Here is a 72,089-nt window from a genome sequence, read left to right on the forward strand (position 1 = left end):
CCCAATTTGGGGTGTATTTTGTGTTTGTCCTTTAATCTTTGTGTAGAAATAATTTGAAAATTTCATGAAGTGAATTCACAGTACTTTTAAACTATTTTTCAATGGTACCTGACCTATAAATAAGTTACATTCATAAGCAAAGTTGGCTTTACATTTTAGTAAATAGCTAAATATAAGATTACCAGAATTAGCTTTTTTCCCACCTCCTTATCCTCAATTTTTAAGGTTTTAATATAAGGACAACTCAAAGATCACCATTATCAACTTAATAAGAAGGTTGAAGATTTCCAGGGAACACCTGTGAACTCAACTGGAGATCTAGGAAAAGAATAGCTGCAACTCAACAAAAAGCAACCACTTTCTGCATGATAGGAGGTGCTGAGATGGGAATCCAAGGTAATATATAGGAAGATAGACCACAAAGGAGGGAGGCAAGGAAGAGAGGTGGAGGAACCCTCTGTAAGCAGGCTACTGGGAAATGATATATAATGATATAACAGCAGATTGCAGAATCAGAACTTTTAGAAATCTGCTCCAGTGAGGTACCTCCAGGCAGGTACATCCCTGCCTGAAAGGGGTGGAACACTAGGTGGAACAGTGTGGTCTCTGGATCCTTGGGGCCACAAGAAGACCAGGGGTGCCTGAGTGCAGCAGAGTTCCCACACACTGGAGAGGAGAAGCCAGATGCAAACAGTGAGCCCAGGAATGGGCTCTCAGCTCAGGTTTGCCATAAACCACTGTTGTGAATGAGATCTCTAAGGTGGAGGAGTTTCAAAGAAAAAAATACAAAGGTGTTTTAAGATGAGAGTCCATGAATGTCAGAATAATAATGGTCAGATTTCCTGTAATCCTCAGCACATAGGTGAGAAATAGGAAGATAAGAAGGAAAACTTGCAGCTGGAGGTCCTCTGTAAGTCCCAACAAGATGAATGTTGTTATTGCTGTGTGATTTCTCATTGCTACTTTTGATGTTTTAGGCAATCTACATGTAAGAAGTCAAAGAGGAAGTATCTAAATAGAAGAAAGGAAACAATAAGGGAAATTCGAAGAAACAGAAAACAATAAAGCAAGAGAGAAGTTGAAAGGAATCAAGAGCCGATTCTTAGAAGGAAGGGATAAATAACAATTGATAAAACTGTTGTGTGACTGAGCTGGAAAAAAGAAAAGAAGAGATTTATCAGGAATAAGAGCAATAACATCATTAGAGATTATACAGATATTAAGAAGATACAAATGAAATATTTTGAAAACATCTGCAGAGTAGATTTGGCAACTTAAATGAAATGAACAAATTCTCTGAAAGATACAATTGACCAAAGATAACTAAAGATGAAATTTCTAACCCATACAGCCCTGTATCTGTAAAAGTGAACAAATACATAGTTAAGTCATCCTATAAAGAGAACTTCAGGCTCAGATGGCTTGATTGTAGATTTTTACTAAACATTCAAGACAAACAAAAACACCAATTCTATACAAATCCTTTCACAAAACTGATTGTTGAAAGCAAAAAGTATAAAATTATCTGGTGGAGCTTCTGATGTATATAAACATAATATACATTATAACCACCATAAAAAAGGGACAAGCGAAGGGTCCTATAGAGTAATACATTTTTTACCTTCTACATCAACATATTTATTAATTTTTCCAATGCTAAAATCACTCCAAATGGCAATAAGCAAATAAGTGTGCAACTTCAAACCTCATCATTTGCCCTATAAATATGAACCTTATGGGGATGGTCAGTTTCTAGTCTCCACTGAGGTGAGGATACTCTGCCCAGGCCTCTGAATTGCGACTCCAGCCTCACTATTTCCACGGGGCTTCCCCAGTTAATGAGGTTGATATGTTAAGTAATGATTTGATGCAACTTTGCTTTAGTCTCATTTTTGCTGATGATTACCTTTATCTATGCAACCATTCCTTACATTCTTCTCCTTTTCTGTTTTTATAAGGTTTCTATAATAATAAAGTTTTCTTTTAGAAACAAAAAAAATGTATACAAAATGAAATTAGAATCACTCCATCAATACCACCAATAATAACAAACAAAGTTAGATTTGTTTGTCATCCTTTTGCTCTTTAGAATATATCTCATGGACAGCCAGTAATCAGAGCATAATATTTTAAAGAATTACACACTAATTCTGATGGATTCCTGTCTCATGTTGAGGTATTTTATCCATTTCAACTTCATCTTTGTGTATGGTGTAAGAGAATGGTCGAGTTTCATTCTTCTACATATAGCTGTCCAATTTTCCCAGCACCATTTACTGAAGAGACTGTCTTTTTTCCACTGTATATTTTTTCCTGCTTTGTCGAAGATTATTTGACCATAGAGTTGAGGGTCCATATCTGGGCTCTCTACTCTGTTCCACTGGTCTATGTGTCTGTACCATGCTGTCTTGGTGATCACAGCTTTGTAGTAAAGCTTGAAATCAGGTAACGTGATGCTGCCAGTTTTATTTTTGTTTTTCAACATTTCCTTAGCGATTCGGGGTCTCTTCTGATTCCATACAAATTTTAGGATTATTTGCTCCATTGAACAGAATGGCATTAAAAGTATAGATTGCTCTAGGCAGTATAGACATTTTAACAATGTTTATTCTTCCGATCCAAGAGCATGGAATGGTCTTCCATCTTTTTGTGTCTTCTTCAATTTCTTTCATGTGAGACAGGAATCCATCAGAATCCTAGAGGAGAACATGGGCAGGAACCTCTTCGATATCAGCCACAGCAACTTCTTTCAAAATATGTCTCCAAAGGCAAAGGAAAAAAAAGCAAAAATGAACTTTTGGGACTTCATCAAGATCAAAAGCTTCTGCACAGCAAAGGAAACAGTCAACAAAACAAAGAGGCAACCCACGGAATAGGAGAAGATATTTGCAAATGACAGTACAGACAAAAGGTTGATATCCAGGATCTATAAAGAACTCCTCAAACTCAACACACACAAAACAGATAATCATATCAAAAAATGGGCAAAAGATATGAACAGACACTTCTCCAATGAAGACATACAAATGGCTATCAGACACATGAAAAAATGTTCATCATCACTAGCCGTCAGGGAGATTCAAAATAAAACCACATTGAGATACCACCTTACACCAGTTAGAATGGCCAAAATTAGCAAGACAGGAAACAACATGTGTTGGAGAGGATGTGGAGAAAGGGGAACCCTCTTGCACTGTTGGTGGGAATGCAAGTTGGTGCAGCCACTTTGGAGAACAGTGTGGAGATTCCTTAAGAAATTAAAAATAGAACTTCCCTATGACCCTGCAATTGCACTACTGGGTATTTACCCCAAAGATATAGTGTGGTGAAAAGAAGGGCCATCTGTACCCCAATGTTTATAGCAGCAATGGCCACGGTCGCTAAACTGAGGAAGGAACCAAGATGTCCTTCAACGGATGAATGGATAAGGAAGATGTGGTCCATTTACACTATGGAGTATTATCCCTTCCTCAGAAAGGATGAATACTCAACTTTTGTAGCTACATGGACGGAACTTGAAGAGATTATGCTGAGTGAAATAAGTCAAGCAGAGAGAGTCAATTATCATATGGTTTCACTTATTTGTGGAGCATAACAAATAACATGGAGGACATGCGGAGATGGAGGGGAGAAAGGAGTTGAGGGAAATTGGAAGGGGAGATGAACCTTGAGAGACTATGGACTCTGAAAAACAACCTGAGGGTTCTGAAGAGGCAGGGGGTGGGAGGTTGGGGGAGCCAGGTGGTGGGTATTAAGGAGGGCACATATTGCATGGAGCACTGGGTGTGTTGCAAAAACAATGAATTCTGTTTCGCTGGAAATAATTTTTTTAAAAAAAGTTGTAATAGAAAACAAACAAACAAACAAACCAAAAAAAAAAAAAAGCCACTATTAGCTAAATAGACCTGACTGACCCTTGTAGAACACCCCACTGAACAAAAAATAATATACCTCTTCCACGTGCACACAGAACATTCATCAAGACAGATGATATTCTGGGCCATAATGAAAGCATCAGTAAATGTTTAAAGAATTTAAGTCATACAAAGTATTTTTTCAGATCACAATTAGAAATTAAACATTTCCAGAAAAACCTCAAATATTAACTAAATAGCACAACTCTCATGCATATCAAAGGAGAAATCAGAAGAGAAATAAGTAGATGTTTTTTTGTGTTCAAACCACTTTATTGAGGTATTACTGACATACAAAGAGGTGTATGTATTTAATGAATAAAGCTTGATGAGTTTGGAAATTAAAAAAATTAAGAAAAAATATTATGAAAAAATTGAGTAGGGGATATTTGGTTTCTTTTTCACAGTGATACAATGATCAATTCTGTAAATTGTTTTTTTACTCTAGGTTTATTCAAATGTGGCATTGAAGAAAATGATATTGAGGCATCTCACTGTAGGAGAAACAAATTACAGTCATTTCTTAAGTAACCTGAATAGTGTATATTATAATAGAAAGTTTCAGTATGAATTCATTACACACATGCACACACACGCACACACACAGAGTCTTCTGAGAAGACTTTTAAGCAATAACACACCCACAGAACTAATGCCCATATTGGTTTTTATCTATCATTAACTAAAAGGAGCCTGGGGTCCTTGGAGAAATGAAATGACAGTAGGACTGATCAAGGAAAGTATAAGAGAGTTAAAATCACCTTGTTGTAGAGAAGTACTCAAAAATTAAGAGGACATATAAACAAAATTTAGAATCCAATTAGAATAAGTTCCCACTCAACATTATTTGTGTAATTTGGATGTCAAATAAGTGATGACATTAATAAATTACAACTTATTGAGTAAAATGAGTATCCTTGAATCAATATTGCTTCCACAGTAAATGAATAATACACATGGGAGAAAAGAAAGACCATTTTTAGAGTAAAATATACTTAACTACCAATATAGAAGTAATGATTAAGCTAGGAAATGATCAATGAATGCTAAAGCTAGTGGATGAAAGTTTCATGAGAAAGAGGATAGTTATACAGTCTCAAAATATCTCCAAATAATTTCTTTTTTTTAAATTTCTTTTCAGTGTAAGAGAATTCATTGTTTTTGCACCACACCCAGTGCTCCATGCAATACGTGCCCTCCTTAATACCCACCACCTGTCTCCCCCAACCTCCCACGTCCCACCCCTTCAAAACCCTCAGATTGTTTTTCAGAGTCCATAGTCTCTCATGGTTCACCTCCCCTTCCAATTTCCTTCAACTCCCTTCTTCTCTCCATCTCCCCATGTCCTCCAAGTTATTTATTATGCTCCACAAATAAGTGAAACCATATGATAATTGACTCTCTCTGCTTGACTTATTTCACTCAGCATAATCTCTTCCAGTTCCATCCATGTTGCTACAAAAGTTGGGTATTCATCCTTTCTGATGGAGGCATAATACTCCATAGTGTATATGGATCACATCTTCCTTATCCATTCGTCCATTGAAGGGCATCTTGGTTCTTTCCACAGTTTGGTGACTGTGGCCATTGCTTCTATAAACATTGGGGTACAGATGGCCTTCTTTTCACCACATCTGTATCTTTGGGGTAAATACCCAGTAGTGCAATTGCAGGGTCATAGGGAAGCTCTATTTTTAATTTCTTTTTTTTTTAAAGATTTTATTTATTTATTTGACAGAGAGAAATCACAAGTAGGCAGAGAGGCAGGCAGAGAGAGAGGAGGAAGCAGGCTCCCTGCTGAGCAGAAAGCCTGATGTAGGGCTTGAACCCAGGACCTGGGATCATGACCTGAGCCGAAGGCAGCGGCTTAACCCACTGAGCCACCCAGGCGCCCCTATTTTTAATTTCTTAAGGAATCTCCACACTGTTCTCCAAAGTGGCTGAACCAACTTGCATTCCCACCAACAGTGGAAGATGGTTCCCCTTTCTCCACATCCTCTCCAACACAAGTTGTTTCCTGTCTTGTTAATTTTAGCAATTCTAACTGGTGTAAGGTGGTGTCTCAAATAATTTCTTATTATTACATGAAGAAAATAGTAACTTTGCAATTGAGAGAGATTTGAAAGAGTCCACCTTAGGCCAGTGATCAGTTATCAATACCAGTGGGAAAATCAGCATTATATGGCTCTTGAAAAAGTGGACTAAGAAGGATCTATCATCATTTCTGTTTTATTCTTGAGAAACAAACAAACATCAGTTTAACCTTGAAGAAAAGTCAGATGAGCTTGAGTAACATGCTTTCTTCAAAAATCTCAAGACTGTAAGGTGAAATATAGTCTGAGGAGCTGTTCTAGATTAACAGAGGTAAACAGAAATGAGGAGTAAATGAAGTGTATAATCATGCATTATGCTGAATCTAGAGGGAATAAAAAGATATAAAAGACATCACTTGGAAAAATTTATAAAATTTTAATATGGACTATGGATTAGATAATATGTAATGTCAGATTTTCTAATTCTGATCATTATACTTTGTGTATGTAATGTAATGATCTTAATAGGAAATATACCCTGAGATAGATAAATAAACACAATGTCCAATTTATTATCAAATGGTTTAGAAAGTATATATATGCATATATGCATATATATATGCTTAGCAAAAGAGATTCTTAGCCATTCATCTGCTGAAGGACATTTTGGCTCTTTCTACATTGTGGACATTGCTGCTATGAACATTGGGGTAGATATGGCCCTTCTTTTCACTACAGCTGTATCCTTGGGGTGAATACCAGTAGTGCAATTGCAGAGTCATAGGGTAGATAATGTCCAAATAAAGTAAAAATAAAAGCACACCTCCACTTAACATAATGTGACAAAATCTCTTGTGCATTTTAACCTACTGCTCAAAAGAGGAGACACAAAGTCCCAATCACTTTATCCATCTTTTGGTGTTTGGATGATATGCATTCCTGTTCTAGCTGAGACACATAGTCCTTGTGATAGTCTATAACTACTACTACTGCAATATAAAGCTATTATGTATTATTAACATTAGTATTTAGTTTCATATTTTATACTATAGGGGAATGGAAAAGTGGAAAAATTAAATAAATTTGAATGAGATGTGTGCTTGTGGTGGGAGAGGCTATGCATGTCAGGGAGCAGGACATTACCTTTCTTCCAACTCAATGTTTTATTTCATTTTCTTAACATATTTATTTATTTATAAATAAAAGAATAATTGCTTCTCAAAAAAATGTGTGTTAAGGAAAAAAAACTATTAATGTCTTGATTTCTGCAACTAGTCAGGTAGCAATAGTTGATATTTAAAATTTTCTTCTGCTTCCATTTCTTTTTGTTTGTTTTTATACTTTATTGATATATAATTGACATACAACATTGTGTAAGTTTAAAGTGTATAGGGGCGCCTGGGTGGCTCAGTGGGTTAAAGCCTCTGCCTTCGGCTCAGGTCATGATCTCAGGGTCCTGGGATTGAGTCCCGCATCGGGCTCTCTGCTCAGCAGGGAGCCTGCTTCCCTCTCTCTCTCTCTCTCTCTGCCTGCCTCTCTGTCTACTTGTGATCTCTCTCTGTCAAATAGATAAATAAAATCTTTTAAAAAAATAAAGTGTACAACACATCAGATTGGCAGATTAATATATTGCAATATAATTACCACTTTAACATTAGTTAACACATTTCATGCACATAATTATCATTTCTTTTCTTGTCATGAGAACAAACTTGCAACTAGTAACAAATAAATTATGGAGATCTAATGTACAGCATAGTGATTATAGACAACATACTATGTAATAAATTTCAAGGTTGCTAAGACACTAGGTCTGCTCCCATTTCAGTATTTCCTTTGCCCTCATCTAATATATCAGCTGGTCATAGAATCTTTCCAGATCAAGTGAACTAAATCTTCATTCCTGACAAGTCTGTGACGTCGTGTTGGCTCTATGTTGGTTCTTTATCATCTGTCATTGGTCATGAGACAATAAAGAGATATGTTAGGCAATATCCTGAATTCTAGTTATAATCTTCCCTGGTCCATGATTTTCTCTTGATAATCTGAATTATTTACCCCATCCAGGATAATAACATACTTCTGTACCCATTGGCTCAACAGAATGACATGCACAAATCCATGTTGGTTCATTACTATCTAACATGAGCCATGAGACAAAGAAGAGGTATATTAGACAATATCCTGAATTCTAGTTATAGTCTTCCCTGGTCCATAATTTCCTCTTGATAATCTGAATTATTTACCCCATCCAGGATATGTCTATACCCATTGGCTCAACAGAATAACATGCACAAATTGGACAGGTAGCATTTTCAGCTTCTAGTTCGATAGATCTATTGTTGTGTTGCCTAATAGAATTATTCTTCCCTTTGGATGAATAAGATCTACATACCAGCAGAAAAAATTCACTGGCAGGTCCATAGGGTTAATACTTAAGAGACACAAAACAATTTTCATGCTTTCATTCTGAGTTTTACATCCTGCTTTTGTTTCCCTTGTTTGTGGCGACGTAAGACTGTCTCCAACAAATGGTGTTGGGAAAACTGGACAGCAACATGCAAAAGAATGGAACTGGACCACTTTTTTACACCATACATAAAAAACAAATTCAAAATGGATTAAAGGCATAAATGACAGAGAGAAAACCATCAAAATTCTAGAGGAAAACACAGGCAGTAGTAACCTCTTGGACATTGGTCACAGCAACATCTTTCTAGATAGGTCTCTGGAGACAAAGGAAACAAAAGCAAAAATAAACTACTGGACCTTCATCAAAATAAAACTCTTGAGCACTGTAAAGGAAACAATCAACAAAACTAAAAGGCAACCTACAGAATGGGAGAAGAATTTGAAAATGACATATTTGGGGTGCCTGGGTGGCTCAGTGGGTTAAAGCCTCTGCCTTCAGCTCAGGTTATGGTCCTGGGGTCCTGGGATCGAGTCCCACATCAGACTCTCTGCTCAGCAGGGAGCCTGCTTCCCTTCTCTCTCTCTGCCTGCCTCTCTGCCTGCTTGTGATCTCTGTCTATCAAATAAATAAATAAAATCTAAAAAAAGAAAGAAAAAAAGAAAATGACATATCTGATAAAAGTTTAGTCTCCAAGATATATAAAGAACTTATAAAACTCAACACCCCAAAAATGAATCATACAGCTAAAAAAATGGGCAGAAAACATGAATAGATATTTTTCCAAATAAAACATACAGATGGCTAACAGACACATGAAAAGACGCTCAACATCACTCATCATCAAGGAAATACAAATCAAAACTACAATGAGATATCACTACACACCCATCAGAATGGCTAAAAATGCAGGAACAACAGGTGTTGCCAAGGATGCAGAGAAAGGGAACCTTCCTGCACTGTTGGTAGGAACACAGATTGGTGCAGCCACTCTGGAAAACAGTATAAAGGTTCCTCAAAAAGTTAAAAATACAATTACCCTACAGTCCAGCAATTGCATTACTAGGTATTTATCCAAAAGATACAAAAAATGCTAATTCGAAAGGATATATGCACCTTCATGTCTATAGAGCATTATCAACCACAGCCAAATTATGGAAAGAGCCCAAGTTTCCACTGACAGATGAATGAATAAAAAAGATGTGGTCTCTATGTACAGTGGAATATTACTAAGCCATCAAAAAGAATGATATGGGGCACCTGGGTGGCTCAGTGGGTTAAAGCCTCTGCCTTCAGCTCAGGTCATGGTCCCAGGGTCCTGGGATCAAGCCCTGCATCAGGCTCTCTGCTCAGTGGGGAGCCTGCTTCCTCTTCTCTCTCTCTCTCTGCCTGCCTCTCTCCCTACGTGTGATCTCTGTCTGTCAAGTAAATAAATAAAATCTTTTTTTAAAAAAGTGATATGCCATTTGCAATGACAGGATGGAGCTAGAAAGTATTATGATAAGAGAAATAGGTCAGTCAGAGAAAGACAAATACCATATGATTTCACTCACATGTGGAACTTAAGAAACGTGGAAATGAACACGAGGAGGAAGAGAGGCAAACCTAGAAACAGACTCCAAACTATAGAGAACAAACTGATGGTTACTGGAGGGAAAGTGGGTGGGGGCATAAATTAAATAGGTTATGGGGACTAAGGAGGGCATTTGTCATGAACACTTATTGTATGTAAGTGGTGAATCACTAAATTCTATATCTGAAACTAATCTTTCACTGTATGTTAACTGACCAGAATTTTAATAATTAAATTTAATAAAAATTTGAAGAAAAAAGAATAATACACAAAGAGCAAAAGTTGAACATTTTTTAAAAGGCACATGAAATATTCACCAAGACAGTCCTATGCTGGGACATAAAACAAATCTCAGTAAGTTTAAAAGGATTGAATCTTATATAAAATATATTTCCTGTGAACAGAAGAATTATATATTTTTATTTGTTTTAAAGATTTTTCTTATTTGAAAAAGAGAGAGAGTGAGCAAGAGACAGAGAGAAGGAGCAAGGGGAGAGGCAGAAGGAGAGGAGAGGCAGACTCCCCTCTGAACAGGGAGCTGGGCATGGGCCCCAACCACAGAGCTCTAGGATCATGACCTGAGTCAAAGGCAGACAGTTAACTGACTAAGCCACCCAGGTCCCCAAGAATTATAGTGAGTTCAATTTAAAAAGGACATCCAGAAAATCTCCAAATGTTGAGAAATTAAATAATATACCTGGACCACACTTCAAGCATGGGACAATGAAGAAACTACAAGAAAAGGGAAAATACTGTGAGCTGGTTAACAGTAAAGGATAGAAATAATCAAGCCACAGCAACCTCTTTCAAGATATGTCTCCAAAGGCAAAGGAAACAAAAGCGAAAATTAACTTTTAGGACTTCATCAGGATCAAAAGCTTCTGCACAGCAAAAGAAACAGTCAACAAAACAAAGAGGCAACCCACGGAATGGGAGAAGATATTCACAAATGACAGTACAGACAAAAGGCTGGTATCCAGGATCTATAAAGAATTTCTCAAACTCAACACACACCAAACAGATAATCATGTCAAAAAATGGGCAGAATACATGAACAGACACTTCTCCAATGAAGACATACAAATGACTATCAGACACATGAGAAAATCATCATCACTAGCCATCAGGGAGATTCAAATCAAAACTACATCTAGATACCACCTTACACCAGTTAGAATGGCCAAAATTAACAAGACAGGAAACAACATGTGTTGGAGAGGATGTGGAGAAAGGGGAACCCTCTTACACTGTTGGTGGGAATGCAAGTTGGTACATCCACTTTGGAGAACAGTGTGGAGATTCCTTAAGAAATTAAAAATAGAGCTTCCCTATGACCCTGCAATAGCACTACTGGGTATTTACCCCAAAGATACAGATGTAGTAAAAAGAAGGGCCATCTGTACCCCAATGTTCATAGCAGCAATGGCCAAGGTGGCCAAACTGTGGAAAGAACCAAGATGCCCCTCAATGGATGAATGGATAAGGAAGACATGGTCCATATACACTATGGAGTATTATGCCTTCCTCAGAAAGGATGAATACCCAACTTTTGTATCAACATGAATGGGACTGGAAGAGATTATGCTGAGTGAAATAAGTCAAGCAGAGAGAGTCAATTATCATATGGTTTCACTTATTTGTGGAACATAAAAAATAACATGGAGGACATAGGGTGATGGAGAGGAGAAGAGTTGAGGGAAATTGGAGGGGGAGATGAACCATGAGAGACTATGGACTCTAAAAAACAATCTGAGGGGGACGCCTGGGTGGCTCAGTTGGTTAAGCTGCTGCCTTCGGCTCAGGTCATGATCCCAGCGTCCTGGGATCGAGTCCCACATCAGGCTCCTTGCTTGGCAGTGAGTCTGCTTCTCCCTCTGCCTCTGCCTGCCACTCTGTCTGCCTGTGCTCACTCTCGCTTCTCTCTCTATGACAAATAAAAAAAAAAAAAAAAACAAAAAACAATCTGAGGGTTTTGAAGGGCAGGGAGTGGGAAGATGGGTCAGCCTGGTGGTGGGTATTATGGAGGCCACGTATTTCATGGCACACTGGGTGTGGTGCATAAACAATCTATTCTGGTACACTGAAAAGAAATTTAAAAAATTAAAAAAAATTTTAAAAAAGGATAGAAATAATAAAGACAAAGCAGAAATCAATTAAATAAAAATCAATTCAAATAAGCTTTAGAAAAAAAATCAGTGAAATGTAAAGCTCATTTTATGGCCATTTTATAAAACTTGAATATAGTTGACACACAATGTTATAATAATTTCAGGTATAACAACATCTTAATTCAATATCTCTACCTGTTATACTATACCCACCACAAGTATAACTACCATCATCACCATACAACACTATTAAAATATCATTGATTATATTCCCTATGCTGTGCCTTTTATTCCTGGGACTTATTCATTCCATAACTGGAAGTCTGTATCTTCCACTCTCCTTCACCCATTTTGCCTTCCCCTCAACCCTCATCCCTATGTGAACCATCAGTCTGTTCTTTGTATTTATAGGTCTGATTCTTATAAAGCTAATTTTTTTTAAAAAAGATCAATATAATCAATAAACTTCTACTTAGGAGATCAAGAAATAGAGTTAAAACAAATTACCAATTGTGCCATTTATCAAATTCCCTATTATCTCTCGGCTTCAAATTCAATTTCCAATCTGTTATAATAAATACATGGATTTCTTTCAAGCATTTCAGATAGCACCATACTAAGATATTCAGTATCATAAGATAAGCTCGCTCAGTGGAGAAATAGTCTTCTCTTGCTATGTTGGCTTGCAAACTGGCTTCCATACACAGAGGGCCAGGAGAGACAAAAGAAAGAGGAAGGCCACTCCGGACTGAGAGGTAGCCATTTTAATAAGCAAGGGAACTTATACAGGTTTGTCTTGGGCAGCCACAAGAGGAGCAGATCTCTGCATCCACCTGACAGAATCTTAAAAGTTTACATAAAGCCCTTGAGTTCAGTCATAGACATAGTCCAGATGGTCTCAACAACACTTTATTTTTACAAGGATATTTCCATGAAATAGATCCTAGTGTAGGAATGATAGAGAGACCATACATTCTCAGGACCAAGGGGTTGGGGTGGCGGTAAGGAGCCTTCAGTTGCCAGAGTCCAGCTGGGTCTCAAATCCTCTCAGTGACTTCATCCAACATGCTCGTTCTGCCAGCTGCACAGTGTCAAGAGGTATGAGAGTGAGGACATATACCCCAACCACTCACCAGTTACGCAGAGCCCTTCAGCAACCTTGCAGCCCTGGCCTGGCTGGTGATCACTATTTCTGTTCTACCTGATGTGAAGGCCTCCAACCCACTATTATACTCCTACCACCTCTGCACTCCTTTATGTGCACGCACTGGCTAGGACTAGTTAGTGCCCTTGGGTGCTCTTTCTGACTTGTGCAGGACTGTTGACTAGTTTAGGCCCAGGAAAACCTGTGAACTTCTCCCCACCCAGTGTAATGAAACTATACTTTCTTCAAAGAAATTTGAATCTGTCTTGGAGATTCCATCCCCCTTCAAAATCATCCTTCCTAGATAAATCCTCCCTGGGTCTTAGGGTATCTCCTAAAGTTCTCTTATATCTTATGGTTACTTATTTATCATAAGTTAGCAATTCTTGACATTAAATTACCCTTGTTTAAATCACCATGTGGTTTGTGTCCTGATAGAACAGGTAGATATACCAATATAAAGAATGTAAGATAGAGCAGCAATACAGATCCTCTAGATATTAACAAATTAACAAGAGAGGGCTAGGAACAATGTTAAACCAATACATTTGACAACTTAGGTAAAATGGAAAAGTTATTTGAAAGATGTAAATTACAGAACTGACACATAAAGAAACAGAAAATCTGCATACCTTTATTTCTGTTATAGAAATTGAATTAATACCTAAAAGTCCTTTCACAAAGAAAATTTCAAATTAATGTTGCCTCACTGGTGACTATCAAAAGGATAAATAATCCAGTCTTTCAGAGCACGTGAGGAAAGAACACTCTCTCACTCATTTTATGAAATGAGAATAAATTGATACTAATACCAAGAAAAGAAATTACAAGAATGAAAGTATTGACCAATATCCCTCATGATCATAGATATAAATGTCCATAACAATATATTAGCGAACAATAATTATCAACTAAAAGTGGTCAAGAAAATTTATTAGATGTGTTATAAAAGGAGGATACATGAATAGCCAATAGGCATATGTAAAGGAACTCAATATCATTTCACCAGGATATTCAAATTATAACTAAAATGAGTCACACACTCACTAGAATGGCTACAATTAGAATGTAAGTTGACAACATAAATCATGACAAGGATGGAGAGCAACTGGAAGTATCATATACTGCTGGCAGGCATGTGAAATGATATAACTATTTAGGAAAACATTCTGGCAGCTTCATATAAACACAGTTATCATGTCTTAATAATTGCTCTCCTAGTTATATACCTGAGAAAAATGAAAATATATATCTCCAAAAATTATACACATGAAACTAGGACAGTAGCTACCTTTGGTTGAATCTTGACTACCAAAGGGTAAGAAAGAGTTGTTTTGATTGCTGGTAGTATTCTGTCTTTTTCTGGGTGGTGGCTTCAAATTTGTATATATTTGTAAAGTTTAATTAACCAGCAAAATTTAATTTGCCTTTATTGTAAATGTGTTATTAAAGGTAAAACAGATAAATTTCCAGAAAAACAAACACTAAGTGAATTCATCACCAATATATCTACACTAAAAGAAAAAATAACAAAGTGCTCTTTATAACCAAGAAAAATAATTACATGTATTGATGTCATGAGTGATGAAATACAGAATAAGAAAATAAGTTGAAAAGTTAAATGCACATTGTCTATATAACACTATAATAAAAATATCTTGTGGGGTTTAAATATATGAAGAATTTTTAAAACAACAAATATTCCTGGAAAATTCACATCCTTGGATAACTGCTATAAAGACCAAGGTTGTTTTAGTAAATTTCCTATATGCTAGGGTTAAAAAATAGTGACATAATAAGTTCACTGGTTTCCCTAACACTTCAGAATCTCTAAAAATGGGCAAATTAGAATCTTACATCCTTTAAGTCCTTAAAAGAGTTAATCCAATTTAGAAGATATCAACTCGGATTTTAGCTTTTGAAAAAAAAAATCTGAGTTTTATCCAAACATCAAGTGTCCTCTACTTAAAGGTGATGGATACATTCATTATCTTGATTGTGGTGATGGTTTCACAGGTATCTGCATAGGTACAAATTCATCAAGTTGTATACATTAAATTGTGCAGTTTTCTGCAAATCAGTTATACTTCAATAAAACTGTTCAGAATAGAATAAACAGAATAAAACTTTGGAACATGAGAACATTTTATTTCACAAATTCATTTTTAGGACTACTGTCTAAGAACTCTGTACCATTACAGAATTTTTAATCATCTATATTTGGGATGGCTCTAAGTTATGGAATTTTTTACTAAAGTATCTATAGTGTCATTTGATATTAGTTTCATGTATTAGATAACGTATCTGTACTTGACACTGGAAAAATATCAGAAGGTAGATTTTCATTTACAGGTTTAGAGAGGCCCTGCCAAATTATTTTTCTAGTACGTTGATTCAGAGTAACTTCTGAAATGTCCAACATAGGCCTAGAAAGATATTCAGAGGAACTGGCAATGGGAAAGTAAAACTGGAAGGTGGACTTTTTTGTGTTAAAGAGAGCTAATTTCTCTCTTAAGCAGTATAAGCATACACTTTGTTAACTATAGGCTTAATGTTAAGCTAACCGGTTAAGAAAAAAATCTTAGAAATATGATGAATATGTGAATATTAGGAAAAATATATACTCCCTACTCTTCATATTTCTCTCCATGTGGAGGGGAATTCTTTTAAGAGTAATTTTCAAAAGGTAAAAACAATACAATATTCATACAATTATTCAACAAACATATGCAAAGTATTTTATTCAACTAGTTAAACAGTAAGATGGTAAGGCTGTTTGAAAGGAGAATTCAAGGAATAAACACTATATAATCAAATGATTATATCTATTAGATACTGAATTGATTAATATCCTATAGCACCATAAAACTGTAGTCTTTAGGATATCTTTTCTACTGAACAGAAATCTACAGTTAATGTGTTATTTCGAGGTTTGTGGACTTTAAGCAAAAAGTAAACCACAAAGTCAGATTCCTGTGTATTTTCCTGAATAATTAAAAAATTTTTGGATGAACTTGTAAAATAATGACATTGTAAAGATGGGCAGTCATTCTACTTTATTTCTAGGGTTTGAAGATTTTTTTCAATAATTTATTTATGCAATTCTCCTGACACTCTCCTATCTCTCCTTCCACTGGTGTTGAAAAGACTTATCTGACAAGTAGAATTAGGGGGGTTGGGTGGGTTTTTTGGTTTTGATTTTATCTCTGTAACTTTTCTTTTTTCCCCCCTATTTATTTTTATTGTGGGAAAAAGTGTATATCATAGAATTCACCATTTAAAAAATTTTAAGAATACATACAGTTCAGTGGTACTAAGTATATTTACATTGTTGTCCAGCCTTCACCACTATATAGCTACACTACTTTTTCCATCTTCCCAAACTAAAACTCTATACCCACGACAGGTAGATTTTGAACAAGGATCTGGGTATGCTAGATCTATCCTGTTCCTTTTCCTCTTTCATGTTGTCTTTTCTACAGCTAGATTTAAAACTGCCTGAAGTCATTCAAAGAAGATATATCCCTGGTTGGTGGGGTAGATTTGGATCTAGTCCTGTCTATCCAATAGATATGACTAACTTGAGAATTTCTTATTGCAATGTTTAAAGCCATCTTTTCAATAATTCTATTTATAATAAAACTGGAATTTTAATATCCATTTACTTGCCTACTTTCTCTATCTAACTGACTTAGAAATCAAGGAAGGAATAAGGGTGGAATTCCTTCACAATCCCAACAATGGCAAGGAACCCAAATGCTTCTGTGAATATTATGTGGCATTACACATGGCAATATACTTCCGTTGTGATGAGCACTAGGTGTTATATGCAACCAATGAATCACTCAACAGTACAAAAAATAATAATTATTACATATAATTATATATATACATATATATATATACAGATATTTATAAAACTGGTCTTTGCCTTAGAAATTCCTCTTCTGATAATTTATACTAAAGAAATAGATGATATTAATATAAAATAGTATATAATATTATAATGGTTAAATATGGGAAGCTTTACCAAATAATGGCTTGTCCATAAAAAGAGTCTAATGCAGAAAAAAATTGTGATGCAAATCTATATTTTTATCATGGAAAAGTATTTATAGTTACCACTCAGAAATAGATTATATACTATTTTCAAGTATATTTGCAAAATTTTTCCACTGAAAGTACAGACAAAGCAATTTTGTTGTCTTTTGTTCATATTTTGTTATCTCTGGGTTGAAGAGTAGCCAGAAATATCTTTTCATCAGAAAATTACTGTTTTGCCCTTACAATGCATCTAATAAAATTGTTGCACCTTATTGTCTCCAAGGACATGATTCCCACGGCTGCCTCTATTATATATTTTGCCAAAATGCAGTGCATATTAGAATCATTAGTTATGTTCAAACTTTGGTCACAGAGGACCCTTTCTTTACCCATATAGAGAGCTCCTTAACATCCATAACAGTCCAAGGTAACAAAACACTCATGTAACTTCACTGTGCAAAAGTCTATCTTTGCCCAGGGAAGTCAGAAATCATCTGTCAAAATCTTCTAAAATCATATTAGATTGCTCATCATTTAAAATAAATGACAGGGATTTTTTTCAGGTTTGCTATATAAGAAATTTTTTCCTAGGTTTCAAGTGGAATAGAATCTTTAAGGAGAGTTTGTTGACAACTCAGAGAACACTATCTGCAGTAAAAAAAAAAAATTGTCTGTGACTGTGTATGTGTCTGTGAGGGGAGCATTTGTACACATATTTGACTCCACGTACACTTCCAGTTTCATCATGAGAACCATCACAATTACACAGTCACCTAGAGCCATGATTACCTCCCATAAGAGTAAGTATATTCTTATTTGGTAATTTCAGTTTCTTTCTTCATTCAATATTCTAGTTCCTTGGTCTCTATAAAATATCAGACTGATCTATTCAAATATGAGATGGCAATAAATTAACTTGTATATCTCTGAATAAGCAAGTAGTTATTTTAAATGTTATTTCCTTGTAGAAAAATTAAATTTTAAGGGATTTAACTCACTGGAGATATTTGATACACACATCAGTGGAGATGGGTCAATACTTGTTCACTCTTTTCATCTTTAGTATCTATACCAATACCAAACATATCATAGGTTCTCAAAAAATATGTTTTGAATTAATTCATAGAAATAGGAGGAACAAACAGAAATGACCTGGCCCACAACATCACACTTACCAATCAACATATATTTATACCAAGATGCACCTGTGCCTTCATCAGAGTGCCACATTATTAGCAATGTTGTTCTTAGCAAACAATGAGCTAATTATAAACACAAATACTCCTTGAACTACACGAAATTGAAAATACACCTGAATTAGAGTGGTTTACCAAGACATCCACTTAATATCCCAGGATCACAGAAGATAAGTGTTGGTGATCAGAAAGAAAGGAGAGTTTGGGAATCTGGGACTGTACTCTGAGTTAGAATGCAACAAGGAAGCACTGAGAACTTTAAGAAATTTTCTCAGTTTGGTTCAGAGGGTTCAATTCCTATATGACCCTGTTTAAAAGGGTGCCCAGTTATCAGTTACTTATTTCTCCCCTTGACCATAGATTAGTGCTACTTTTCCACAGAGATGCCTACAATCCGAGGTAATTTCCTATCTATAGGACTCTGATATTGTTTGATGTTACTGTCTTGATAGAATTAACATGCTTCAATTCACCAGACTTTAGAAAAGCACACTTCTATGTTTCTTGTTGGGTCCAGACTGCTAGAAATTAGTGAAACCATTCATATAACAAACTAATCGATTTTTCCAAAAGAAATCCTCTTCTTTCTTGGACTGGAGGGGGAAAAAAGGACACAGACTCTTCATTTACAAAAGGAAATAGCTGTCCATATAATTAATAACCTACTGATAGTTGAGAAAGAAATCTGAAATACCTATTGCCTCATCCAAAATTGCAGTGTCAAAGAACTCAGCCCTTAGTATTTCTTTACAGAGCATTGAACAGGTTATCAGAGGCACCAAAATTCACAAGATTTATAAAAAATTCAAGAAAGGGGTGCCTGGCTTGCTCAGTCAGTTAAGTCTTCTACCCTTGATTTTGGCTCAGGCCATGATCTCAGTGTGATGTGTTTGAGTCCCTCCTCAACTCTAGCTGAGCATGGAGCCTGCGTGAGATTCTCTCTCCCTCTCCTTTTACCCCTCCCCCCATGCTCACACACATGCCTGCTCTCTCATTCTCTCACTTTCTCTTTTTCTTTCAATAATGTTCAAAATAAAATTTGTCAACACTGACAAGTTGGTCATAAGAGCTATCATAAGCTATCATAAAAGCTAATGATGTACTATGTGGTGACATAATATAATAAAAATAATGATAATGATAATAAAGAATAGTCATAGACTACAGTGGGAATATTAAGAGGAAAAGCTACTTCTATCTTAAAGGATTATGCATAGATTCCTAGTGAAATGTATACCTAACCGAAAACTTTGAAAGAGGGATAGGGAGGGAAGAGGGTGCAAGTATAAAAATCACTAAAGACAAAAGGATTGGCATATAGGAATTTCCACAGATAATTTTAAGCACGTCCTTTTATGGGAACTGCTAGTAAATAACTGAACAAAATTGAATGAGGAGATGTGAAACCAGCAGACTGACTTTGTAGACTGTACTCTTTGTCACTATGAAATACTATCTTTCTTTTTATTGTACTATAACTAAGTATTATATTAGTTTATATTAGTTTATATTAGTTTCAGGTGTACAACATAATGATTCAACAATTTGATACGGTACTCTGTGTTCATCAAGGTAAATACTCTTACTCCCTTTATCTAGTTCACCCAGGTTCCACTCATCTCCCCTCTAGTTACCACCAGTCTGGCCCCTCTATTTAAGAATCGGTTTTCTTGTTTGTCTCTTTTTTTCTTTGTTCATTCATTTGTTGTTTCTTAAATTCCACAGATGAGTGAAATCATATGGTATTTGTCTTTCTGTGACTGACTTATTTCATTTAGCATTATATCCTGCAGATCCATCCATGCTGCTGCAGATGGAAATATTTCATTCTTTTTTAAGCCTGAGTAATATTCCAATATATATCATAGTGGTATATGCATACTAGGATGGTAAGATAGTAGCCAGTGTAAGTATACTAGGAGACTAGAACAAGAAATTCTTTCAACTGTATAAATTAATACTGGAAATTTTAGAAAGATCTCCATATGCTCACTAAGAAACTTAAATTTTATAATGAAGGCAAAAGGGAGAGATGGAAAGGATTAAAATTACTGCTTGGGTTACAAAAATTCCATTTACAAACTCTGAAAACAATATATAAAAGTTTATTTTTTAATTCAACTTAGGATCAGTGTCTTCCCTCTCTCCCTAATTCCACCATCTATCTATCACATTCTCATGAATCATTACCATATATCTATTGCGGCCCTCAACCCAGCTTCGCCTTAATTCTGGTACATTTGCACACTTCTGATATTAAGAGGTAAAGAAATATCAGCATCCATCAGAGTTGGCATTACCAAAATATGCATCATCTTTTCAGGTCCTCAAATACCTATTTTGTCTCTACTACTTTGGGATCGACCTCTTGTTTCCGTTCCCATATTACTCTTATGGTCTAGCGTATAAGCTTTAAGACACTTTTAGTATTTCTGCAGCAAATTGCAATACAGGAAAATTTAGGAAGTATCGAATGTTCCATTTTAGTTTCCTTGTCACCATTAGGCATGAGAACAACCTTCTTCTAATTCTATACCAGTCTTGAAAATGGAAAAACTATGTGACTTTCTAAAGCCCTTTAGCCTGTGTTCAAAGAGCAACTAGTTACTTCCTATTATTTTCCTCCTTAGATCTCTACAAGAAAAAAAAAAAAAAAAAAAACCTGCAGAAGTGCATCTCATGTTCTTTCCTTCTGTTATTCTGGCTCTGTATCACTGGAAGATAGCAAAGGGCCCCAAACATAGAGATCTCATGCAGAACCATCAAATCCCCAACTTTCTTATCCCCTGCTAAACAAATTTCATAAATTATCTAAAAATGAAAAGACTTGTGCTTAGTCACTACTCTGAAAGAAATATTTATTGCCTGAAAATATTCCATTAATCTAAATGCTTGATGCATTTGAAACTTAAAATCCATAAATATATTCCTTCTTCTACTCTTCTCAATTATGTAAAGCCAAAATGAATTAACTTTCATGTAACTGAGAGATGGATCAAGAGTTTTAAGGAAACATCTAGTATGGGATGAATGTCAGTTAATAACAGTTCAGAAACATTTTTTTCACAAAACATAAGGGAGAGTTAATCATATCTGGGCTTTTTAAAAAATGATTCTGATTGCATTGATTTTTAAAATATTGAAGGGAGAAGCAAAGACATATGTTAAAGTGTATGTTAATACGCTTTTGCAATATTTTAGCTATGAGATAAAGATACCCAGAGTAAAATTAGTATTTTGAGTGAGAGAGTAAAAGAAACAAATTAAAAAGAGAACCAAAATGGCAAGACCAAGTGTTAAACTGAAAATGGGAGAAAAGAAAAAGGAACAATAAAGAATGTCCTTGTATGAGACTAAGATTGACAAGAAAGGATATACAAATCTGAGAGGCATATTTAAATCTTGAAATATGCACATCTACAGGACTCTCAATAAGAATAACAAAATAAGGATACTAACTGTAGTTAATAATAATGAGTGTTTACCATATTCCAAATGTAGCTGTATATATCTTATCTATATTATCTAAATTTCTCAGTATAACCCTAAGATGTAAATATTATTTTACCTGAATTTTGCACATTAAGCAAATTGCTTAAAGACACTCCAAAAGGAAAAAGGGAAAGTGTAAACTCAAAGCCTCTAAGTCAGATCTTGATGTCCAGAATAAGCTGAATGTTGAAATCAGAACCCTGTAAAGATGTATTTTTCCCTGGCAATATAAATTTGGGGATTTCCAGCCTATTTGAAATCACCTTACTTATAAGAATCACTTCATTTATAAGAGAGAGTGAAAGAAAGGATTTTCTAGAGAAGAGATTTCAGATGAATAAACAACCACAGGGATGAGGGGGGGAAAAAACCATGAAAGAGAATAGACAAAGCAGTAGGAAGAAATTCAAGGAAATGTGAAATAGTGGGAATAAAGTTGTAAAGAGTTTCTTAAATTAGCAGCTTATAGTCTCGTATGCCACGGAGTTTGAGTTAAGTGAAAACTGAATTTTGTTTAATGAGTGAAACAAAAGGGAGGCTAGTGGTGACCTTGGCTAGAGTAGTTTAAATGTTGCAATACTCAGATGAGTTGATCTACAAATGGTTACTAGGACAGAGGAGACAATTACCATATAGGTGAAATTTAAGCAAAAATGTGTGTAAGTATAATTAAGAAATGGCTAAAACCTCCTAAACCTGATATTGCTAAATGTCATTAGTAATGAGATGGTTGATGGTGTTTCAAACTGAAATAAGACTAGCCAAAAACAAACAAACCAACAAAAAAACCAGGGATATGGCTTTTCAACTCTATAAACATACTTCTAACATTCCCTTACTTCTTTCTAATAAATTCTGAATCAAACACATTGCTATGCAATACATCCAAGGAGCAATATGTCATTCCCAAATGTGTTTAAAAAGAAACAATGGAAGTTCAGTTTAGAATTTTAGTATCAAGAATCTGCTCTTAAGCAGAATCCTTTGAAGCAAAAAGAGGGCGAAAAGTTCTCAGGATCTAAAGAATACAAAATAGTAGCAGTTAGAGTATGTTAGGACTTTTATTATTAAAGAAATCTATAAGAGGGGCGCCTGGTGGCTCAGTGGGTTAAGCCGCTGCCTTCGGCTCAGGTCATGATCTCAGGGTCCTGGGACCCCTCAGGGTCCAGGGTCCTCTGCTCAGCAGGGAGCCTGCTTCCCTCTCTCTCTCTCTCTCTCTCTGCCTGCCTCTCCATCTACTTGTGATCTCTCTCTGTCAAATAAATAAATAAAATCTTAAAAAAAAAAAAAGAAATCTATAAGAAAGTACTGAATGAGACATTACAATCCCAGACTTCAGCTTGCAACCTGGAGAGAAATACTTCTTAGCACAAGGATATCCCAGGAAGCATCAAAATATATCACATAGATATTCTATTCTGAAAGTAGAAAGAAAATACAGCCAAAGGTAAATATTACAATGTTAAATGTGTACCTTTGAAGTAAAATTTCTGTGGTGAAAACCTGAAGAAAAAATTGGACTGTTAACACACTCAAATGAATCTTTAAGAAAATATAGCCAATAAAAATGTCTTCTTTCCAATAAAAATGTCATAAACACACTTCCAAGAAGATGGTCTAAATAAGCTGACACAGGGTAAACTATGCAGTAAGTACTCATTGTCTGTTTAACAACTAACACACATGTAAACTTTAGTACTGGGATTATCTTGCCAAAGACCATTTCTAGTTTTTCTTAAAATCATCTCTATGGGAAGTATGTCTGCAGATAGAAAATTTGGGGAGGGCAGAATTGTTGATTCAAAAGCAACTTATGGAGATAGGATTTTTTTTCAATGATGTTTATAAGATGATATATTAAACTGACACCAAGTATAGCTAAGTTGTAGATTTATTAGAAGCAGCAGCAGAAAATAAATATGTGATTCAAATGTGAATCGTCAGTTTGTGTGACACCAAGAGGTATTCAAACATCGTCATGTGTTATGTGCTCACTTCTCAACTAACCAGATGTATAGGAATCACTCTCAGATTTACTTCTGTTAAAGTTAGACACCGGCCAGGACTTTGGAGTTCTTCATATAACCTTCTTTATTGTTTCAAGCAGATTGGGCAAAAAACAGTAGTCAAGGATGAGAAACCAAACAGCACTACCAACTTTCATCTTGCTGGGACTGACAGAGGACCCTCGACTGAAAATTTTGCTCTTTATCTTTCTATTTCTTTCCTACATGCTGAGTATATCTGGAAACCTAACCATCATCACCTCACTCTGATTGATTCCCACCTTAAAACACCAATGTACCTTTTCCTCCAAAATTTCTCCTTCTTAGAAATTTCATTCACAACTGCTTGTGTCCCCAGATTCTTATATAGCATATCATCTGGGGACAAGTCCATTACCTATAATGCTTGTGCCAGTCAACTGTTGTTTACAGACCTCTTTGCAGTAACAGAATTTTTTCTCCTGGCCACCATGTCCTATGACCGCTATGTAGCCATCTGCAAACCCCTACATTACCTGACCATCATGAGCAATAGAGTTTGCAAGAACTTCATCCTCTTCTGTTGGGTCACAGCACTGATCATCATTCTCCCACCAATTAGTCTAGGTTTGGGCCTGGAATTCTGTGATTCAAACATCATTGATCATTTTTGTTGTGATGCATCTCCTATCCTGAAGATCTCTTGCTCAGACACATGGTTGATAGAACAGATGGTTATCGTCTGTGCTGTGTTGACCTTCATCATCACCCTCATGTGTATAGTTCTTTCCTACATTTATATCATTTGGACCATTCTAAGGTTTCCCTCTGCCCAGCAAAGGAAAAAGGCCTTTTCCACTTGTTCTTCCCACATGATTGTTGTTTCCATTACTTATGGCAGCTGCATCTTCATTTATGTCAAACCTTCAGCCAAGGATGAGGTAGCTATTAATAAAGGGATTTCACTTCTTATTACTTCTGTATCACCAATGTTGAATCCCTTTATTTACACACTGAGAAACAAGCAAGTGAAGCAAGCTTTCCATGACTCAATTAAAAAAATTGCATTCCTCTCAATGATGTAAAGGAGAAATGAGTCTATGAATCCAGCTGAAACGAAGGACAAAGAGGCTTCTAAAACAGTTCGTCTCTATATCATTTATTCTCCAGTCATCCAGACACTCTCACTTTCTTTTTAAACAGCTTACTGTGAGCACTATTCCACTTTTTACTCTCCGCTAAAACTAAACTCTGTGCCTATTCGCTCTTAGTGTCTGACAAAAATTGATGTTTGCCAAACATGTCGGATATTATCCCTGAAAACACAGTAGACTACATTTTTTTTTTTGCCATATTTCTACACTGTCAGGTGTGACTATGTAGCCTCTGTTATAGTTAACAGAATGGCTGTGGAAGTGATGGGCACCGTTTTTAAACCTGGCCTATAAAATATCTAATACATGATTCACCAACGCTTTTTCCCCCACCTACCAGCTAGATGCCAGTTTAATGATTTTGTAAAGCTTCACATTGGTGATGAATGAAGCTGATTTTCCATCTCAGCTATAGTCTTCATCCAAAGATGGCAGTCACAGAAAACTTGATAAAGCTTCTTCCTTGCCCCACCTCAACTCAGTTGTCACCAGACTGGACAGGTAAAATATTACAGAACTATCCCTGTCACTTAGTTAAGGGAACCACATTCATAGTTACCTCTATTTTAGCTAAATGGATGAAATTATGACCTCTACTAAAGAATCGCTAGAAGTATGTACTGTTGAATTTAATGGTATGAATATTATGTCTTGACTATTGGCATTCTCCTCCTCAGACACCTATAAATTCAAATCTAGCCCAGAACAACCATATGAGGAAAATAGTACGAAAATAATATATACAAAAAAAATAATATGTACGAAGTTGTTAAGTTATAATACTACCCACCCCTCTTTCACATCTCCTGGTCCTATAAACCTCTCCAGTTAAGTCCCCATATTACTTCTTTTCATCTTCACTGTGAGGAGACAATTATTTAAATAAAATTTTATTTTTATTTAAATTTTGTCAACCATTTTTTTAAAATAACTAGTGTTTAACTGCCCTTTCCAATTTTCAAGGAGTCCATTGCATTGAGAGCATTATGGAATATAATATGTCTATATAATATTTTGTTTTTCTTGACCCTTTGTGTACATTGGTAAGAGTAAAATATGTAACTGTATCAGAAGGAATATATTCCATATACTCTACAAGGGATTGTGCAAATAGATGTAGTCCCTCAATCTCTTGCAGATTCCCTAAGCTTAAATTTAGTCCCCTGTACAAAGGTTTGCTATTCTAAATCACAATCCTCACTACATTTGGAACTCTTACAAGCTAAGATAAATTGAATAAATCTGAATGAGCATTTTAAGATGTGCATGTTGAGCTAAAGTGGCTTTCTCACACATTACAATTGATATTTCACTAGTAATTCTTTAGTGACATCTTAATAATTGATCTTCATTCATCTTATTCTTTGAAAGTATATTTCTCTGAAGATCTGTCATTAGTTAATCCCTCTTAAGGGGACTTCACCAGGTGATGTCTTCCTTTCTGCTACCATATACCCTGCCCCCTGAGTCCTTGGTCACAGCTTTGACCCAACACTACTAAGGCCAGGCTGTCACCACTCTGCACTCCAACCCTGGGACCTAAAATGCAGCTATGACTAGACTGCACTGTTCTATGCCCAGCCCACTGAGGCACTACTGCTCCCTCCCTAGAAGTGGAAACACTGCCCCCCACCTAGTGGGCACCCTCACACTCATTTGGAGACTCAAGTCTTTTCCCACCAAAGCCCGTTTGAAAAAGCTGCAAGAGGCAACTGCTGCCTCAAATTTGTAGACATCAGTGCAAAACCAGTAGAAACATGAGAAGGTAAAGCCATATGACACCATCAGGGAAGCACAGTACTGAGAACAAAGTACTATTTCCACTACTGAGAACAAAGAAATGGAAATCTGTGAGTTATGTGAAGTAGAATTCAAAATAATTATTCTGAAGGGGATGAATAAATTGCAAGGCTCTAACTACAATGTGGATAATAATTAATAATACTGTATTATATACTTGAAATTGGCTGGAAAATCTTAAGCATTTTCACCACAAAATTAAAAATTATATATATATAAGGTGATGGATGTGTTAATTCACTTGATTGTGGTATTCATCTCACAATGTATATGTGTATTAAATCACCATATTTGATTTTATTTGCCAATTATTCCTAATAAATCAGGAAAAGAGACACCTATATATAAAAAATAATCAATTAATAATAAAAATAGAAATAGAAAGGCCCATGAAATATAAAAACAGAAGAATCATAAAAATCTTGGGAGGTATTTCTGAAAACTATCAAGAGCAATCATTTTGCCTTTTCTTAAAAGATTTTTTATTTTTTATTATTTGGATAGTTATATTTACACTAAGCATTAATTACACATTTTACAGCATTAATATATTAGAAAAATTGTCCTTATAATCTTACAAATACTTAAAATGATGTTGAAATAAAAGAAAAGAAAGTTGCATTTTGCCTTGTAATCTGGTACTTATTATTGCCTACCTGGCCTCTTTCTGATGTTAATGTTATTTATATCTGTGTCTCAGGATATTTTCCCCAGCTCCATTTGTTCCACTCTGTATTTCCAAAATCTTACATAAGAGATACATTAATAATGTTTAGTAATAACCACCAAGGACATATGTGCTTATTTCACTTAAATGAAAATGGGGTCAATTTTACCAATTCAGAAATATTTTCCTGTGCTAGAAATATCAGAATATCAATTTTTACAGAAACAGAGATCCTTACATACCCATTTAAACTATTATAGGCTCTGTAGTTAACAGGGTAAAGAAAACTTCTCTTGGGCTCACAAGGAGGCAGGCTTCCTGCTAAAAACTCTTCATCTTACATAGATGGTGGATCACTTAGTGAAAACTGCAATTGCTTTAAGCTCTCTGTGTAAGTCTGTATTCACAGAATGAGTAATCAGAGCCCACCCACCTATCTCCATGATAAGACATTCCTGGATGACTTTTTTCACCCTTTGCAACTTTAGGGTTCACTAAACATCTGAGATCAAGACTATCAGAAAAGTGTTTTTTTGGCTTTTTTTTCTTCCTTGAACTCTAGAATGATGTTTTCTCTGGGGAAAGTGTCTAAAACAAAATAACGGATATGATGTGTTATTTTAATAATATATGAAAGGTTTCGACAACTATTAATGAAGTGTGACTTTTCAGGATGAGTGAAAAATACATGACAGTCACTGACAACCTGTTTTTATGTATCAATACAATGAAGATCATCTAGAATGAAGATCATCATGGAATTTGGGAGGACACTCTTAAGCATCCTCTGCCAGGAGAGGAGTCAAGATGGCGGAGAAGTAGCAGCTGAGACTACTTCAGGTAGTGGGAGATCAGCTAGATAGCTTATCTAAAGATTACAAACACCTACAAATCCAACGGGAGATCGAAGAGAAGAAGAACAGCAATTCTAGAAACAGAAAATCAACCACTTTCTGCAAGGTAGGACTGGCGGAAAAGTGAATCCAAAGCGACGGGAAGATAGACCGCGGGGGGAGGGGCTGGGTCCCGGCGAGCGGCGGAGCAACGGAGCACAAAATCTGGACTTTTAAAAGTCTGTTCCGCTGAGGGACATCACTCCAGAGGCTTAACTGGGGTGAATCCCACGCAGGGTCAGCGTGGCCTCGGGTCCTGCAGGGTCACAGAAGGATCGGGGGTGTCTAAGTATCACAGAGCTCACAGGTATTAGAATGGGGAAGCCGGCTACAGAGACAGAGCCGAGGAGTGACTCTCAGCTCGGGGTTACCTTGAACCGGTCGCAGGCTCGATTAGCTCAGAGCGCGGCCGGAGGCCAGGGTGGCGGGAGTCATTGGGCGCTGTTCTCTGGGGGCGCACTGAGGAGTGGGGCGCCGGGCTCTCGGCTCCTCGGGCCGGAGACCGGGAGGCTGCCATCTTCATTCCCGCCCTCCGGACTCTACGGAAAGCGCTCAGGGAACAAAAGCTCCCGAAAGCAAACCCGAGCGGATTACTCAGCCTGGCCCCGGGTCAGGGTGGTGCAACTCCGCCTGGGGCAAAGACGCTTGAGAATCACTACAACAGGCCCCTCCCCCAGAAGATCAGCAAGAAACCCAGCCAGGACCAAGTTCACCTACCAAGGAGTGTAGTTTCAATAACAAGGAGAGCGGCGGAATTCCAGAGGAGGAGAAAGCAAAGCACGGAACTCATGGCTTTCTCCCCATGATTATTTAGCCTTGCAGTTAAATTAATTTTTTTTCCTTTTCTTTTTCAATTTTTTTTCTTCTTCTGCTAAATTTTTTTAACTTTTACCCTTTTCTTTTTTAACATTTTTTAACTAGTTTATCTAATATATACATATTTTTTCCTTTTTATACTTTTTCTTTATTGTTTTTCTTTTTTTAATTATTTTTCTTTCTTTCTGAACCTCTTTTTATCCCCTTTATGCCCCCCCCCCCACGATTTGGGATCTCTTCTGATTTGGCTAAAGCATATTTTCCTGGGGTTGTTGCCACCCTTTTAGTATTTTACTTGCTCCTTCATATACTCTTATCTGCACAAAATGACAAGGCGGAAAAATTCACCACAAAAAAATGAACAAGAGGCAGTACCAAAGGCTAGGGACCTAATCAATACAGACATTGGTAATATGTCAGATCCAGAGTTCAGAATGACGATTCTCAAGGTTCTAGCCGGGCTCGAAAAAGGCATGGAAGATATTAGAGAAACCCTCTCGGGAGATATAAAAGCCCTTTCTGGAGAAATAAAAGAACTAAAATCTAAACAAGTTGAAATAAAAAAAAAAAGCTATTAATGAGGTGCAATAAAAAATGGAGGCTCTGACGGCTAGGATAAATGAGGCAGAAGCAAGAATTAGCGATATAGAAGACCAAATGACAGAGAACAAAGAAGCTGAGCAAAAGAGGGACAAACAGATACTGGATCATGTGGGGAGAATTCGAGAGATAAGTGACACCATAAGATGAAACAACATTAGAATAATTGGGATTCCAGAAGAAGAGGAAACAGAGAGGGGAGCAGAAGGTATATTGGAGAGAATTATTGGAGAGAATTTCCCCAATATGGCAAAGGGAACAAGCATCAAAATCCAGGAGGTTCAGAGAACCCCCCTCAAGATCAATAAGAATAGGTCCACACCCTGTCACCTAATAGTAAAATTGACAAGTCTTAGTGACAAAGAAAAGATCCTGAAAGCAGCCCGGGAAAAGAAGTCTGTAACATACAATGGTAAAAATATTAGATTGGCAGCAGACTTATCCACAGAGACCTGGCAGGCCAGAAAGAGCTGGCATGATATATTCAGAGTACTAAACGAGAAAAACATGTAGCCAAGAATACTATATCCAGCTAGGCTATCATTGAAAATAGAAGGAGAGATTAAAAGCTTCTAGGACAAACAAAAACTGAAAGAATTTGCAAATACCAAACCAGCTCTACAGGAAATATTGAAAGGGGTGCTCTAAGCAAAGAGAGACCCTAAAAGTAGTAGATCAGAAAGAAACAGAGACAATATACAATAACAGTCACCTTACAGGCAATACAATGGCACTAAATTCATATCTCTCAATACTTACCCTGAATGTTAATGGGCTAAATGCCCCAATCAAAAGACACAGGGTATCAGAATGGATAAAAAAACAAAACCCATTTATATGTTGCCTACAAGAAACTCATCTTAAACCTGAAGACACCTCCAGATTTAAAGTGAGGGGGTGGAAAAGAATTTACCATGCTAATGGACATCAGAAGAAAGCAGGAGTGGCAATCCTTATATCAGAAAATTAGATTTTAAGCAAAAGACTACAATAAGAGATAAGGAAGGACACTATATAATACTCAAAGGAACTGTCCAACAAGAAGATCTAACAATTTTAAATATCTATGCCCCTAACGTGGGAGCAACCAACTATATAAACCAATTAATAACAAAATCAAAGAAACATATCGACAATAATACAATAATAGTAGGGGACTTTAACACTCCCCTCCCTGAAATGGACAGATCATCCAAGCAAAAGATCAACAAGGAAATCAAGGCCTTAAATGACACACTGGACCAGATGGACATCACAGATATATTCAGAACTTTTCATCCCAAAGCAACAGAATACACATTCTTCTCTAGTGCACATGGAACATTCTCCAGAATAGATCACATTCTTGGTCCTAAATCAGGTCTCAACCCTTATCAAAAGATTGGAATCATTCCCTGCATATTTTCAGACCACAATGCTCTGAAGCTAGAACTCAATCACAAGAGGAAATTTGGAAAGAACCCAAATACATGGAAACTAAACAGCATCCTTCTAAAGAATGAATGGGTCAACTAGGAAATTAAAGAAGAATTGAAAAATTCATGGAAACAAATGATAATGAAAACACAATGGTTCAGAATCTGTGGATTCTGACAACAAAGGCAGTCCTGAGAGGAAAATATATAATGGTACAAGCCTTTCTCAAGAAACAAGAAAGGTCTCAGGTACACAACCTAACCCTACACCTAAAGGAGCTGGAGAAAGAACAAGAAAGAAACCCTAAACCCAGTAGGAGAAGAGAAATCATAAAGATCAGAGCAGAAATCAATGAAATAGAAACCAAAAAAAAAAAAAAAAAAACAATAGAACAAATCAACGAAACTAGGAGCTGGTTCTTTGAAAGAATGAATAAGATTGAATTATAAGAACATACTATGAGCAACTCTACGCCAACAAATTTGACAATCTGGAAGAAATGCATGCATTCCTAGAGACATATAAACTACCACAACTGAACCAGGAAGAAATAGAAAGCCTGAACAGACCCATAACCAGAAAGGAGATTGAAACAGTCATCAAAAATCTCCAAACAAACAAAAGCCCCGGGCCAGATGGATTCCCGGGGGAATTCTACCAAACATTTAAAGAAGAACTAATTCCTATTCTCCTGAAACTGTTCCAAAAAATAGAAATGGAAGGAAAACTTCCAAACTCATTTGATGAGGCCAGCATCACCTTGATCCCAAAACCAGACAAGGATCCCATCAAAAAAGAGAACTACAGACCAATATCCTTGATGAACACAGATGCAAAAATTCTCGCCAAAATACTAGCCGATAGGATTCAACAGTACGTTAAAAGGATTATTCACCATGACCAAGTGGGATTTATTCCAGGGCTGCAAGGCTGGTTCAACATCCACAAATCAATCAATGTGATACAACACATTAATAAAAGAAAGAAAAAGAACCATATGATACTCTCCATAGATGCAGAAAAAGCATTTGACAAAGTACAGCATCCCTTCCTGATCAAATCTCTTCAAAGTGTAGGGATAGAGGGCACATACCTCAATATTATCAAAGCCATCTATGAAAAACCCACCGCAAATATCATTCTCAATGGAGAAAAGCTGAAAGCTTTTCTGCTAAGGTCAGGAACACGGCAGGGATGTCCGTTATCACCACTGCTATTCAACATAGTACTAGAAGTCCTAGCCTCAGCAATCAGACAACAAAAGGAAATTAAAGGCATCCAAATCGGCAAAGAAGAAGTCAAACTATCACTCTTCGCAGATGATATGATACTCTCTGTGGAAAACCCAAAAGACTCCACTCCAAAACTGCTAGAACTTGTACAGGAATTCAGTAAAGTGTCAGGATATAAAATCAATGCACAGAAATCAGTTGCATTTCTCTACACCAACAACAAGACAGAAGAAAGTGAAATTAAGGAGTCCATCCCATTTACAATTGCACCCAAAACTATAAGATACCTAGGAATAAACCTAACCAAAGAGACTAAGAATCTATACACAGAAAACTATAAAGTACTCATGAAAGAAATTGAGGAAGACACAAAGAAATGGAAAAATGTTCCATGCTCCGGGATTGGAAGAATAAATATTGTGAAAATGTCTATGCTACCTAAAGCAATCTACACATTTAATGCAATTCCTATCAAAGTACCATCCATTTTTTTCAAAGAAATGGAACAAATAATCCTACAATTTATATGGAACCAGAAAAGACCTCGAATAGTCAAAGGAATATTGAAAAAGAAAGCCAAAGTTGGTGGCATCACAATTCCAGACTTCAAGCTCTATTACAAAGCTGTCATCATCAAGACAGCATGGTACTGGCACAAAAACAGACACATAGATCAATGGAATAGAATAGAGAGCCCAGAAATGGACCCTCAACTCTATGGTCAACTCATCTTCGACAAAGCAGGAAAGAATGTCCAATGGAAAAAAGACAGCCTCTTCAATAAATGGTGTTGGGAAAATTGGATGGCCACATGCAGAAAAATGAAATTGGAACATTTCCTTACACCACACACGAAAATAGACTCAAAATGGATGAAGGATCTCAATGTGAGAAAGGAATCCATCAAAATCCTTGAGGAGAACACAGGCAACAACCTCTTCGCCCTCAGCCGCAGCAACATCTTCCTAGGAACGTCGCCAAAAGTAAGGGAAGCAAGGGCAAAAATGAACTATTGTGATTTTATCAAGATCAAAAGCTTTTGCACAGCAAAGGAAACAGTTAACAAAACCAAAAGACAACTGACAGAATGGGAGAAGATATTTGCAAATGACATATCAGATAAAGGGCTAGTTTCCAAAATTTATAAAGAATTTATCATACTCAACACCCAAAGAACAAATAATCCAATCAAGAAATGGGCAGAGGACATGAACAGACATTTCTGCAAAGAAGACATCCAGATGGCCAACAGACACATGAAAAAGTGCTCCACATCACTCGGCATCAGGGAAATACAAATCAAAACCACCATGAGATATCACCTCACACCAGTCAGAATGGCTAAAATTAACAAGTCAGGAAATGACAGATGCTGGCGAGGATGCGGAGAAAGGGGAACCCTCCTACACTGTTGGTGGGAATGCAAGCTGGTGCAACCACTCTGGAAAACAGCATGGAGATTCCTCAAAATGTTGAAAATAGAACTACCCTATGACCCTGCAATTGCAGTGCTGGGTATTTACCCTAAAGATACAAATGTAGTGATCTGAAGGGGCACGTGCACCCGAATGTTTATAGCAGCAATGTCTATAATAGCCAAGCTATGGAAAGAACCTAGATGTCCATCAACAGACGAATGGATAAAGAAGAGGTGGTATATATACACAATGGAATACTATGCAGCCATCAAAAGAAATGAAATCTTGCCATTTGCGACGACGTGGATGGAACTAGAGGGTATCATGCTTAGCGAAATAAGTCAATCGGAGAAAGATAACTATCATATGATCTCCCTGATATGACAGAGAGGAGATGCAACATGGGGGGTTAAGGGGGTAGGGGAAGAGTAAATGAAAGAAGATGGAATTGGGAGGGAGACAAACCATAAGTGACTCTTAATCTCACAAAACAAACTGAGGGTTGATGGGTGGAGGGGGTTTGGGAGGGGGGTGGGATTATGGACACTGGGGAGGGTATGTGCTATGGTGAGTGCTGTGAAGTGTGTAAACCTGGTGATTCACAGACCTGTACCCCTGGGGATAAAAATATATTATATGTTTATAAAAAATAAAATTAATAAAAAAGCATCCTCTGCCACAATCGTACCCTCATTTTAAGCAAGAACTATGCAAAAAAATAAAAATTAAAAATTAACAAAAACTATGCATAAAATGTGTAAATTTTATTTCCATTGAGAGATTCGTTTGCCGACATTTACCAGTGGGTGATCTTACTCTCTAATAGTCATTTACATTTTAATGTAAAGTCTATTTTTAATCTCTTGTATCTTAATGTCAATGTCAATTTCATGACAGTGTTCTTAATAATGCAAATAATTAACAACTGGGAGAAAATGGTGTGTGTGTGTGGTTTTTTGTTGGTTGTTTTTTTTTTTTTTTTGATTTGTTTTTTTTTTAAGAAAAGATACCATCTTCAGTACATGCAGGCTGAATGAGGTGGCTTGGGATGAGTTACTTATCTGGAATTGTGGTGATGGGAATGGAGGATATGTGTCTTAGCTGCAGATCCAGTTCCTTTCTATATCACCGTTGGAAATGCTGTGTTGTCCCTTAACCTGGTATTGACATGCCACAGTTAACTGTGACCTGTTCTTACTCTCACTTTACTTTTCTATATTCTGTAGGCTAAACTATGGGACTAGGTACAAAGTGGAAGATGATATCTGTCCTTTCTAATTATTAAGAAGGAAACTTTTTAAGGCAACCCAGTGAAACTCCATGTAGCCATCTAATTGAGGCCTCTAAAGCAAATGCTTTTAATTCAGCAACGTGGGAGAACGACCACGTATGCAGTGATTGAAGATGGGGAGTACTTGAGTTAGTTGCTATGTAAGTAATCAGATCAGAGATTAAAATCACAATGAAATACCACAACACCTACTAGAATGTCTAAAAGTATAAAATTTGATCATACAAAATAAGTGGACCATATGGAGTGCCGGGGTGGCTCAGTCAGTTAAGTTTCAGCCTTCAGCCCAGGTCATGAGCCCAGAGTGCTGAAATCAATCCCCACATTGGGCTCCCTCCCTCTCCTCCCTGCTCTGGCTCTCTCTTACTGTCTGTCTGTCTCTCTCTCTCCAGTAAATAAATAAAGTCGAAAGAAAGAAAGAAAGAAAGAGAGAAAGAAAGAAAGAAAGAAAGAAAGAAAGAAAGAAAGGAAGGAAGGAAAGAAGGAAGGAAGGGAAAGACTCCTACACCACTGGTGGGACTGTAAAATCATGTGACTGCTTTGGAAAACTGGTTTCTTAAAAAGTTATATATATACTTTCCATATGCCCCAGCCATTCCACTCCTAGGTGTTTATCCAACCTACAATGAAATGAAAGGATATGTCATTAGAGAGATTTGTGCATGAAGGTTCATAACAGCTTTATTTGTAAGTGCCTTAAAATTAAAATGACAAAATATCTTATATTAGGTGAATAGTAAGCAAATTATGATATATCCACAAACGGAATTTTTCTCAGAAATAAAAGGAGGGACTTACAGATACACATAATAATGTAGATGAGTCTCAAAAACTCATGCTGAATTTATTTATAAGCCAGATGAAAAATGGTTGTCTATAAATAGCAGCAGTAAGAGTAGGGAGGTAGGGACCAAGAAGGAAGGATTTAAAAAGGGGCACAAGAAAACTTTGAGGAATAATTTATATATTTATGTTTGTGATTATGGTGTTATTTTCTTGGGAACATACAATATGTCAAAACTTATAAAATTGTACACTTTAAATGTGTACAGCTTATTGAATGTCAATTATATCTTAATAATGCTGTTTAAAAACTAAAAAAAAAAAATAAAGATAGATTTGACTCTATAAAACCATGAACTATATGCCAAAAATCAGCAATGACACTTTTAAAGACTTACTAAAATCTTAAAATTCATGTTTAACTTATTTAAAAGAGCAAGATACAAATAAGCATAAAAATAAAAACAATGTACTAAAGCCTAATTATGGTGACACAGATTTGATCCAAAATAATCTATGGCTCGGATTATACAAATTTTTTAAAAGCAGAATAATATTTTTATCTAGAAATTTCACTTCCACCAATCATTATCACACACACAAAAATTTTGTATGAAAATGCTTTTGATAGAATAGTTGATAACTATGGAAAAAAAGGAACACTGTACATTTAATTTGGGCATTGGTTTAAAATTGCCAAAATATTCATACAGCCAACATTATTAATACTGAATAATTGGAAAAAACAAAGGCATATCATGGAATAAATTAATAAATGTTTAAATATATGAAAGCATATGTTTTTATTGTGGTAAAATATACATGACATAAAATTTACCATTTTGACCATTTTGAAGTGTAAAATTAGTAGCATTAAGTATATCTGTGTTACTACGTAACCATGAAGCATATGTTTTGTATCCAATTATAAAATAAGACCAAAAATCTTTATGCATTCATAACTAATACTTATAATGCGGTTGATATATTTGGAGAAGAAAATCTGAAAAGGTAAGTTCTATAATGCAAGCAGTAGCCTTATAAAATTATATAAACTTTTCTTTGTGCTTATCTGATTAAAATTAGCCAATGATAATAAAACATTTATATAATAAAGGATTTCATTCATAACTAAAGGATTATAATTTCCCAAATGCCTTAGTGGATGTGAAAGTTTAAAACAAATTAACTATGTAACTTGAATGATACAGTTGCCCTCCTGACCTGTTTCAAATGATGCTCTAAAAATCCTCCTATCTCCAAAGGCAGAGTCCCCACTGAAGCCAGTGTTACTTGTGTTTTTGCCAAACTTCATTACTCAGAAAATCAATGACTCTTGACTGTAGGTCCCCAAGGACCATTCATTTTTTTCACTCTTAACATTTTCTGGAAATTAAAAAGATAACCCACATTTGACATGGTGTATGCATTTTTTCTCTGCCGTTATGATTTAAAATTCATTTCTCCCACCAGTGGAGAGAGTTCCTGAGACCTTAGGGTAATTTATTTTCTTTTCAGTGATGGAGATAGTAAGAAAATATTTAGAGGCTTCTAACAGCATTAAGCCCATTACCAAGTCTGTCCAAGTTGTTGGAGAAAGTAAGCAAAGGGGGTTCTATGCATTCCCAGACATGTCAGTGAATATGAAGACATAAACACCTTTATAAAAATATGACTTTTAACATTGTGGTCTTGATATTGGCTATGGTAAAACAAACAACAGAAGCTCTGATCTACTAACAGAAAAGTAAGTACAATAAAGTTTGTCTCTTTGACTGTGGTTCCCTTCATAGGCTCTAGGTTATATTTACATCTAAGAAAGAAAATAGATTTGCAGTGATGATTTTAATATTTTCAGTGTATCTAAGATATATGCATGATACTTCATTTTTTAGAATGACTTTCCCTTGTGTAGATAAATGGCATTACCTGGAGCATTGTATGCATAAGATACGTAAACAATCTGTATCTAACTTAATGTAAGAAGTATTTAGGGTAATTTTGAATAGATATCCAACCTCAAATTTAAAATAAAGTGTCTTCCTATAAGAAGGAAAGGATAAGTGAATTGGGGGAAATTGGACAGAGAGATGAACTACGAAAGACTGTGGATTCTGAGAAACAAACTGAGGATTTTGGAGGGGAGGTGGGTTAGATGAGCCTGGTGGTGGGGATTATGGAGGGCACGTATTGTATGGAGCACTGGGTGTGATGCATAAACAATGCATCTTGGAACACTGAAAAAAAATAAAATAAAATAAATTGTCTTCCTATATATAGAAGTATATAAGCATGCACTCATATTCCTCTTCCGATCCCTGAAAAGAACACCATAATGACTGAAATGACAGCATCTCATGACAGAGTCCTGTGCTCATTTTGAAAACTCTATAGAAAGACAGAATAAACAAAATCAGTTAGTTACACTTTCGTGTCAACTTACTAACTTCCATCATGAAGTAGGTTATAATATCTTGGGGAAAAAATGACTATATTTTGAAAATTGGATAATGTTCAACATTTGGGGGCTGAGTAAGATTTCACTATAATACACATTATCTCAGAGATTCAGAGAAAACATGAAAGGAAAGTGGGTGGGCTGCAAAGTATATAAATATAAAATATTCCTTTTGCATCTAAATTTGATAGAACTATTTGATAGTGGTTGAATAAAAAACTAAACTTCCTAGAAGGATTCTAACTTTTGAGTAAACCTTGATCCTCAGCAATTTTTCTATATATTAGAAACACTGTGAATGAGGCAAATAGTCCCAAACATTTCTGCAAAAAACAATTCTACCCCAATCTCAGTGAGAAGAGAACACAGTAAATTAAATAATAAAGTGAATTTGCTCATAACACAAAGAAACTTGGTATGCCAGAAAACCTCAATGTTTAAGATCTTGATTGTGTATTGGACTTATCTGAATCCCTATAGGTATGACATCAATGAAAATAAAATAATTCATTCACTGGAAGATGAGAGAGGGAAGAGAAGGCAGTCATCACTTGTATCAGCAGTAAAGGTAACACAAATTCAGCTGGTAATGCAAATATTCAGAAAGATAAATAGCTAGGCTCTGTAGCAGGAGGTAGGGGAATCAGCAGGTTGTGAAGTTGTTCATAAGAATTAAGCTCACTTAACCTAAAAAACACACCAAAGAACAAAAATCTTCTTTTGGAACAAAGACCTCCAGTTTTGTTTTGTTTTTAAAGATTTTATTTATTTATTTGTCGGAGAGAGAGAGCAAAAGCAGGGTGAGAGGCAGGCAGAGGGAGGAGGAGGCTCCCTGCTGAGCAAGGAGCCCAATACAGGACTTGATCCCAGGACCCTTGGATCATGAACTGAGCTGAAGGCAGATGCCCAACCTACTGAGCCACTTGGGTGTCCCTAAAGACCTCTAGTTTTGCTCTAGTGTCTAAATAGTGAACCCAAGTTATATTAGCACTGTTTTTCTAAAAAGACCCAAAGTGTCAAGAAAAGATATGAAACTGAGCATGAAATTTTGTGACTCAGTTTCTCAATAGGAGAGAACATTTTTACCCTTAAAATGACACTCCCTCAGTAATCTACTTGGTCACATGGGAAAATCCTAAGTACAGGATAGGCATAAAATGTAAGTATACATATAATATATATTTATGTTAAAAACATAATGAAATATAAAAGCTTGAATACATTATATTTTAGAACAGTTAAAATAATCTATAATCAATGAGAACATTTATCTGAATATCACATGCAGGTTGGAGAGAAGTCAGAAGTCAGTGATGAGAAACAGTACAATAACAACATTCATTCTGCTGGGACTTACGGATGACCCTGAGCTGCAAGTTCTGATTTTTATCTTTCTCTTTCTGACCTACACACTGAGTGTAACTGGAAACTTGACCATCATTATACTCACTTTTGTGGATTCCCACCTTAAAACACCCATGTACTTTTTCTTAAAAAATTTCTCCTTCTTGCAGATCTCCTTCATATCTGCCATTATTCCCAGATACTTGTATAGCATAGCAACAGGTGACAACGTTATTACCTACAATGCTTGTGTCATCCAAGTGTTTTTTACCGACCTCTGTGGGGTATCAGAGTTTTTTATGCTAGCCGCCATGTCCTATGACCGCTATGTGGCCATCTGCAAACCCTTGCATTATGTGATCATCATGAGCAACAGTGCCTGCAGGACTCTCATCATCTGTTCTTGGATGGCTGGTTTATGTATAATAATCCCACCTCTTAGCCTGGGTTTAAATCTAAAATTTTGTGACTCTAACATAATTGATCATTTTGGCTGTGATGCATGTCCCTTAGTGAAAATCTCATGTTCAGATACATGGTTCATGGAATGGACAGTTATAATCTGTGCTGTGCTGACCTTGAATATGACACTTACATGTGTGGTTCTGTCATATGCTTATATCATCAAGACAATTTTTAGATTCCCTTCTGTTCAACAAAGGAAAAAGGCCTTTTCAACCTGTTCTTCCCACATGATTGTGGTCTCCATCACCTATGGCACATGCATTTTCATCTATATGAATCCTACAGCAAAGGAAAAAGTGACCATTAATAAAGTGGTTTCACTGCTCATTTTCTCTATTTCACCTACCTTGAACCCATTTATTTATACTTTGAGAAACAATCAAGTTAAGAAAGCCTTTGAGGACTCAGTCAAAAGAATTTGCCTTACTCTCAATTAAATAAAAGAAATATTATCTTTAAAATATCTCAAAAACAAGAATAAATGTCCACAGGCATTTTATTTTGAAGTCTATAAACTTGTTTCTTAATAACATATATTTCTGTTACATTAATTTTCTCAACACTTTTTTAACCAACCTTCCATTGAGCCCTGCTCATGCCATTCTTGTGTTTTGATTTTTCAAACCAATATTTGATAATTTTGCATATCAATTTCTAAAAAACTATCCTGCTATTCTGAAGAGAAATTAACTGCATGATTTTGTTACAATATATATAGTAAGAGTTATTCCTCAGGAAAATATAAGATAAAATTGTTTGTAGCTCTTCAATATACACAATAATATCTAAACACATGTAGTAGGAGTAATTTTAGGTAAAATGTCTAAAATGGATGAATAATCACATAATTTAAAATGCATGTGAAAAAGAGTAATGGCACTTCCAATGTTGAGAAAATAGATGAAAATACTCTATAATGAACACACAGAAACACTGGATAATATGTAATAAATATTCCCTTAACTCTATAGCTGAAATCATTGCAAAGTGGTCAACAGGAGGTGTCAGAAATAAAGATTCAACTAAAAGTACAGTAATAATCTACAAAATGACTACTGGGTACTGAGGTGAGCATAGACTGGAGGGTAGGTGCAGGACATCGCATTATGGATCACAAAGGCTTGGGCTTAAAGTCTCAGGATTAATGTGGAAAGTACTTGGGACAGGACAATAGCTGCACATTCAGTGAAGGTTTGAATTAGGAAACCAAGCTCATTTTCACAGAAAGATTACTTTGTTTCTGAAAAAAATATCATCTGCTGCCTTTAGAGCTCTGAGTCAAGGGGAAAACATTCCCCAATGTATTTAATAGCCTGTGCCTACATCTAATACAAATTAAGCTCTTAAAGTCCAAATTCTGCCATAACCATAATATGCAGAGTTTTATCTACAAAGAATGAAAAATCCACATCAGTATAATTCCTTGGAAATTAAGGAATTTACATCAAATTAACTAATTGTTATCTGGAAAGTAATGAAATGCAGACATGCCATCACAAATTATTTGGAGCAATGAAAAAGCTGTAGTAGAAAGAATTCTGTTATCTTAAATAAATTCACTTTTTAAAAATATATAAACTAGACCAAAAGTGAGGAATTTAAACTAATAAATTTGGAAAAAAAAATATTGAAAACAAAAGTAAATGAAAATGTTACTGTGGGTAGAAACTCAAATCAATTAAATAAGTTCAAAAAATCCAAAAGCCAGTTCTTTGTAAACTCTAATACAGATAAACCCCACCCCAATGAATGTGATGAGTAAAAATCAGAAATGCTCCATCGTTTATTAGATCTTGGAAGATGACATAAGAAAACAAAATATTCATGATAAATATGGGAAAGAATAAATAAAACAATGGTATTTCCTTGATTTTAAAGTATTATTCACATTTTGCTTTTCTGAAATTTAGATATTTCATACAATGGATGGCATCTACTATTGTTCATAGGCTAATTGTCAACATTTTCTTTTCAATTGTGATAAATAGTATAATGGCATGCTTTACAATTGATGTTGTCTTAAAGTTGATGAAATTCGATATATCTTTTTTTATATTGAGGGCATTCTTACGCACACAGAAAACTCAAGGAACTAATAGGAAACTAATGGAACTAGTAAGGGAATTTGGTATTCTAGCTGAAAAAATGGAAAATATTTTAAAAAGAAGTAGACTGTAATAGCAAAAAACAACAGGAAATCAATGAGCAAATGTTATTTTGGTCATAAAATGTTATCTTGGTTTAATTACCAAGAGAACAAATTTAACATAGAAGTGCAGTATATATATAAAGAAAGTATAAAATCTCTTAAAAGAATATAAAATTTAATTAGAACAAAAGAAAGAGAGCCAATATTCCAGGTTGGAAAATTTCAGTATAAGCATGTGTCTGTGTGAATGCACAGATTATTTATGTATTGCAGAATATTTATTTTCCTACAATCACTGAACATAGAAAATATTAAAGAAAACAAATTTTAATGAAAGTTATCAGAAGCAGAAACTAAACAATGTAATTAGAAAGAAGAATGGGTAAAATAAGACAAAGGAAAAAATCAAAATAAAACACTAATCATATAATCCCACTTATATATGAAGGTTTGGGTATATATATATATATATATATATGCATATATATATATATATATATATATAATTGGGTGAAAATAAAGAAAATTTCTTTCAAATAGATTTTCATCTACAAAATGGTAGAATATTAAATGTCAATTACCAAGCAATAATAATAATAATAATAATAAGTTGCAGGGTTTTTTGTTAACTGCTGATCAATAAAAAATAAACCAAAAAATGCAAAAAAAGAAAACTTTTCTTAATGTATAAATGTTACATATTATACACATGATTATCACAAGTGACACAGTAAAAACATTGGACAAAATCCAGCAACCTTTTGTGATAAAGACACTTGAAAGACTAGGAATAGAAGGTAACTTCCTCAACTTCATAAAAGCATCTACAGGTAACCCATAGTTAATGGGGAAAGATTGAATGTTTTCTCCCTATGATCAGTAACAAAAGGATATCTGCTTTCACCACTTCTATTTAACACTGTACTAGAGGGGTTTTTCCCAGGGTAATTAGAGGAAGAAAGAAAGAAAAGAAAAAAGACAGGAAATGAAGAAGGGACATGATGTAGTATATAGAAAATCCACAAACAACTATTAGAACTAATAAGTACAGCCAGTTTGCAGCATATAAGATCAATAACAAAAATTAGTTGCATTTCTATACACTAGCAAAGATTTTAAAACATCAAATTTTCCAAAGCTACTGGAAGTTCCTTTGTACTAGCCTTTCTTTTTAGTGATGGAAAGTAAAAGAAAATATTTCCTGGGCTTATGACAGCACATCTATCTTGAGGAAGTTTATGCATTGATTAAGTCACAAGGATTCTGTATCTGTGGCCATGGATTTAATCAGCAGTGAGCAGAAGCTGTCATGCAGATTTTCAACATTACATTTATTTTCAAATTTGTAGCTGTAAGAATAATTGTAGGTAAACATCGAGAGTTTACAATTAATTACTAGAAGTATAAATAAATATGATCAATTCTGTCCTTTCAGTTGCATTCTCTTTTGGTGATAATTGGGTCATATTGTTTCTGGGAAATGGATTTTCCCTGACTGTACAAAGCTGAGAGATGTAAGTTTTAATATGGATATTTACAAAATGTTATTTTTTAAATGTATTACTTTGGGATAGATTATACTCATTGATCATTAGTATGTATGAATAAATAGGAAGTCATCCAAAAGTAGCATAACTTGAGAGACATGAAGATGCACTGCTTAATAAAAAAAACACTTAACAACTGGGCCCATTGCATTATTTTATTAGAAATCAAATTTTAAAACCTTTTACATATCATGCAAACAGCAATCAGTCAATAAAAATTCAGATCAGTTATACTCAACACTTGCATTGTAATGTCAGAGTTCTTACAGAAGTATAGTTTTAATGACTGGAAGAAAAATGATTCTCAGAGTCAGTTGGGTTGTATTAGTTTCCAGAGAAGCCCAAGTCTTTGTACATTGGGAAGAATAGATTCAGGGATGGGGGTGGGCTGCAGAAATGGTCCTCACTGTGATGAATTGATCATTTCATCATAGAGATGATCAATTGTAAATGTCAGGAGTGGACCTACATTTATGGGAGCATTCTAGCTCTCAAGCAAACCATGAGCAAGTCCATGCCCCTTGTCTTTTATAGTGACTGTCATCCCTGGGATTCAACTCCGGCATTTAAGCACATGATCAGAGCTGGTACTGGCCCTGTCTCAATATGGAGAAAATATTATAAAGCGATATAGCGAAACATTTCACATAGTAAATGAACTGGAGCCTCCAGTTCAAATTGTAGGAAATCTACTATTTTGGGAAACCCTGGTTTAATTTTGAAAATATTTTAAAAGCCAGCATTAATGTGATACATAAACAATGAATTCTGGTACACTGAAAAGAAATTAAAAAAAAAAAAAAAAAAGCCCTTCTTTTCACTACATCTGCATATTTGGGATAAATACCCAGTAGTGCAATTGCAGGGTCATAGGGAAGCTCTATTTTTAATTTCTTGAGGAATCTCCACACTGTTTTCCAAAGTGGCTGCACCAACTTGCATTCCCACCAACAGTGGAAGAGGTTTCCCCTTTCTCCACATCCTCTCCAACACACATTGTTTCTTGTCTGGCTAATTTTGGTCATTCTAACTGGTGTAAGGTGGTATCTTAATGTGGTTTTAATTTGAATCTCCCTGATGGCTAGTGATGATGAATATTTTTTCATGTGTCTGATAGCCATTTATATGTCTTCATTGGAGAAGTGTCTGTTCATCTCTTCTGTCCATTTTTTGATGATTATCTGTTTTGTGTGTGTTGAGTTTGAGAAGTTCTTTATAAATCCTGGATATCAGCCTTTTGTCTGTACTGTCATTTGCAAATATTTTCTCCCATTCCGTGGGTTGCCTCTTTGTTTTGTTGACTGTTTCCTTTGCTGTGCAGAAGCTTTTGATCTTGATGAAGTCCCAAAAGTTCATTTTCACTTGTGTTTCCTTTGCCTTTGAGACATGTCTTGAAAGAAGTAGCTGTGGCTGATATCGAAGAGGTTAATGCCTATGTTCTCCTCTAGGATTCTGATGGATTCCTGCCTCACATTGAGGTCTTTTATCCATTTTGAGTTTATCTTTGTGTACGGTGTAAGAGAATGGTCAAGTTTCATTCTTCTACATATAGCTGTCCAGTTTTCCCAGCACCATTTATTGAAGAGACTGTCTTTTTTCCACTGTATATTTTTTCCTGTTTTGTCGAGGATTAACTGACCATAGAGTTGAGGGTCCATATCTGGGCTCTCTACTCTGTTCCACTGGTCTATGTGTCTGTTTTTATGCCAGTACCATGCTGTCTTAGTGATCACAGCTTTGTAGTAAAGTTTGGGTATTTACCCTAAAGATAAAGATGTAGTGAAAAGAAGGGCCATCTGTACCCCAATGTTTATAGCAGCAATGGCCATGGTCGCCAAACTATGGAAAGAACCAAGATGCCCTTCAACGGACAAATGGATAAGGAAGATGTGGTCCATATACACTATGGAGTATTATGCCTCCATCAGAAAGGATGAATACCCAACTTTTATTTTTATTAATTTTATTTTTTATAAACATATAATATATTTTTATCCCCAGGGCTACAGTTCTGTGAATCACCAGGTTTACACACTTCACAGCACTCACCATAGCACATACCCTCCCCAGTGTCCATAACCCCACCCCCTCTCCCAACCCCCTCCCCCCATCAACCCTCAGTTTGTTTTGTGAGATTAAGAGTCACTTATGGTTTGTCTCCCTCCCAATTCCATCTTGTTTCATTTACTCTTCTCCTACCCCCTTAACCCCCCATGTTGCATCTCCTATCCCTCATATCAGGGAGATCATATGATAGTTGTCTTTCTCCGATTGACTTATTTCGCTAAGCATGATACCCTCTAGTTCCATCCACGTCGTCGCAAATGGCAAGATTTCATTTCTTTTGATGGCTGCATAGTATTCCATTGTGTATATATACCACATCTTCTTTATCCATTCGTCTGTTGATGGACATCTAGGTTCTTTCCATAGTTTGGCTATTGTAGACATTGCTGCTATAAACATTCGGGTGCACGTGCCCCTTTGGATCACTACGTCTGTATCTTTAGGATAAATACCCAGCATTGCAATTGCAGGGTCATAGGGTAGTTCTATTTTCAACATTTTGAGGAACCTCCATGCTGTTTTCCAGAGTGGTTACACCAGCTTGCATTCCCACCCACAGTGTAGGAGGGTTCCCCTTTCTCCGCATCCTCGCCAGCATCTGTCATTTCCTGACTTGTTAATTTTAGCCATTCTGACTGGTGTGAGGTGATATCTCATGGTGGTTTTGATTTGTATTTCCCTGATGCCGAGTGATGTGGAGCACTTTTTCATGTGTCTGTTGGCCATCTGGATGTCTTCTTTGCAGAAATGTCTGTTCATGTCCTCTGCCCATTTCTTGATAGGATTCTTTGTTCTTTGGGTGTTGAGTTTGATAAGTTCTTTATAGATTTTGGACACTAGCCCTTTATCTGATATGTCATTTGCAAATATCTTCTCCCATTCTGTCAGTTGTCTTTTGGTTTTTTTTAACTGTTTCCTTTGCTGTGCAAAAGCTTTTGATCTTGATAAAATCACAATAGTTCATTTTTGCCCTTGCTTCCCTTGCTTTTGGCGATGTTCCTAGGAAGATGTTGCTGCGGCTGAAGTCGAAGAGGTTGTTGCCTGTGTACTCCTCAAGGATTTTGATGGATTCCTTTCTCACATTGAGATCCTTCATCCATTTTGAGTCTATTTTCGTGTGTGGTGTAAGGAAATGATCCAATTTCATTTTTCTGCATGTGGCTGTCCAATTTTCCCAACACCATTTATTGAAGAGGCTGTCTTTGTTCCATTGGACATTCTTTCCTGCTTTGTCGAAGATTAGTTGACCATAGAGTTGAGGATCTATTTCTGGGCTCTCTATTCTGTTCCATTGATCTATGTGTCTGTTTTTGTGCCAGTACCATGCTGTCTTGATGATGACAGCTTTGTAATAGAGCTTGAAGTCCGGAATTGTGATGCCACCAACTTTGGCTTTCTTTTTCAATATTTCTTTGGCTATTCGAGGTCTTTTCTGGTTCCATATAAATTGTAGGATTATTTGTTCCATTTCTTTGAAAAAAATGGATGGTACTTTGATAGGAATTGCATTAAATGTGTAGATTGCTTTAGGTAGCATAGACATTTTCACAATATTTATTCTTCCAATCCAGGAGCATGGAACATTTTCCCATTTCTTTGTGTCTTCCTCAATTTCTTTCATGAGTACTTTATAGTTTTCTGTGTATAGATTCTTAGTCTCTTTGGTTAGGTTTATTCCTAGGTATCTTATAGTTTTGGGTGCAATTGTAAATGGGATGGACTCCTTAATTTCTCTTTCTTCTGTCTTGTTGTTGGTGTAGAGAAATGCAACTGATTTCTGTGCATTGATTTTTATATCCTGACACTTTACTGAATTCCTGTACAAGGTCAGCAGTTTTGGAGTGGAGTCTTTTGGGTTTTCCACATATAGTATCATATCATCTGCAAAGAGTGATAGTTTGACTTCTTCTTTGCCGATTTGGATGCCTTTAATTTCCTTTTGTCGTCTGATTGCTGAAGCTAGGACTTCTAGTACTATGTTGAATAGCAGTGGTGATAACGGACATCCCTGACATGTTCCTGACCTTAGCGGAAAAGCTTTCAGTTTTTCTCCATTGAGAATGATATTTGTGGTGGGTTTTTCATAGATGGCTTTGATAATATTGAGGTATGTGCCCTCTATCCCTACACTTTGAAGAGTTTTGATCAGGAAGGGATGCTGTACTTTGTCAAATGCTTTTTCAGCATCTGTGGAGAGGATCATATGGTTCTTTTTCTTTCTTTTATTAATGTGTTGTATCACATTGATTGATTTGTGGATGTTGAACCAGCCTTGCAGCCCTGGAATAAATCCCACTTGGTCATGGTGAATAATCCTTTTAATGTACTGTTGAATCCTATTGGCTAGTATTTTGGTGAGAATTTTTGCATCTGTGTTCATCAAGGATATTGGTCTGTAGTTCTTTTTTTTATGGGATCCTTGTCTGGTTTTGGGATCAAGGTGATGCTGGCCTCATCAAATGAGTTTGGAAGTTTTCCTTCCATTTCTATTTTTTGGAACAGTTTCAGGAGAATAGGAATTAGTTCTTCTTTAAATGTTTGGTAGAATTCCCCCGGGAAGCCGTCTGGCCCTGGGCTTTTGTTTGTTTGGAGAATTTTGATGACTGTTTCAATCTCCTTACTGGTTATGGGTCTGTTCAGGCTTTCTATTTCTTCCTGGTTCAGTTGTGGTAGCTTATATGTCTCTAGGAATGCATCCATTTCTTCCAGATTGTCAAATTTGTTGGCGTAGAGTTGCTCATAGTATGTTCTTATATTTGTCTGTATTTCTTTGTGTTCGTTGTGATCTCTCCTCTTTCATTCATGATTTTATTTATTTGGGTCCTCTCTCTTTTCTTTTTGATAAGTCTGGCCAGGGGGTTATCAATCTTATTAATTCTTTCAAAGAACCAGCTCCTAGTTTCGTTGATTTTTTCTATTGTTTTTTTTTTTTTTTTTTTTTTGGTTTCTATTTCATTGATTTCTGCTCTGATCTTTATGATTTCTCTTCTCCTGCTGGGTTTAGGGTTTCTTTCTTGTTCTTTCTCCAGCTCCTTTAGGTGTAGGGTTAGGTTGTGTACCTGAGACCTTTCTTGTTTCTTGAGAAAGGCTTGTACCGCTATATATTTTCTTCTCAGGACTGCCTTTGTTGTGTCCCACAGATTTTGAACCGTTGTGTTTTCATTATCATTTGTTTCCATGAATTTTTTCAATTCTTCTTTAATTTCCTGGTTGACCCATTCATTCTTTAGAAGGATGCTGTTTAGTCTCCATGTATTTGGGTTCTTTCCAAATTTCCTCTTGTGATTGAGTTCTAGCTTCAGAGCGTTGTGGTCTGAAAATATGCAGGGAATGATTCCAATCTTTTGATAAGGGTTGAGACCTGATTTAGGACCAAGAATGTGATCTATTCTGGAGAATGTTCCATGTGCACTAGAGAAGAATGTGTATTCTGTTGCTTTGGGATGAAAAGTTCTGAATATATCTGTGATGTCCATCTGGTCCAGTGTGTCATTTAAGGCCTTGATTTCCTTGTTGATCTTTTGCTTGGATGATCTGTCCATTTCAGGGAGGGGAGTGTTAAAGTCCCCTACTATTATTGTATTATTGTCGATATGTTTCTTTGATTTTGTTATTAATTGGTTTATATAGTTGGCTGCTCTCACGTTAGGGGCATAGATATTTAAAATTGTTAGATCTTCTTTTTGGATAGTTCCTTTGAGTATGATATAGTGTCCTTCCTTATCTCTTATTGTAGTCTTTGGCTTAAAATCTAATTGATCTGATATAAGGATTGCCACTCCAGCTTTCTTCTGATGTCCATTAGCATGGTAAATTCTTTTCCACCCCCTCACTTTAAATCTGGAGGTGTCTTCGGGTTTAAGATGAGTTTCTTGTAGGCAACATATAGATAGGTTTTGTTTTTTTATCCATTCTGATACCCTGTGTCTTTTGATTGGGGCATTTAGCCCATTAACTTTCAGGGTAAGTATTGAGAGATATGAATTTAGTGCCATTGTATTGCCTGTAAGGTGACTGTTATTGTATATTGTCTCTGTTTCTTTCTGATCTACTACTTTTAGGGTCTCTCTTTGCTTAGAGGACCCCTTTCAATATTTCCTGTAGAGCTGGTTTGGTATTTGCAAATTCTTTCAGTTTTTGTTTGTCCTGGAAGCTTTTAATTTCTCCTTCTATTTTCAATGATAGCCTAGCTGGATATAGTATTCTTGGCTGCATGTTTTTCTCGTTTAGTACTCTGAATATATCATGCCAGCTCTTTCTGGCCTGCCAGGTCTCTGTGGATAAGTCTGCTGCCAATCTAATGTTTTTACCATTGTATGTTAGAGACTTCTTTTCCCTGGCTGCTTTCAGGATCTTTTCTTTGTCACTAAGACTTGTCAATTTTACTATTAGGTGACAGGGTGTGGACCTATTCTTATTGATCTTGAGGGGGGTTCTCTGAACCTCCTGGATTTTGATGCTTGTTCCCTTTGCCAAATTGGGGAAATTCTCTCCAATAATTCTCTCCAATATACTTTCTGCTCCCCTCTCTGTTTCCTCTTCTTCTGGAATCCCAATTATTCTAATGTTGTTTCGTCTTATGGTGTCACTTATCTCTCGAATTCTCCCCTCATGATCCAGTAGCTGTTTGTCCCTCTTTTGCTCAGCTTCTTTGTTCTTTGTCATTTGGTCTTCTATATCGCTAATTCTTGCTTCTGCCTCATTTATCCTAGCCGTCAGAGCCTCCATTTTTGATTGCACCTCATTAATAGCTTTTTTTATTTCAACTTGGTTAGATTTTAGTTCTTTTATTTCTCCAGAAAGGGCTTTTATATCTCCCGAGAGGGTTTCTCTAATATCTTCCATGCCTTTTTCGAGCCCGGCTAGAACCTTGAGAATCGTCATTCTGAACTCTGGATCTGACATATTACCAATGTCTGTATTGATTAGGTCCCTAGCCTTTGGTACTGCCTCTTGTTCTTTTTTTTGTGGTGAATTTTTCCGCCTTGTCATTTTGTGCAGATAAGAGTATATGAAGGAGCAAGTAAAATACTAAAAGGGTGGCAACAACCCCAGAAAAATATGCTTTAGCCAAATCAGAAGAGATCCCAAATTGTGGGGGGGGGGGAGAAGGGGGATAAAAAGAGGTTCAGAAAGAAAAAAAAAATTAAAAAAAGAAAACCAATAAAGAAAAAGTATAAAAAGGAAATATATATATATATATATATATATATATATATATATATTAGATAAACTAGTTAAAAAATGTTAAAAAAGAAAAGGGTAAAAGTTAAAAAAATTTAGCAGAAGAAGAAAAAAAAAATTGAAAAAGAAAAGAAAAAAAATTAATTTAACTGCAAGGCTAAAGAATCATGGGGAGAAAGCCATGAGTTCCGTGCTTTGCTTTCTCCTCCTCTGGAATTCTGCCGCTCTCCTTGTTATTGAAACTACACTCCTTCGTAGGTGAACTTGGTCCTGGCTGGGTTTCTTGCTGAACTTCTGGGGGAGGGGCCTGTTGTAGTGATTCTCAAGCGTCTTTGCCCCAGGCGGAGTTGCACCACCCTGACCCTGGGCGGGCTGAGTAATCCGCTCGGGTTTGCTTTCGGGAGCTTTTGTTCCCTGAGTGCTTTCTGTAGAGTTCTGGAAGACGGGAATGAAGATGGTGGCCTCCCGGTCTCCGGCCTGGAGGAGCAGAGAGCCCGGGGCCCCACTCCTCAGTGTGCCCCCAGAGAACAGCACCCAATGACTCCCTCCACCCTGGCCTCCGGCCGCGCTCCGAGCTGACCGAGCCTGCGACCGGTTCAAGGTAACCCCGAGCTGAGAGTCACCTCGGCTCTGTCTCTGTAGCCGGCTTCCCCGTTCTAATACCTGTGAGCTCTGTGACACTCAGACACCCCCGATCCTTCTGTGACCCTGCGGGACCTAAGGCCACACTGACCCCAGGTGGGCTTCACCCTGGTTAAGCCTCTGGATCAATGTCCCTCAGCGGAACAGACTTTTAAAAGTCCTGATTTTGTGCTCCGTTGCTCTGCCGCTCGCCGGGAGCCGGCCCCTCCCCCCGTGGTCTATCTTCCCGTCGCTTTGGATTCACTTCTCCGCCAGTCCTACCTTGCAGAAAGTGGTTGATTTTCTGTTTCTAGAGTTGCTGTTCTTCTCTTCAATCTCCCGTTGGATTTGTAGGTTTTTGTAATCTTTAGATAAGCTATCTAGCTGATCTCCCGCTACCTGAAGTAGTCTCAGCCTGCTACTTCTCTGCCATCTTGACTCCTCCCCCCCAAATACCCAACTTTTGTAGCAACATGGATGGGACTGGAAGATATGATGCTGAGTGAAATAAGTCAAGCAGAGAGAGTCAATTTTCATATGGTTTCACTAATTTGTGGAGCATAACAAATAGAATGGAGGACAAGGGGAGATGGAGAGGAGAAGGGAGTTGAGGGAAATTGGAAGGGGAGGTGAACCATGAGAGACTATGGACTCTGAAAAACGATCTGAGAATTTTGAAGGGGCGGGGGGTGGGAGGTTGGGGGATCCAGGTGGTGGGTATTGTAGAGGGCACAGATTGCATGGAGCACTGGGTGTGGTGCAGAAATAATGAACACTGTTACGCTGAAAAAAAAATTAAAAAAAATATATGGATACAATGTTAATTATAAATAATGAGAGTAGTTTTCTCTTGTCTCAGAGGGATAGCTTTTATTTAATATTTATCACTAAATATGGTATCTCCTAAAGAGTTTACATTTATTTTTTAAGTTTTCTGCATCAAATTAAAGAAATTCCCTCTACTCCTATTTTGTCAAGAATTTTATGATGAGTACTGAATTTTGTCAAATACTGCTTTTAATTATTGAGATTAACATATGATTTTCATCTATTTCTGTAATAATCATTAATTTGTTTCCTAATACTAATCAATCTCACATACCTGGAATTAATTCAAATTGGTCTTAATGTGGCACCAATTTTATATATCACTGGATTTAATTTGTTAATGCTTTTTAATTTTTCATATGCCAAAGAAAGATTAGTCTATAAGTTTAACTTATTTTCTTTAACTTGACAGACACTAATGTCAATATTATGCTGGTTCCATAAAACCAGAAAGGGATTTTTCCTCTTTATCTATGCTCTGGAAATTTTTTTAAAAGAGTTTATTAATTTACTTGAGAGAGAAAGAGAGATCAGGAGGAAGAGCAGAGGCAGAGGGAGAAACAGACTCCCCACTGAGCAGGGTGCCAGACATGGGTCTCCATCATAAGACCCAGAGATCATGATCTGAGCCAAAGGCAGATGCTTAACCAACTGAGCTACTCAGGTGCCCCTATGCTCTGGAAATTTTTTTGTAAAATGGTAAAAATGAGTAACTTTGCAACTGTTTTTACAAGGACTTTATGAATGAAAGATTTTGTTAAATGTGATAAATCTAAGGGGATTACATATTTCTAATCTGAAATATTAAAAATAATTATTAAATAATAAAATGAGGGGCCCCCGGGTGGCTCAGTGGGTTATAGCCTCTGCCTTCGGCTCAGGTCATGATCCCAGGGTCCTGGGATTGAGCCCCACATTGGGCTCTCTGCTCTGTGGGGAGCCTGCTTCCCTCTCTCTCTGCCTGCCACTCTGCCTACTTGTGATCTCTCTCTGTCAAATAAATAAATAAAATCTTTAAAAAAATAAATAAATAAATAAATAAAAATAAAATGAATGTGACCATGACCCATTAATTGCTCATTAGCTTTGTCACAGATTTCTTTTAACCTCAGTTCTCCTTAGGTACATTGACCCTTCACATTCTATTATAATATGCTATACAAGTTATTTTTATCATATATCATTAGTGTCTTCTGATCAATTCCAGGGGAATGTTTTCTTTGTATTGTTTTGCTTCTTTTCCCTTCTCAATAGAATCCCTTGGGTATATAATTAATTAAAGGATATAAGAACACTCATATTTTTAGCATGTAAAATTAGCAATGAACTATTTCCCTACCTGGTGGATATAAGAACACTTTTATCAGATTTTCCTGAATTTTTTCCATTTCCAATTGTAAAGAATATAGAAATAACTTTCACTTGTATTAATAATATATATGATATAATTTGAACATATTCACAGCAAAGGCAAGAGAATTTATCTTGTCTAAAATAATATTAAATTCAGTACTACCCAAGTCCATAACTGATCTAAGTTCAAACTTACATACAAGAGTGAGGTAGACACAGAAAATTTACAAAAGCACAGCATATATTCCATCTTTCTGCATTAAGTTTCAACTTAAAAGCTATTTTTCTTTCAATTTCTTACTGAAATAATATTGTCTAAACTTTGAGTACATTCATAATCCATTACCAGCTCTTTTTTTTCATATCCTAGAAGAAAATATGGGAAAACACAGGAATTAAGGTAAACATTTTAGAGTTGGATTTATTATTTTTAATTGTAAATTAAGATAATTTTGTGGAAATCAAAAGCAGATATGTATGAGTAGCTTGATTTTTTTTTCTTTTTGGTTAATCATTTTACATCTTTTTTGGTATAGAAATACAAAATGTATAAACAGTATCTATTTACAAAATGCACTTAAATCTGTCCATTGATTTTTTTTTATTAATTATATAAGCTTTAAATAACAATGCATAAACTGAGAAAAAAAGACTAAGGAAACGATCTCCAGAAAGAGAGAAATCTTCGCTCTATGGTCATCATTTTGTCACATTTTACTTATCAACTTATTTTTGTCTGATTATACCTTCCTAGAGAGCTATTTTTCCACTTATTAATATAAAAAATAGGAGTTATGAAGATGGTGATTACAAGACAATAGATGTGATAAAGACTACATTACTTCCGTTTATCAGCCAATAAACACAAAGCAGCTTTAGACAGAAGATACCATGAACTACTTTAAATACTTTCTCACTTGATTCTGGAAATCACCATAATATTCAGACAACCCTCTGGACTAGATCAAATTTTATTTTTTAAATCAAACTAGGAGAAAACTATTAAAGAAGCAATACATAATTTTTCTGGGAGGCATGAATTTTGACATGAGAGCTGCAAAAAAGAAATAAACTTAAAATGGTGAAAAGTTTAGATATATGGTAGACTTTAAAAGACAGCTTCCCATATTAGGAAAGAAAGTTATTTCTTTCACCTGGGTGGCTCAGTGGGTTAAATCCTCTGCCTTCAGCTCAGGTCATGATCCCCGGGTCCTGAGATCGAGCCCTGCAGGGGCTCTCTGCTCAGCGAGGAACCTGTTTCCTCCTCTCTGCCTGCTTCTCTGCCTACTTGTGATCTCTGTCTGTCAAATAAATAGATAAAATCTTAAAAAAAAAAAAAAGAAAGTTATTACCAGCAGTCCAAAGTTTCACAGGTAAAAATGATTCCAAAGAAAAAAAATTTACTTTGTTTTTGCTTATTTGTGTTTTGTTTTTTGCTCTTAGGGATCATGTTAATGGTAAACTTCATAAGGAAATAATGCAACAGGTCTACAAAACATTCTGAAGAAGGAGGAGGAGGTAGACAACTCTCGATATAGGTCTTACAAACAATACAGCTAATTTCTAAAATGTTTTAGGGTGTTGAAAACCACTACCTAAATTGTGTTTGCAAGAGTTTGTACGTTTTTGAATTTACAGGACAATTTCTCCTTTTGTTTATATTTATTTACTTTTCATTGTGTTATGTTAGTCATCATAAAATACATCATTAGTTTTTGAGGCAGTGTTTCAAGATTCACTGTTTATGTACAACACCCAGTGTTCTTCTTACACTTAAAAGCTATCCATTATCATAACTGCAATCTTAAAAGTAAAACCTGATAAGTAGATACCTTCCTTAATTTTGTAGAGAGGATTTTAGTTTTATGTACAAGATTGGACAAATTATCTATGAAAAATCTTTTAAATCTAAGATGCTGTGACTATGTTCTATGATTTTCAGACCCATCTGCAATTTTCTGACTTCACACCGAATTAGCATATATTTTGAATTATGTTCTTACTACTGCCATTCATGAAGCAGTAATATATATTATAATGAGTCTTAAACATGTCATGTCCTGTGCTCTTTCTAACAAAAATTGTGTGCCCTATTTACACACAATTTCCGTAGAATTTAAGTGAATTCATGAATATTCTCAACTCTATTCATGTACTCAAGGCTATACCGGATATTCAGTATGGATAAAATTTTAAAAGAACAAAGGTGTAGTATTTAAATGACTCTGGATTACTAACACAATACTACTAAATTGGCTATGAACCTGTAAACTTTGTAGAAATAAAATTGCCTAGATCTTATCCAAGGTATTTGAATGAATACACAACCTCGGCTGTGTGTTGGTCATTTAAATATTTACCAACTTTAGAAAACTGGGATTTAGATATACACCCCAAACAGACTCTTTAATCCGAGCTTCAATTTCTTTCCCTAAGAAGTAAGGATTATAATACTCTGTTCAAAAAAGGTTGTTGGAGATATTAATAAGAAAATTTATGTAAATATCCAAATACACTGCATGGTGTGTTGCTGGAGATGAATGAATGTTAGCTTCTCTCCTTCTTTGTTTGTTTATTTGTTTTTAATTGACTCTAGCAAATAATCTTAACCATTTTTTTAAAACTCTTTTTACCTAGCTTTGTTAAAACCTGTAAGAGAGAAATGAGGAATCATTCAATGCAGACAGATTTTATTCTTTTGGGTCTGACAGATGACCCTGAATTGCAGGTTGTAATTTTCCTCTTTCTATTTTTTACCTACTTGTTGAGTGTAACAGGAAACTTAACCATCATCATTCTCACTCTGCTGGAATCCTACCTGAAGACACCTATGTATTTCTTCCTAAGGAATTTCTCCTTTTTAGAAATCTCGTTCACGACTGTTTGTATTCCACGGTTCCTGGTAAGCCTTGTGACAAAGGACAGAACTATTTCCTATATAAGTTGTATGACTCAGTTGTTTTTTTTAATCTTTTTGGGAGTAACTGAATTTTATCTTCTGGCGGCTATGTCCTATGACCGTTATGTGGCTATATGTAGACCTCTCCACTATACCACCATCATGAGCAACAAAGTTTGCTACCAACTTGTACTCAGCTCTTGGGTAACTGGATTCCTGATCATCTTTCCTCCAATCATCTTGGGACTCAAGCTGGAATTCTGTGCTTCCAATGTCATTGATCACTTTATTTGTGATTCTTCTCCCATCCTGCAGATCTCTTGTTCAGATACACATTTCCTAGAGCTAATGTCCTTTTTCTTGGCTGTGCTGACACTAATGGTCACATTGATGTTAGTGCTTCTCTCCTATGGCTACATTATCAAGACAATTCTCAAATTCCCTTCTGCTCAGCAAAGGACTAAAGCCTTTTCTACCTGTTCTTCCCACATGATTGTAGTTTCCATCTCTTATGGTAGCTGCATCTTCATGTATATAAAACCATCAGCAAATGACAGAGTGACTTTAAGCAAAGGAGTGGCTGTGCTCAATACCTCAGTTGCCCCCTTATTGAATCCCTTCATTTATACACTAAGGAATCAGCAAGTGAAACAGGCCTTTAAGGACAGGGTTCAAAAAGTTTTATTTGCTTCAAACAAATGAGAAAATTCTAAAAAGTATGAAGGGGTAAAATAAATAAAAATATTGCCCTTTTATTTTTTTTTAAAAGATTTATTTATTGGGGCACCCTGGTGGTTCAGTTGATTAAGTGGCTGCCTTTTGCTCAGGTAATGATCTCAGGATTCTGGGATCAAGCCCTGTACCTGACTCCCTGCTCAGCAGGAAGTCTGGTTCTCCCTCTCCCCATGCTTGTGTGCTCTCTCTCTCTCTCACTTGCTCAGTCGCTCTCAAATAAATAAAATCTTTTTTTAAAAAGAAAAGAAAAAAAGATTTATTTATTTATTTGCAAGAGAGAGAACAAGGGGGTTGGGGGTAGAGGGAGAGGGAGAGAGAATCTCAAGCAGACTCCCTGCAGAGGGGAAAGTCCAGAGAGTACGCCCAACACCGAAAACAGGGCTCCAGCCCAGGACCCTGAGATCATGACCTGAGCAAAATCAAGAGTCAGACACTGAACTGTCTGAGCCCCACACAAGTGTCCCAAAAATGTTGGCCTGTTAATCTTGCTTTATTTTGTTTTACTTTGTACATATTTTCAAATTATTCCACAAATCTATTCTTTTCTTTATTTCAGAAATACAGAATTTTAGATGTGATATTTTTCACAGGTCATATTGTATGAAATAAATGTTTTCAATGAGGTTCTGTATGAGGTTGCATGTTAGATGCTTGTCCAGAACTTGGCATGAAAATGAAATATTCATAGTCAGAATCATATTTTTAGAACAAAAGTGAATATTTGAAAGAGATCACAAAATCACTTATTCAAGAAAGTAGTTTAGTGATAATATATAGCATTATGTTATGAATATAATATATATATAATATATATAATAATATAAAGCATTATGTTATGAAATAAATGAACATAAGCATTATGTTATGAAGAATTACATAAGTGTCATTTCTAACATGTGAGCAGATTGCAGAAATTATAAAGTAAATCAAAGTAAGATAAAATAATAATTTCTTCTAGAAAATACTTTTCATTCAGTAGGTAAGAATAAATTTTGAGCTTTGTATGGGTCATGAATGAGAAAAAATGATCAAATTCTAAATGACCCTAAATGAAAATGCTTTTTTAATTAAAATTCTAAAATTTTGAATTCCTGTAATAGATAATGTCTACTTATGCCAGTGAATTGAATTTACTACGTAAGAAATTATTTCATGTCCTTACTTCAAAGTTTAAAGTATATTCTATGTTTTCCACAGGATTTTCCTGATTAAATCTATTGTCTCTATCTAAAACATTTCTTATTTGAATGCAATAATCATTTCCTCATATAATGCTAAATTACATTTTAATATTCTATTCCAGTTAATCAAGCCTTTGGTGATGTTACTAGTAATAATAGCAATACAGGATGAATTCTCAGAAAGTCAGCAGAGTCAGTAGGAAGTTTTTCTTCTTGCACCAAGTTGATTTTAATGTAAAGTATCACTATACTTTGAACAAAGAAATGTGAAAACGAAAATTTGGAAACATTAATGCAAATTCCCAAGATAAAGACTAATGTTTATAACTTATTGAAGGAAAAATTAAATGAATGTCAGAGGTCAAATTCAGAGTCTCTGAAAAAGATCATTATATTTCCTCTAAAATTTAGTTGAAAATTAGCTTAAATAAAATATATTAGGGGCGCCTGGGTGGCTCAGTGGGTTAAGCTGCTGCCTTCGGCTCAGGTCGTGATCCCGGGTCCTGGGTTCGAGCCCCGCATTGGGCTTTCTGCTCAGCAGGGAGCCTGCTTCCTCCTCTCTCTCTGCCTGCCTCTCTGCCTACTTGTGATTTCTCTCTGTCAAATAAACAAATAAAAAATCTTAAAAAAATAAATAAAATATATTAATACTTGCATTTTAATTGTTATTATTTCCTTTATAGTATAATCATCCATATGGTTCTTTGGAACTTTGAATTGGTCTATAGGAATATCTGAGAGTAGGGAAAAATATTTCTTAGATCCTATTCTCTTGAAAACTTATTATGTGAGTTTAACATATTTAGCTCTGTTACTAGAAAAAAAGTGAAAGTATATATGATGACCCGAGTTTGAAAATATGTTCCATATTATACCCTATATTTTAATCAGTAATAAAGATTAGGTGCAAAATATTTCCTTTGAGAGTCTACAAATCTGACATATTGTAGAATGCCTATCAAAATTGAAGATCTAAATTGTAGTGTATTTATACCTAGCTGCTCTATAAAGAAATAGAGAAAATACTTAGTTACTTCCTGAAATTATTCAAGATTGATTATTAAAATTATCATGAGAATAAAGATACTTATATTCATGTTTTTTCTTAGATGAAAACATTATTTAATTAAAAACTAGTTATCCAAAGCTATTAACAAAGTTAGCTTTATTAGAACAAAAATGAAAGCATATATGATGACCTGAGTCATCACATGTTTAAAATTAAGAAGTCTAGGGTGGCTCAGTGGGTTAAGTCTCTGCCTTGGCTCAGATCACGATCTCAGAGTCTGGGATCGAAACCCTCCCTGTCTGGCTCTCTGCCCGGCGGGGAGCCTGATCCCCCCCAACCGCCGCCTCTCTGCTTAATTTTGATCTCTGTCTGTCAATAAATAAATAAAATCTTTTAAAAATTAAATTAAATTAAGAAGTCTAGGACAAATGTGTATTTTGTAGCAAAAATCTGAATGTTTGACTGTCAAGTGAACATTTCCACATACAGTAATAGTGGAGATAGTGTTACAATACAAGATATGAAGAAGTATTTATGATCTAGTATTGATTCCAAGATCACTGTGTATTTGCCCTCAAATAGTTGATTAATTCTGCATATAAAAATATATAAACACTATATAGAAGTAGAATACTTAGATCTAAAGCAGTCTGGGCCTTACATAAGTTATTAAATAATGAGCATATTCTTAAAATTTTAAAAACACAGCAGCTACTAAGTTTTACAAATATATCTATTATATTGAGCCAATTATTAACAGGTAGAAATATGAAGACAGAGTACATTTTCTGAGTGCATTCTAAAGACTGAAACTAAACTTGTTGAATTAAGTAATGTAAATTTTTGGCACTAATTGGGTCCCATTATTCATGTTAGATTGTAAGCAATTCTGACAGCAGGGTGTAGTTTCTAAATACTATTCTCATTGAAAGGAACCAGGACTTCTTGGAGAAAGAGCTGTTTCCAGCTTAGTGGTAGGAATCATATGAACTAAGCCTAGAACACTTTTTTGTGCCAGGTGGAAAAGAAACAAAAATATGAGGACACAGGAACCAATTTGGATCATACCTACTAGTCTAAAATGGGACAATGTGGGCATAAAAATACAATAATGTGGCTGTAATGTGTGGAAACATATCAGATATATAAAAACCCATGAGTGTATACATTACAAAAGGAAATTGATTAATCATCAGTGGAAGTTGCTAGGATATCAAGTTACTACTCCAAAACATTGATGGAGGAGGGGAGGAACCAAATGTTTATCCTGTCTGCCTGTGTATAATGTAATTTAGGTAATCAAACAGCTATCAAAAAAGTTGTGATTCACAAAATAAAAAAGAAAACAGTGGTTTGGACCTCTTAACCCTACAGTCCTCCATTCTACCAGCTGAGCTACCAAAAGGTACAATGGTTTGGACCTCTTAATGTAATAATGGATCTAGATAATGCATTAGTATGTGCTAAAAACCATTTGTGAAATATTGATGGTGATATTTATAATAGATATATTAGGCTGACAAGATGGACACACTGATCAGTCTAAGTATTACTAAAAGTAAGTCAAGCAGACTACATAGCTCATAATGTAACACAATGGAAAGCATACAGTCTCATCTGTAAACTTTTTGTTAAAATATGAATCTAGGGCGCCTGGGTGGCTCAGTGGGTTAAGCCGCTGCCTTCGGCTCAGGTCATGATCTCAGGGTCCTGGGATCGAGTCCTGCATCGGGCTCTCTGCTCAGCAGGGAGCCTGCTTCCCTCTCTCTCTCTCTCTCTCTCTCTGCTTGCCTCTCTGTCAAATAAATAAATAAAATCTTTAAAAAAAATAAAATATGAATCTAAATTTAATTAATAATTAAATACAATTAGCACATAAGAAGTAATTGAGTAAAGAAAAAACAAGTTAAGTAACACCATTAGGAAGCAATCATTTGAGTAATCAGGACATTATACACTACAAATGATGTCATGTCTCCATCAATTCAAGAGGTAAAAATGAAAGGTACTGTAATAGAAAGAGTCATAAGTAACGATAAGAACCATATACAATGTGTGGGGTTGTCTGGATTTTGATTCAAACACCTTACTTGGTGAAAAAAAGAAACACAAAACAAGACATAATCATGTGAGAAAAGGAAATAAGAAAACATACTGAATATGAGAATCTATTATGATTTATTGATTATACTGATATTGGGTGATGGTAGTCAAAGATATTTTCTTAATCAGTTATATATACTTACTGACAAACTTGTGGGTAAAATGCAATGAATTTATAGGTGAAACAGTATAAGATGAAATGCCAATCAAAACATAAAACAGGGGGAGATGACAGAGAAAAATAATTTTAACATTGATAATTATGAAACCTGGGCAAGGGGAATATTTCTGTTAATTATTTCATCTTGTCTTCTTTTGTGAATGCTTAAAAATTACCATTTGAGAATGGCTTAAGTACCTAGATTACTAAATCATTCTCTATAAAATTTATCTGCTTGTTGAGTTTGGGATAAAAATCATGCCATGTCTGACACTGTGAATAGACCTTGAGAGTATTATGCTAAAAAATATAAGTCAGGAAAGAAATTGAAGAAGACACAAAAAGATGAAACACCATTCCATACTCTTGGATCAGAAGATTAAACATTGTTAAAATGTCTATACTGCCTAGAGCAATCTATACTTTTAATGCCATTCCGATCAAAATTTCACTGGTATTTTTCAAAGAGCTGGAGCAAATAATCCTAAAATTTGTATGGAATCAGAAGAGACCCCAAAACACTAAGGAAATGTTGAAAAACAAAAATAAAACTGGGGGCATCAGGTTACCTGATTTCAACCTTTACTACAAAGCTGTGATCACCAAGACAGCATGGTACTGGCATAAAAACAGACACATAGACCAGTGGAACAGAGTAGAGAGCCCAGATATGGACCCTCAACTCTATGGTCAGTTAATCTTCGACAAAACAGGAAAAAATATACAGTGGAAAAAAAGACAGTTTCTTCAATAAATGGTGCTGGGAAAACTGGACAGCTATATGTAGAAGAATGAAACTCGACCATTCTCTTACACCGTACACAAAGATAAACTCAAAATGGATAAAAGACCTCAATGTGAGAAGGAATCCATCAGAATCCTAGAGGAGAACATTGGCAGTAACCACTTCGATATCAGCCACAGCAACTTCTTTCAAGATATGTCTCCAAAGGCAAAGGAAACAAAAGCGAAGATGAACTTTTGGGACTTCATCAAGATCAAAAGCTTCTGCACTGCAAAGGAAACAGTCAACAAAACAAAGAGGCAACCCACGGAATGGGAGAATATATTTGCAAATGACAGTACAGACAAAAGGTTGATATCCAGGATCTATAAAGAACTCCTCAAACTCAACACACACAAAACAGACAATCATATCAAAAAATGGGCAGAAGAGATGAACAGACACTTCTCCAATGAAGACCTACAAATGGCTATCAGACACATGAAAAAATGTTCATCATCACTAGCCACCAGGGGGATTCAAATTAAAACCACATTGAGATACCACCTTACACCAGTTAGAATGGCCAAAATTAGCAAGACAGGAAACAACGTGTGTTGGAGAGGATGTGGAGAAAGGGGAACCCTCTTGCACTGTTGGTGGGAATGCAAGTTGGTGCAGCCACTTTGGAGAACAGTGTGGAGATTCCTCAAGAACTTAAAAATAGAGCTTCCCTATGACCCTGCAATTGCACTACTGGCTATTTAATGGAGTGAAAAGAAGGGCCATCTGTACCCCAATGTTTATAGCAGCAATGACCACGGTCGCCAAACTGTGGAAAGAACCAAGATGCCTTCAACGGACGAATGGATAAGGAAGATGTGGTCCATTTACACTATGGAGTATTATGCCTCCATCAGAAAGGATGAATACCCAACTTTTGTAGCAACATGGATGGGACTGGAAGAGATGATGCTGAGTGAAATAAGTCAAGCAGAGAGAGTCAATTATCATATGGTTTCACTTATTTGTGGAGCATAACAAATAGCATGGAGGACAAGGGGAGATGGAGAGAGGGGAGTTGAGGGAAATTGGAAGGGGAGGTGAACCATGAGAGTCTATGGACTCTGAAAAACAATCTGAGGGTTTTGAAGGGGCGGGGATGGGAGGTTGGGGGAACCAGGTGGTGGGTATTAGAGAAGGCATGGATTGCATGGAGCACTGGGTGTGGTGCAAAAAACAGTGAATACTGTTATGCTGAAAAGAAATAAAAATTTTAAAAAATAAATAAATAAAATTTTAAGTCAGATAAATAAAGACAAATACTGCACGGTATCACTTATACGTGGAATCTAAAAGAAAATCAAGCTCATTTAAAAATAGAGTAGAAAGTGGTTGTGGGGGACTGGGAGGTGAAGGGATTAGGGAGAGGTCTGAGGATCTATTGTATAACATGATGACTATAGTTGATAACACTTTATAACTGAATTTTGCTTAGAGAGTTGAATTTAAATGTTCTCACACACACAAGTAAATATGTAAAATGATAGGTGTTTCAATTAACTAGATGAGAAGAATCCCCTTCTAATGTACATGTATGTAATATAATCACAATGTACACTTTAAATATTTTACAATTTTATATGTTAATTATACCTCAATAAAGTTGAAAAGTAATCTCAAAAAAAAATCATTGTTCATGACTGGCTATTTGTAAGGCAAGCATGCTGCCCTATTTCTCCATTTGCCACTGAGTTAGCTCACTGGGATAGCATGTCCTCACCTAGTGATTTCAGAAAAGTTCAGGTTCAAATTTAGCAGGCGCATCAAGCCAATTTAAGGAAACTCATCTTAGCCACTTCTCACCTTTATCATGAATGAAAAAATATTACACTCATCTGATGTCTGTGTTTATTTCTCAATTTGTTTGGAACACATATTAAGGAAATGTGTGATTAAATACTATGGTCTTGAAAACTAATATCATGGGATACCACTTACCTATGTGACCAAGCTCTGAGCCCAGAAGATAAACCAGACTTGTATAAAAATGACTTTTACCTCTGGTTAAAGAAGTCAGAAATCATGGTGTGATAGCAGTTATATAAACTTGAGATCACTGAGCACTTGATAATCACAAGTTAAATTCTATTCCCCCATCTTAGTGCTGTAGGTAGACTAAGAAATTCCCACATGGAGAAAAAAGCAAAGATTAAATCTTAACCAAAGTACATACGTCTCCTAGATTTAAACTGATGAATTAGTAGCATAGGTTATGGCAGAATACAAAAATCAGAGAAGCTAAATATTTTAGAAATCTGAAGTTAAACCATAACTATAGGGTGAGGATTGCTGCCCAAATGCTTTTGCCTGGTTGAAATTTGGAAGACCGCTAAACATTTTTGGTCCACATGGGGAGTGAACTTAGAGAATTTCTCTCTTAGCACTCTAAGATCTTGAGATACCCATGTAGAGCCCTTGAGTTCCCTTCATGGACATACAGTAAGAGGTTCTGTAATGGAACAGATGATTAACACCAAGAAAAATCCCTAGAACCAGGCTTTCCCCCAGCAAAGCTGAAGACCCAGATTATAAGGCCATTTTTCCTCCCTCTTTTCTTGCTTTTACTTTTTCTCCCTTCCCACTTGTTCTTCATTTTGTATATTGGTAATCTGACTTTTTAAATTTAATCTGATCACTTTATAGTATATTGTCCAATTAAAATAATATCTTTTATTACTAACAGTATTGATAAAATATATGTGTATATATACAAAATGTATCACATGTTACTTTTATCTTTATACATTATTTATGATGTACATCTCTCTCAATTTTAGTATTGGAAGGTATTTCTTGGGATATTCCTTGAAATCATCTTGCTGCCTCTGGAGAAGCAGATGCATTTAGTTGAACAAAAAGAGTCTTTCAGAAATCAATAAAACTACCTTTGAATTCCAGTTCTATTACTTGCTAGCAATAATTCATTTTTCTAAGCTTTGATTTGTCTACACTTCTCCAGTGTAAATTATGATAATAAATATAAATTGTAGGGATATTTTGAGGTTTATGAGTATTATAAATTCTCAATAAATTTTGGCTTTCATTCTATTTCATTCAGAAATTTAAAAATAAACATTTTAACAGGATAGCCATGACTTTCTTTCATCCTTTGTTCACAGATTCATGCCAAATGTTACCTTTGTATTTTTTTATCTTCACATAAAAATTCTCTTTTTGCATTGTCAGAAGTACCAAATCACCATATTGGGAGATCATCTATTATGTTAACTAATATTTGTCCATGTGCCAGGAGTAAAGCATTCTAGAATTTGGCATACAGAGAGACGTTCTCTAATGCATTTAACATTTAGAGTAGAATAAAGACAAGTAAAGATGACATTGTAGTTTGATGAGAGTTCTGAGTGCAGGAACTTAGTGGTGATAGGAATCTAATGGGTAAGACCGACCAGGCGTGGTGTCGTAGTGCTGTTGGAACAGTAAGACAAAGTAAGCAAATGATTCCTTGTGGAAATGGCATTTCAACTGGAGGACCCCGGGGACTGGGTAGTTGAAAAGGTGGGGCGGGGAGGTGGGGGGGAATTCCTGCTTATAGACACTGCAATATGAGCAATGGCCTGAAGTAAAAGAAAAAGTATCTAAGGAAGTTTTAATATGTTGAACTTCAGAAGTGGAAGTTGATGAATAATGTAACGAGTAATTAAATGCTGATCGTTCTTTGATTTAACATTTCATTTAGTACATCAGTATCAATCTGTTTCATGTAGTTTCAATGTCAGCTTTAATTCTTTAACAAGGAGTACCAGTGCATTTCTCCCTTCATCTTAATTTAATTCATTCACGTTTTGGCAACTTTTAAATAACTTTGATATTGGATTGGATTCATTCAATAAAATATGTGAATCTTGTGGTTTTAAAGCTTTATCAGTAAATGCTTTTTTGAAATTTTAAATCTTTATGCTTATTCCTTGTTTTAAAATTCATTTTGAGTTTTGAATTTTTTTTTTTTTGCTGTTACACTTAGAAAAAGCATAGATTCTTTTTAACATTATTTCTCTTCTAGAGTATGTTTTTTTGTGGAGGAATAATGTACACTATTGCACAGTATATGAATTTTTCCCACCATTGGTAAGGGAAGGTTGAGAGTGAAGTCACGCTTAGATTTCCTGAAACAACTATTCTCATTTTTTTCTTAATAAAGATTATCATTCTCAAAAAAGTTGACTTATAAGGAGGTGTAAAGCGTGACTTGATCAGCAGCAGTACTGAATGGAAACCCAAATCTACATCAAGACAAAATAGGATAAAAACTAAAGAGAACATGCTTAGGGATCAACATTCCCCTAGTTCTTTGAGAGCAATATAAATCTTTTGACTAAGTCATTAAAGGCTTGTTTCACTTGTTTGTTCCTCAGAGTATAAATAAATGGATTTAACATGGGTGAAATGGAAGTAGTGAGCATAAATACGCCCTTATTAATGGCCATTTCATCTTTTGCTGAAGGTTTGATATAGACAAAGATACAGCTTCCATAGGTGATAGAAACTACAATCATGTGGGAAGAACAGGTAGAAAAAGCTTTAGTCCTTTGCTGGGCAGAGGGGAATCTTAGAATTGTTCTGATGATATACAGGTAGGACAAAATCACACACACAAGAGTCATAATGAAGATTAACACAGAGCACACAATAATCATCTGCTCAATGAACCATGTATCTGAGCATGAGATCTTCAGGATAGGATTAGCATCACAGGCAAAGTGGTCAATGGCATTAGAGTCACAGAAATCCAGGTCCAGTCCTAAGCTAAGTGGTGGGAGTATGACCAACAAAGTAGTCATCCAACAACAGAAGATTAGCCTTTTGCAGACCCTGTGGTTCATGATCATGTAATACAAGGGTTTGCAGATGGCTATGTATCGATCAAAGGACATGGCAGCAAGGAGAAAAAATTCTGTTACTCCAAAAAGATATGTAAAAAAAAGTTGGCATGCACAAGCATTATAGGTAATAGTCCTATCACCTGTTGCTAAACTGTACAAGAATCTAGGAATACAGGCAGAAGTGAATGAGATTTCTAAGAAGGAAAAATTTTGGAGAAAAAAGTACATTGCAGTTTTAAGGTGAGAATCCATTAATATGAGAATGATGATGGTCAGGTTTCCAGTTATACTCAACATGTAGGTAATAAGTAGAAATATAAAAATCAGAATCTGTAGTTGAGGGTCATCTGTCAATCCCAGAAGAATGAAACTGGTTAGTGATGTATGGTTTCTCATTCCTGGGTCCTGACTTCTGCCCAATTTGCATATAAAACTGAGGGACTCAAGATCTGAGAAGAAGGTGGAAAAAAAGTGTTACAAGGGATTTGCTTAGAAAATCCTAGCAATGCATTTTACATATATTTTGTTTTCCTTGATAATGAATATTTCTTCATAATTCATGCTCTCAGCTCTGCTGACATGTCATCTGATAGGTTTGAAACTTAGCTTTCAGATGTTTTGACCACAATATATGGCAAGATATACATTTTTTATTGCAGTCTAATGTACATGCACACACTATACACAAACACACACCCACACAAATATACATACAGATGCACACTTGCATATTAGTGAAACAAAAACTTTCTAAAAATAAAATACTTCTCCGCCTTGCTCTCTAATGCTTTCTATTCTAACTTATGAAAAAAAATGTAAATATCACCCAATTGACTTTATACTCTACTAAATGATCATGACTGTATTTGAAAAAAATAAATTTTTTAGGGATTGTTAAGTAATATAGTCCAAGTAAAACATAATTATTTATGATTTTTAAGGGTACACTATCCTTGTACTTTATACTCTGGAAAAGATTTATTCATGACACACTCCCACCCCTCGGGGCAATGAAATCATAAACTTTAGGGTGTCCTTTTTTTCTAAGAATATTTCTTATCACTACCTGAAATTTTACTCAGTTTCATTATCTGCTTGAAGCTTTTTTCCTGGAGAAATTGGAAGCACATGAGGAGTGGTTATGGCACAAGGTGTTTCTATATCCATCTACCAAAGCAACTGAGGTCACTATTCCACCTCCATGAACAACCTATACTGCAAAAGACATCTTACATATAAAAAATCCCTTCCTACATCTTTCCCATGACTTTCTCACATTGTTATTGCCTTTATCTGATTTGTACTGATTGCCCACTTTGGTGCAGAACAGCAACCATTTTAGTACACACCAAATTCACTAATAAGTGAGAAAATGTTCTATACACAACTGAAGAATATTTACCTTCATGTTTTGTAATGCAGTCTGATATTTGTCTGACTGACACATTTAGACACCTTCTTATTAAGTCACTGATGTTATCATCAGCTCTGTGAGTATTAAGTGCATTCACCAATCTGACTTCTATCCTTAGCTGCTTATGATATGGTTTCTGAACACAGCACTCCACTGAAACTATTCTTGGCAAGTTTACCTGTTATTTCTTTAAGTATCAGTGAAGTGTAGTCATTTTATTTGCTTTTTTTTTTTTTGTCGATCCATCACTCCTTTCTTTTTATAATCTTCTTGACACATTGTTTGCACGAAATCCACAATCTGGTTTTTGTTTTGCCCTTCTGTTTTCTCCTTTAAAATTACCTCTTCCCCAACTCACTTTTATTCCACTGGTATTTCTCACACTTCACCCCTAAATCCTCTTCCCTGCTTCTCTATGTGTTTTCCTGGGAACTGCTTAAATCCCATGACTTCAATTTAGCACGTAAAATTTGATATTTCAAAATGTGCATTTTTTGATAAGATTTCTTTGAATGTTAAACATATGCCCCTGGCAATTTTACATTCCCTCTACATGAATTTATTTAAAATGGTTTGCCCCATCTTCTGCATCTCTATTGATTCTCGCATTCCTTCTTGTTTACAGTACTAAAACCAAACCCAATATTTATTGCCTGGTATTCACTGATAATAAGCTTTATTGTTTCCTAAGTTAGCCCTATCTTGAAATTCCTTTTTTTAAAGATTCCTTTTTTTTAAAGATTTTTAAAGATAAAATCATTTTTTTTATAAATTTTATTTTTTATAAACATATATTTTTATCCCCAGGGGTACAGGTCTGCGAATCACCAGGTTTACACACTTCACAGCACTCACCATAAAATCATTTATTTAAGAGAGAGCACATGTGCACAAGCCGGGGGGGGGCAGAAGGAGAGAAAGAATTTCAAGCAGACTCCCTGCTGAGCACAGAGCCCTTCGGGGCTTGACCTTCTGATACTGAGATTGTGACCTGAGCCTAAATCAAGATTCAGATGCAGATGCGGAACTAAGGGAGCCATCCATGCACCCCTAGCCCTATCTTGAAATTCTATTGACATTGTCAGTAACTTTACATAATTTTGCTATTTCCCTGACTCTAACAAGTTGGTTGGGTTGGTTGGGTAGAGTTATGAAGAGTGACTCTAAAAATACAGCATAGCAAGAGACAAGTATGCGGTGGTCATCCTACATGGACTACCTGTCTGGAAAAAATTGTCTTCTATTCATCTGTGGTTTTCCCCCTCTTAATTACTCCATCTGCTTGCTGATTTTGTACCTGGCTCTTAGTGACTCCTTCCTGTTTTCTGCTTAGATGTTTAAAGGAGTCTTCCCAAATTAGGACAGACCACATTAGGATTCTTCTATGTGTTTTGTTATATCCTATGCTTAACAGATGATGTAAAAAAAAATTGTTGGAAATGGGATTTTTATGTTGTTTAATGTAATAACCACAAAGCTGAAAGAGTCTGAGGTATAGAGTTAATTCAAGACAGTATTTTTTTTTTGCCCTCAGACCTAGATGAAGTTATATTGTTTACTATGTTGATTCAATATTAAAACTAATCTACACCTCTTACTTTTTCCATATCCCTGACTCTAATTTGTTGGCTTTTATATTTCATGGAGGAAATATTCTGAGTGACTCTTAAATCATACTATAACCTGTCAGCCCATATGTACCTTATATAAAGGCAAAAGTTGTTATCACTATGTCTGACACAGAAATAGTTTTCCTGTTATGGTTTCCATTCATGCTTCCTCAATCCACCTATCAGAAACATACTGAAACCAGAGATTAAAGACTCTTAAATTCTGGATTTGGACCAATAGCTGCTCTGGAATTGTTCCTCAGCCAATACCAATTAACTCCACAAACATCAGCTGAAATGATTTCACTCTCCAATGTTCGTTCAAAGCCATCAATAAATTTTTTAAAACCATAATTTCTTTTAGAAATGCCAAGTTTCATTTGATTGCTTTAAAACATTCTTTTCCTCCAAAAGTGGGAAATACTCTATACTACCATCTGCCCATTTCCCAGAGTAAATCTCCCAGTATTTACAGGCTCCATTAAAGAGATGGAGGAGTAGTGTAATGTTTTACAATGAGCTGGGGACACGTCTAAGAATGTGATATCACATAAGTAACAATAAATTAAATAAATTTTAACAGTAGATTAAGTAACTAAAATATTAAATAGAGTATTAGACTCCAGGGGCACCTGGGTAGCTCAGTGGGTTAACCCTCTGCCTTTGGCTCGGGTGATGGTCTCAGGGTGCTGGGATCGAGCCCCGCCTCGGGCTCTCTGCTCAGCAGGGAGCCTGCTTCCCCTCTCTCTCTGCCTGCCTCTCTGCCTACTTGTGATCTCTCTCTCTCTGTCTAAATAAATAAAATCTTAAAAAAAAAAGATATTAGACTCCAGATATAGAAAAACATTACACATACAACCCACCTACCTCTCTTTTCTTCAGTCTTGAGACATCTAATTGATGCTTACACAACTCTGGAAACTAGCCAATGTCCTTGCTCCTAAATATCTAGAAAAATGCACATGTCGTGATGAGGACTTGATGTTATTCAAAACTAATGAATTGTTGAACACTACATCAAAAACTAATGGTGTATTATATGTTAGGTAACTAAACATAATAAAAAAAGAAAGGAAAAAATGAACTGCCACTCTCATTAACACAGATATCCATTTACTTCTTAGGTCTTTTAGACAACTGAACATTTTAAAGAATGAGAGGTAATCTTAATTATATCAGCAGATAATTTCCAATTCAGGGATGCTTCTAGAAGTCCTTTATTTCACATATTATTAGATGACCTGATACTCAGTGATACATGAACACAGCTTTATCAATGTCTTCAATCTTGTTTCTTTTAACTATAATTCATTTGACTATTCACTAATTTTGACAAGACATAGGAAACTGTTTCTAAAAGAGAAT

At 35.7% G+C, this 72,089-nt stretch overlaps 4 protein-coding genes across 4 annotated transcripts; 3 read left to right on the top strand and 1 right to left on the bottom strand.

Moving 5' to 3' along the window:
• Positions 1-24,046: 24,046 nt before the first annotated feature.
• LOC125107211 (olfactory receptor 6C2-like) lies at positions 24,047-24,984 on the top strand. Its single transcript, XM_047742092.1, is given in 2 exon segments — positions 24,047-24,179; positions 24,182-24,984. Coding segments are annotated over 2 exon segments (936 nt in total).
• Positions 24,985-39,740: 14,756 nt separating this feature from the next.
• Positions 39,741-40,673, top strand: LOC125107242 (olfactory receptor 6C2-like). The gene has a single exon (XM_047742142.1). It carries the CDS (start codon positions 39,741-39,743, stop codon positions 40,671-40,673), a length of 933 nt encoding a protein of 310 aa, XP_047598098.1.
• Positions 40,674-56,647: 15,974 nt separating this feature from the next.
• LOC125106686 (olfactory receptor 6C6-like) lies at positions 56,648-57,586 on the top strand. The gene has a single exon (XM_047741118.1). It carries the CDS (start codon positions 56,648-56,650, stop codon positions 57,584-57,586), a length of 939 nt encoding a protein of 312 aa, XP_047597074.1.
• A 9,574-nt stretch (positions 57,587-67,160) lies between these two features.
• Positions 67,161-68,096, bottom strand: LOC125107218 (olfactory receptor 6C2-like). Its single transcript, XM_047742097.1, has one exon. The coding sequence runs from the start codon at positions 68,094-68,096 to the stop codon at positions 67,161-67,163; it is 936 nt and encodes a 311-aa protein (XP_047598053.1).
• Between the last annotated feature and the right edge of the window lie 3,993 nt (positions 68,097-72,089).

Source organism: Lutra lutra, chromosome 8, assembly GCF_902655055.1.
Source record: "Lutra lutra chromosome 8, mLutLut1.2, whole genome shotgun sequence".
Taxonomy (NCBI): Eukaryota; Metazoa; Chordata; class Mammalia; order Carnivora; family Mustelidae; genus Lutra; species Lutra lutra.

What these genes read in the sequence shown, in the direction of transcription:
- LOC125107218 (XM_047742097.1), bottom strand. Translation starts at nt 68,096, where the DNA reads ATGAGAAACCATACATCACTAACCAGTTTCATTCTTCTGGGATTGACA.
- LOC125107242 (XM_047742142.1), top strand. Translation starts at nt 39,741, where the DNA reads ATGAGAAACAGTACAATAACAACATTCATTCTGCTGGGACTTACGGAT.
- LOC125106686 (XM_047741118.1), top strand. Translation starts at nt 56,648, where the DNA reads ATGAGGAATCATTCAATGCAGACAGATTTTATTCTTTTGGGTCTGACA.